The sequence below is a fragment of the Macadamia integrifolia genome, chromosome 11 (genome assembly GCF_013358625.1).
Source record: "Macadamia integrifolia cultivar HAES 741 chromosome 11, SCU_Mint_v3, whole genome shotgun sequence".
NCBI lineage: Eukaryota > Viridiplantae > Streptophyta > Magnoliopsida > Proteales > Proteaceae > Macadamia > Macadamia integrifolia.
In genome coordinates, this window is record NC_056567.1 from 19,884,137 (window position 1) to 19,956,225 (window position 72,089).

The 72,089-nt window shown below is 38.4% G+C and overlaps 1 protein-coding gene, 1 long non-coding RNA gene and 1 other non-coding gene across 3 annotated transcripts; all 3 read right to left on the reverse strand.

The window, feature by feature from the left end:
- Positions 1-12,169: 12,169 nt before the first annotated feature.
- Positions 12,170-14,649, reverse strand: LOC122093518. The gene is made up of 3 exons (XR_006144489.1): positions 14,546-14,649; positions 13,635-13,706; positions 12,170-12,488 (listed from the first exon to the last, which is right to left on the reverse strand). It is a non-coding gene; the product is annotated as an uncharacterized LOC122093518 (long non-coding RNA).
- Positions 14,650-30,713: 16,064 nt separating this feature from the next.
- On the reverse strand, positions 30,714-30,820 carry LOC122094556. The gene has a single exon (XR_006144871.1). It is a non-coding gene; the product is annotated as a small nucleolar RNA R71 (small nucleolar RNA).
- Positions 30,821-68,243: 37,423 nt separating this feature from the next.
- LOC122094431 lies at positions 68,244-69,581 on the reverse strand. Its single transcript, XM_042665234.1, has 2 exons — positions 69,403-69,581; positions 68,244-69,268 (listed from the first exon to the last, which is right to left on the reverse strand). Exons 1-2 carry the CDS (start codon positions 69,568-69,570, stop codon positions 68,699-68,701), a joined length of 738 nt encoding a protein of 245 aa, XP_042521168.1. The 5' UTR covers positions 69,571-69,581; the 3' UTR covers positions 68,244-68,698.
- Positions 69,582-72,089: the final 2,508 nt, after the last annotated feature.

The following is a 72,089-nucleotide window of genomic DNA, read 5'->3' on the forward strand; positions in this document are numbered from 1 at the left end:
AACACAAAATGAAATCTAGACCGAGTGTATCCAATGCATAATAGTCATGACGAAACAGAAACATAAAGCAAAAAAATAATACTTTCAACCCAAAGAATTTCCATTAGTCAGTAAAAGAATATGTGTATCAGTTTGCAATGAAGTGAAAATTCTAGTTATGGAACAACTCAATATCATGAACTCAATAAGCCCAACATAACCCACTGACCCAAAACTAATATCAAAGGGAAATGACCTGTGAAATGAAAGTGATTTTAAGTTAACAACAAAAGACATCACATAACAGTATAAAATCGATATATTGGTGGCATATCAGGTCATTCCAACATTGTTTCCTCTGAGTCATGCTTTTATCTAAAGGAAATACCATGTTATCAAAACGAGAATGGGATAATTTTGGAAAGAATTTAGGGAAGAGAGGCTTTTATGGAAATAACCAAGATTTGTCCTTGCAAGCAAATACCAGAAGTTGTTTATCTTCAACCTGTCCTTGCATCACAAGCAGATTTGATTTCGATTGAGAGAACTCTCTTAAGAGAGCACCAATCAAACTTAAACTTTAGGACCAGATTGCTAATCCACATCCCTTTGAAACCCAACAATCAATTACTTGAAGCAGCAGCTTGAAAATTAAAATGATTTTACTGAAATCAGAGGAGATGTTAACTTCAAAACCAGATTTGATTTCAGATCGAAATTTCACAACATAGAGGGGCTTTTCGGGAATGATATTCTAGGGTCTGATATCCATCACACTAGTCTTCACTGAATCTTTTCCTAAAAAATCCTTCACTGGACTATCTTGTATGGGGAGCTGAAAAACACGGGAGGTACACAGTGAAATCTGCCTACCATTTACTTTTGTAACAGAAGAGATGAAAAAGAAGCCACTCGGCCATCTTCTTCCTGCTCAAGTAGATAGGATTTTTTTCGCAAGTAGATAGGTTTTTGATTCTGATGCAGTTTGGAGGTCTAGCTTCAGGGGAGGGCTTTGCTTGATGACAACTTCCCTTTGACCAGCAATGTTTCAGATGTGGAGCTCTTGCTGAAACAACAGATCACATCATTTTGCATTGCCCCTTTTTAAAGGTGTGCTGGTTTGGGTGCTCCATGTCTTACAAAGTTCCTCAAGATACATGTTTTTCCATTCCAGATTGGATTGCTATCAAGAATGGTTTGTTAGAGGACATTTCTCTTTGCGTGGATCATCTCCATGTCAATGTTAAAAAAACGCCAAAACCAATAAGAGCAACCCAGCCAAGCTTCTTTTATTAGATAACAGAGACATCTACCTAATATTATTCGATAAATAAAGACAGCTAAATTTACAATTTATAGACTACTAAGTAAACTAATCTCCTAGATAAAAGCAACAACTAACCACTTTCTACAGACCAGATCTTCAGATGACCGTTATTGATCATCTGTTCCAATTGGCACTAACTTAATTTCCATCTTCAGAACTCTCTCTAATAAAATGACATTGCACCTCAACATGTTTTGTCCTAGCATGAAACACAGGATTCTCTGCAAGCTTAGTTGCACTTTCACTGTCACATCTAGTCAGAATAACATCAGACTATGATAGTTTCAATTTTCTAATGATAAATGTTTAGCAAATGAATCTACAATTCACAAGTGATGCTAAGTAGGAACTTAAAAATATCTTTCTCCCTAAAGGTGAAAGCTGGATCCCTCACTCTGTCAAAAAAAAAGCAATATGAAGAACAAGAGGAGGTCTGTCTTACCTTGCTACTTTTTCTTGCTATGGACTAATGTAAGTAGAAAGATCTCTTGAAAGTCCTTTTCTCTGTAATGAGTCTTTGAGATTCAAGATGAAAATTTGATCTGCTCATAAAGTCCACAAGCAATCATACAAACTTGTGCAGCTTGCACTCCTTCAGCTGTCCAATTGAGCAAGAATAGTTAATGTCTCTTCTATACCATGACATCTCAAGGTAATGAACTAACAGATCTTGAACCATATATTCTATTATCTTTCTGAATACTATTCTCTTGTTCTAGTTTTCTGATTTCAAAAATCAAAGTGAGACTCTTGACCTATTCTGGTTGATCAATCCAGTCAATGAGCTAAGAAATAGATGACTACTACTAAAATCAAGTGACTCAGCTTAGCTCCAGGCTTAGCAAGTCCCATCTTAGTTAATTGAAAATATGAGATGCAATGAAAAAAAAAAAAAAAAACCAACAGAGACATGTCCACAGAGACAGATACAGTAATAAAATCAATATCTTCATAGTTTGTATAAATCAACAGAGCCTCATCCACAGAGATGGAATCGAACCTTTACTGTTTTTGCGCCTGCTACCAAAATCTCGCAACTAAAATGTTTGCAGACAATTTGAGAGAAAAGAGAGCAGGAGATGAGTAAGGGAAACAGAAATGTGAAATTTGCAGTACGATTGATTTTTCGAAAATGAAAGTTCAGAGAGAAGAAGGGAGAAGAAGAGGAGTTAACCTCCAGCCGTTCACAAGATCCCTATCGGAGTTCAGAGAGAAGAAGAGAGAAGATGAGCAGTTACCTCCTGGCGGTCAGAATATCGATATCGGAGTTCACAGTGAAGAAGAGAGCAGAAAAGGAGTTACCTCCAACCGAGCTGCCATTGCTATCTGAGTTCAGAGAGAATGAAGGGAGAAGAAGAGGAGTTCCAGCCGCTCGAGCAGTCGGGAACGATGGTTTCGAAAATAAGGGTTTTGAAACGAAAATAAGGGTTTTGAAACGAAACTAAACTCACGGAACTCCTTTTTGGAGTTCCGACTTTTCCGTCATTTTTCGTTTTTTTCTCAACTTTCGTTTCAAAAAAACCGAAACATAGCATAATCCCACCAAACGGTTTTTTGCGTTTTTTGACTCCAATAGAACAAAAAAACGCTAGAAACGTTTTTTTAGAACCATACCAAACGGGCCCTTAGAAAAATTCATTATTACTGGCAAAGGGTTACTTAATTGGCAACACAGCTCTTGCATCCGCAAGTAAATCAATGGGAGCATTAAATAGAAGCATTTATAGGAGTGAGATATCTATCTTTCATGAGGGGTAATGAGGGGTAAAAAGATTATTACGCTCCCTCCCCACTATGTTTGGATTTGAATTCTCTATGGCGTAACGGGTGTATATTCAACGCCTAGAAACGCCTTGGGTTATATGCGATCGCCTTAGACTTCATGCCAAAGTGTTTCTGGCTGTTGGATGGGCGTCGGACACCATGTTACTCTACAAAAGAGTTGATTCCCTATGTTTGGGCGTAAGGGTCTTGTTGCATTTTAGGCCCCATTTGTTTAGAAGAGAGTTTGGGGGAGGGGGAAATGTATTGTAGCATCTCACCCCCACATTGTTTGGTTGGGTGGGACGGTTCGATCATCTTGGAGAGAGAGAGATGGTGTTGCTATGCGATTGACAGTTTGAAATCGTTCTTCAACTAGGTAGAGAGAGGACAAAGGGGTTAGAGATTGGCACCGATGTTGGAAGCAACTATCTTCAGGTTCAGGGTAAGAAACAGAGATGGGTTTGTGAGCATAATCATTGGTGGAGTTCCCAGAAGGCAAGAAATAGGGATGGGTTTTTCTAACAGAATCGTCGGCGGAGTTCCCATGTTTAGGATAAAAAATAGAGATGGTTTTTTTAGTAGAATCGTTTGTGGGTTTGGGAAGCAATTGTCTTCAGGTTCAGGGTAAGTCTCTTTTGGATGGGAGTATTTTGAGTTTGGAGATAATGAATTTAGGGAGAACCTGCTCTAAAAGCCACTGAATTGTTTTTTTTTGTTTTTTTTTTGTTTTTTTTGATTTAATAGTCGATTGAGGTGGTATGGCGACGTTCAACGAAGACCTTTGGAGGCCCAAGTAAGGAAAAATGACCAGATCCATTTGGAGGGAGTTAGAAAATGTAGGGGTAGGTCAAAGATGACTATTAACAAAGTGATCCAAAACGATATGCAAAGTGTAGGGCTCGACCCTAGTATGACTTCGGATAGAGCTTCGTGGAGGGCAATGACCCATGTTGCCGACCCCCTATAGGAGGTGTTTTCATAAAGTGTCTCTCTATACTACTGTACCTTCTTCTATTATTTCTCAAATTTATTATTTTTAATCTCTCTTTTGCTTATTTACTTTCTATTTTTCATATTGGATTCATGTAGCCGACCCTATTCAGTTGGGATAAGGTTATGATTGTTGTTGTTATTGTTATGAGTGAATTATTTCTCCAAGCATAGGTTGCATGAATTCTTGCATGAATTCTCTATTATTCTGCTTGACACAGGAACAAAAACTATAATCTGATGACATTATATGTCTATCTGCATCAAAACTAGTGGTGGTGGAAGGAGATGGTTTTGAATCTAGGTTCAAGGTTTTGAACTGTTCATGTTAGAGTTCTACTTATGGGTTCAAGTCTGAAACTCTGGTTGAGGTAACCACACAGAAAATCAAGAACACGAATCTAATAAAATAATGGATGATCGAATTGTACCTTTCACCTAGTATGCTGAAGATGATTCATGGTGGTCATTCCCACTTTTGTTCTCTTGGATTTGCTATGGATCTTATACAACCCGTTGGACCTCCTTGATTCTCTCACTTTAGTGGTAAAGTATGGAAGAATGAACAATGGCTGCAGGGACCCAAAACCCAGTATTTATAATACTGTCCTGCACCCAAAATCCTAAATCATAATGGGTTGGGCCAGTATATCCTAAAACTTGAGAGTGGATTGAACCGGTTCATGTAATTTGACTCTCACCCATTTAATCAACCTGAATAATTAATTTAACCCATAAATCTAACAGTTTAAGCTCTACTTCTCTTGTATATACAATCCCACCTCAATATAATACATTTGACAGAGATGAATGGATTTGAGGAGGAGATAAAAAGTAAGGAAGCAAATGAGTTGTCGGATCTTTCATACCAGTGCACGCCTTGTTTTCATCTCGTTTCACGAGAGAGAGAGAGAGAGAGAGAGAGAGAGAGAGAGAGAGAGAGAGAGAGCCAATCCATTTTGTTTCCCGCAAGAGTCCCACCAATTTGGTGGAACTTTGCAAGGCGATAGGGTGGGAGAAATAGTAGGCCACATGGGCTGCCAGGGAAAAGTAGGTTGTCTGCCCAAATTCCTACCCCACTTATCCAAGCACCCTAACAATCCTGCAATAATCCCACCCCAACAATCCACCCCATCAGAATACCATCAATCAAACGGGCCCTTAGGTTTCTCTTTTCTGATTATTATATTTGAGAGAAAATTTTGAAAGGCGGTATGGCCCTTTGCCCAGAAACAAGGTGGTGAAATGACCATCACAATCCCCATGAAAAGCAAAAATCCTATCGTTGTTGATGCTTTCACATATGCTTCCATTGACCCCTGTATTAGTAGAGTGGCCACATTGTCTTTTAGGGTTTCTCAAATTATTATTAAATGGATAGATTTCATGTCCATTTCGACGATGGGACAGAGAGGACATGGTTTAGATTAGCTACGTGTCATATTTCGAAGTTGAATTCGAACATATATCATATTTTGTATTCACATGCATCCCGTGTATGTCCTTGCACGTGTACCAATGCTATAGGAATTATTGTTTTTTCGCCCAATTCTGAGTGACAAGAGAGTTTATTGTGGCTAAAAGAAAATGGATGGCTAAGATTTATTGTGGTTTTTGGGAATATCACCACCATTTCTTACATAGATATCTACAAAAGAAAAAAAAGTATTTTTTGATTGAATAAATTTAGGAGTCAATCCATTGGTGTGGATCTAAAAGCACCCTCTTCACATTTTAAGTTTCAACCAAAACAATATTAGCCAATTGTTATAATGAGATTTTGAAAATCTAGTGAAGAAAATAAAATTGAAAAAGAAATTAATGGATGACAATGCAAAAAAATATGTCAATACATGGGAGAGTAAATGATTGAATATAAATTTGAAATTTAACATAAGCCATTCTTGATGATTTTATAGATATTGATGCAATCAAGATTAGGGATGTCAAATGGTCAGATTGATTTGATTTCGGTCGGGATAATTCAGTTTTTCTTTTGATCTACTATGATTTTGATTTTTTAGTATCAGGTTAATACTGATTTATATTTATTCGTTTTTGGCCTTGAACTACAATGAAATCTTACATTCATAACCTATAGTGAGGAAAGATTTGATAAAAACACTTTAAATCATCTTCTCCAGGTCAAACAAGTAAACAACCAAGAATGGGAATTGATTTAATGTTTCATGTTGAATAAAGAAGAATAAATTGTAAGGGAAAGATAATTAATTATGTAATCAATGGATAAATAGAGTTTGTAGTGAAATCATTGTTGAAAATCAAATCATTACTTTTCATTGTAAGGGGGGTGATAATTAATATTGAAATCAATTGAAAACTAAGCAGTGAGAAGAAACAAAAATTGAAATCACAAAATAAACTCTACCATCAAATGATTTATTTAATTGTTCAACTAATTTTGTATAGTGAACAAAGTGATCAATGAAAGTATTCTAATGAATTAATTTCCTCGTACAATTAGAAAGCTTCTCACTAACATTGATCCAGTGGATAATCAATTCACCTATTCATAACTTCATACTCATTGATTTTTTTTTTTTTTCCATCCAATTCAGTTTACGATATAGATATCGGTTGGTTCGGTGTAATCCGGTTTTCAGCCATGCCCATCATACCCCAGTCCTAAACCAGTCCAATAAGGAATAGTTCAGTTGGATCCGGGTTTCATTGGTTGGTTGGTGTTACCGGTTTCAGTTAGGTTTTGACACTCCTAGTCAAGATTGTTATATTATCCTTCCACATGGCATAAATAAGGTGTCAATCTAGAACAACGTTCTAAAAATAATTTGGAATTGGACGTGTTTCCATAGAGTCCAATTTAAATTAGATTGTAATCGATCGAAATCGGCCAAATCAATAGAAATGAAGTCAATAAGAAAAAGCAAAGAATAACCCAAGGGAGAAGCGGAGTGCAAGGACCTTTACCTCAGGAAGCATGTGGTTCTGAGTTTTGACCCCTCTTACCTCATTGGAGTCACTCATAATGGGTATTTAGTGCTATTCATTACTTTCAGTGAAAGTTGAATGGTTCTCATTCAATCTCAGTATAACCCGATCCATGCGGTTGGAGGTCAGTATGAACTTGCGGAACTAGTCTGGCCGAAGGCCTTGATATTCATCGTTAGCAAAAAAAAAAAAAAAAAAGCAAGAATGTCATATATTATTTATTTTGGAAAATTTTTATTCAAAATCTCACAGATCTAGATACAAGAGGTGAACTTCATTGATTTTACACTATTTAGTAATTAAAAGGAGAAAAAGTGACAAAAAATAAAAAAAAGGATATTCATCAACAATTTCAAAATAGGTTGCGAGAATCAGCTTTAATTTTAATAGGGTTAGCTTTTTTTTTTTTTTTTTATTATTATTATTTTAATCAGATGGGTTACCTTATATTAGAACGCTGTGCAGTCTTGTCAGGCTAAAATAAACTTGGGTCCGATAATGTTCACCAATGTCAGTGAATATTGATAGGTTCTACACTAAAATAAAAAAATAAAAAATTGGGTAATAGATAGATTCACAAGTTAGGGGACAGTGATGTATATACTAGCGGGGTATAATGGAATCTTATATATTAAATTTATATCGAACGTTAGATTGAATAAAATACATCTCAACTATCTGTTCTCGTTGTTATTGCATCGCCCATGATCCAACGCTGCTGAGCGGGTCACCCACTCACCCCCTCCCTCACGCTCTCCTTTTCCCTCTCCTATGTCTCTTCGGCTTTGGCTTCGGCTTCGGCTCCCGCTTCTGTTAGCCCTCCGTCACTTCACCACTTGTATCAGCTAATCTTGAGGAGATGGTAACCATGCCACAAATACGAAGTACTGGATTGATCATCTCTTTTAATCGGTTCCTCAAATACAAAGAAAAATCCACCAAGGTATAATTCTCAAATAATAAAATGATAAGAGAGAATAAACCATGGGTTTTGGCGGGTGGCAAGGAGGGGTGCGCGCATGCTCCCCAATGCGCCCAATGCCTCAATGTGCATTGAATGGCTGGGAGGACCCAGGCATGCACTGTCACACCCGGCTCCTCCTAGGATGCCTACAATGTGACTGGGATGCTTACCCATCCCATATCTCTACCAGGACCTCTGATAGTAGTACCTTAACCGTCACGACTATAACACAACTGAATCAACTAAATCAATGCAACGGAATTAGAAAATATACACAAAGTCAACTTCAAATCGTTGAAAAAAAAAGATAAATGTTAAATATATTATAATAATTGTATTTTATCCTTCATAAGAGAATCTTACAGGACATACTTATAACATCTAAAAATACAACAACGAATGATAATAGTCAGCATCACCCTCAGCTCATGTTGCAGTATAGGCACAAGTGTTGCATGCACAATAAAAGTCATGCTCCTCAGGCTCTGGTGTCCACCAGTCCCTATCATAATCAGTTGTGGAGGAGGAGGTGTTACTGCTATTGGGTACGACAATACCTACATCATCATCTAAAAAAAAACACGCACGTGGTGTGAGCTCTAACTAGCTCAGTAAGCATGCAAACAGTGACATATAGTCCATGAATGGAAAATGATGCAATTCATTTTATTATGTAAATCTAAGTCGGGTTTATGCTATTACGATGCATTAGGCAGTGTTCCTAGTCCCAAAAATCACACATCGGTCACCGAACGATACAAACCCTAGTCATCTATAGAAACCTGCCGATCCTGAAATGCGACATCGGTCTCCCAGCAAACCCCATAATAAACCCTTCCTGGCTGCATGATCTCGTAAATCACATCGATCTCTCGGGCTCTCTCTGCCTTCGGCAATAATCACATTGTATCACAGACGTGGTATTCTAGAATCAGCAGGCCTACTATAATGGGTTATCCAACACCTAACCCCTGTTGGAAAGGGCTCGTAACATAGGGTATTATACCTAACCATAATAACCTACATGCTTTTCATATTGATACATTTAGTACGGTCATACAGTATCGAAAATCACATATCGGCTATACTGTGTTCCATGTGTTGTAACTAGGCATCACTGAGGGGGTGAATCAGTGAGTCTAATTTCGATCCCTTAAAACTGTTTCACAAGCTGACTTGGCAAAACTTAGTAGTATCTATCCCTATTTACATATAGTCGTATGCACACTTAGCCTCTCATAGGCACTTCCAAGTGTGTACACCCATTTTACATTTTACGCACTTCAATGATAAACAATGCAAACAAGAGACATACCCATAACACTAGGGTTTTATAAAGTTCGAAAATATGTCTATATCCTCAGAGTAGTGCCTATAAATGATTCATACCTACTCAATGCACTACTTTTAACTGCATTTATAGTTGGGAGCACCCATACCCAGTTTTCTCAGCCCGCAGCTGAGATGATGCACATAATGCTTGCACAACTTGCAGTACCCACTGCAAGGGAACACTCACTCCCAATGCTTAGCACCCACGAAGCACTCAATACAAAATACATATAGTTTGGGGCTTGTACATAATGCCATACAATAAAGCTTTGTCTAGCAAGTACTCTCAATCATCCACAACTACATCTAACATGCATACATAATCACAATACATGTAATGTAAATCTATGGTTAGAAAATCTCACAACCGGATATTTGTGATGATTTGGGAACCTCCACTGACTACTGGAATCTCTAACTTGACCTCTCAGGATGAACTTGGGTCTTCAAATGTTCACTGACAAGCTCAGTGCTCACAAAGACCTCTCATTATCTATCTCTTCAATGCATCAGACAACCCTGATCCTCTCTTTTCTCTCTTTGGTATCCGTTTGGAGCTCAACTATCTCTTGCATCTCTCTTGGAGTAAACAACACTTACTTGAAGCATTAAAGTTCAAACAAAGGCCAACAATAGAGGGGGAGTTTGTCTCTCAAAATTTGTAGCTTTCCTCAACTCAAACCTTTGATTTTTTTTCTTTTTTTTTTGCTTCCATTAGACAGAGGATTAAAAAACTAAGAAAATGCAACTTGAATTGACCAAAATGGCCTTGTGTTTTGAAAGTTATGAGCAATCAAGTTGGACCAAGCGAAAAGCTCAAAATGGAATCTTCATACGGTGGACTGGCGTACGGAGTGACATGGGGAAAGTCGTCAAGATCTGAGCCATATATCTTGGACCAAGTGGTGCCTTAAATCCTTGCATTGGATTTATATAATGGTCTTGTAATCTGGGTCGTTTGATTAGAATATGCTGATGCAAGCATGATGTGGGGCTGACATATGCTAACGCAAGCCTGACGTAACGATCCTATGTCAACACCCTCTTACATTGTCGATTTTTGATTGGCAGCTCTAGCACAATTTAAGGGAACTTGTCTCGCTTTTTAAAAAACGCTGAATTAAATCCAAGTTGTTAGATCGGTGTGTCTCACCAAATTTGACACAATAGAATCTTCATCTCTAGATCTAGATCGACTAGATTAACTAAAATAGAATCTTCAATCTCAGATCACCATTTCTAAAAGCCATAATTTGATTTATATATATAAATAAGCCCTCAGGCAATAACTTGTAATGCAGAAACCCCCACAACCCAAAGTCTTCATATTTGCACAAAAGCCCTCTATTTTTCCAAATAAAATCCAAAAATTCCTCCCATCACCAAGAGCTTTTGGGCTATTTTTGATTTGGATTTTCAGACCAGCTTTACGAAAATGCACATAACTTCTTTATATGACTTCAGATTGAGACAAAATGAAAATCGCTGTTACCATGATTCGAAGCTCTACAGCTTTCTAGAAGATCCAATTGTCAAAATCAACTATTTAAAAAACCTATATTGACCTAAAAATTTTGGATGCTGCAACTTCCTCATACGAAATCGAAATGAGATGAAACCAAGTGTGTTGGAAAGATTAGATTTTTCTCGTAAGGTTATATGGAGTACTCTTCTAGAAAAATCATCTTCAATGTCGAAACTTCTCCCGACTAATTAATAAGCTAGTTATTTCTATGGATGTTGTAACTTCTTCATGTGGTATCAAAACTGGATGAAATTGGGTGCATTGAAAATGATAAATTACTTTTGAAAGTTTTCATTAAGGAACTTTCTCCCAGAAAAATCGTTTTCCCAGCCGAAAATACTCCCGAGCATAAATAGGCCAAAATTTTCAGCTTGGACCTGAAATCACGCACCACCTATCATGGATGACTCAATCCACTCCACACGCATCATGTAACACTATCACCTCATCAGAGAGACCGAATACTGCCATATTATCACTTTTGGTCACGTCACCTAAATTGTCTACATCATCACCGCCATGTGGCCAAGGTTATCAACAAGGATAACTAGAAAATAACACCATGTCTAAGCCTAATCTAGCATATATATAGTTAGTATGGCCATACAGTACCAGAAATCACACATTAGTCACACTGTATCTCATGTCCAAGCCTAACTCTAATGGTACTCAGATGTATGATGCAATCCACACTGTGGCGATCACGGTACTAGAATTCCCCTCGGCCACATAAGATCCCACGCACACACAATCAATCAATAATTCACAATTTATACAGTTCAATAGTGCATACATGTTTTAAAATCATAAAACACGTGCTTGCAACGGAATACATTAATTTTAAAATTAAAACACTTTAAAGTAAGATCATACCACGACTAACCTTGTCTGTTGATCAGGTGAGTTAATTCCCCAAGTGTGGATGCCTAAATTAAACCTGCTAGGCCTCGCCGAATATAATCGCCTTTGTGCTAGTTGTAAGGGTAAATGAGCATTAACAGGTGTCAAAAAGTGTCTAAGAGGGTCCTTCAGAATCCCCAAAATCTACCAAAAGGGTAGTATAATAAGACCTATTGGTAGATGTCCATCGTTAGGTGACTATTCCTACTGGTGGTTGCTACAGGTGAGGTGGCTTGTAAATGATTTGGATCAGAAAATCCACCAATAGCCATCCACTGATTGGTAATGATCTTGCCGATGGGTTCCTATCTGTCAGACCCCGCCTCCACTCACTTAAAGACTGGTGACATAGACACACACACACATGTCCACAATCCATCCAGGATCCACGATGCAGTACTTTAAGTGTATAAATTTATGAAATGATTCTACGATTACAAGATAATAATAATACTCAATTATACATAACTGGTGAAGTATAATGATATTGATTATATTTACTAAAAGAGTTTTCACAATGGAAGTCATAATTACGGTTATGCCCCTAGGGCTACATCTGATATGTAAAACAAAAGAGTCACAAGAAAGATGATACTCTTATCTTCAGCGTGCTCCAAATGCATAGTCATCACATATGCAACCGTCCTTGTGGGTAACTAACTCCTCATCCTAGAGGTCACTTTCGTAGAGAGCCGGCTCCTCAGCTACATACTCTAGGTGGTTACCTGAATCAACATCTGAAAAGGGGGCAACAACGGAAGTGAGTTTTCACAAAGCCCAATGAGGGGTACACACAAACAATCATAACATTACACAAAAAATAGAGACAAGGATAAATGCTAACCACAACAATATTAATGAAATTAGATGAATGCAATGACCTGATCCGGTTATTAACAAACCATCCTAAGCAACAGATTCTAAGTCCAAAATGGGTATTAGTACTACTGCAACATAAGGGATATCCCTAGTTCATCGGTCTGGAGAACCCCTTTGGCCTTCCAGCGTATACACTAGTTGTGAGTCAGGAGCCTGTAGGTTCCGGTCCGGAGAAACCCTTCGGCTACCCGCAAACCCCTAATGAATAATTCCACACTACAGCCATTGTCTCGACCCGGAGAACTCCCTTTGGGTCATCCGACTTGTAGGTCAGTCACGGTCTTGGTCCGGAGAACCCATTCAGGTCTCCGTGGTATGCTGTGGGATAGCCAATACATAAACCCCTATTGGCAAGGGTTGCAGCATCTGGGTTATTTTCCTAGCCCGATAAATCTAAGATAATATTGGGTATTAGTATTGCTGCAACATAGGGGATATCCATGGTTCATCGATCTAGAGAACCCCCTCGGTCTTCCAGCGATATACTCTAGTTGCGAGAGCTTGCAGGTTCCAGTCTAGAGAATCCCTTCGGCTACCCGTAAACCCCTATTGAATAATCTCACCCTACAGTCACGGTCCCGGTCCGGAGAACCCCTTTGGGTCATCCGAGTTATAGGACAGTCACGGTCCTGGTCTGGAGAACCCCTTCAGGTCTCCGTGCTGTGCTATGGGATGGCCAATATATAAACCCCTATTGGCAAGGGTTGTAGTACCAGGGTGGTTATCCTAGCCCAATGCATTCTAACATGTCACATTCCATATCATATTCATACTCATATACACACCATCATACCATTATGCAATATCACATTCACTAAATAGAACAAGTTTATAATATGCAATCCATCATGACTATGAACCTAAACATCGTGTTTAAATGACAATATCATCAATATCCATGATTCAATATTCAATCAGAAAACTAATTTAACATGCAATTACCATAAACACATGTATGGGTAACATGTTATAAACACTCCATAAATAACACAAAATCCCCTCACCTCGAGTCCTAGGTGATGATGGATAGCCGATGGCCTTGCGTCGCATTGTCTCTTCACCTCTTGGTTCTACTCCTAGGATACATAAGATTTTCAAGAAAATAAGTCTTTTGTAGGGAAATGAGACCCTAGGCACATGTTCTAGCTTCATTTCCTATATCTCTTTTCTTTGAAATCATTCTCAAATTTGGGGTTTTATGACTATAAGGCTGATTTATACGTGAGGAATGTTTACCCACCTCAATTAACTTAGATTAAGTATATTCAATGGGTTGGTTAAGATGGGTTTACACAATGCACTCAAATTTTTCAAAGTTCATGTCACGACTAAGCTAAATTTGAGAATTTCGATTGAGGGTTTATGTGGTGATCACCAATGGTCTATGTGGTTATCCCAATCCACTATACATATATTTATTTCATTTTTTCTAACCCAATTTTGGGTCTAAATGGTGGGATGTAGAGGATTTGGGAAAAATCCACCATTTCAAGGGTTTAGTTACCCAAATTGGGGATTTTAAGTGAGAAAATCATGAAAGAGAGTCCATAGACTCAAATTGATCCATCAATCTTGCTAGGACAAGTCTCCTACACTAAACCCCTCTCCCAATTTGTAGCCTTGACAAGAGGGAAGGTGGGTTTTAGGAAATTTTCCCATTTCTAGGTTTTGTGTTGCCTAAATTGTGATTTGAAATGGGGATTTCACTAGGGAGGGTTCATGGGTTCAAATTGAACCATTAATCTTGCTAAGATAAGTCCTTAACATCAAATCCCACTCTCAAATTAGTAGTTTGACAAATTGGGGGTGAGAATCGGTTGGTGGGTTTTTTCCATTGGCTCAAAAGAGAGTAGAAATGGAAGGGAGAGAGAGAGAGAGACGACACAATTAGAAGGTAGAGAGGGAGATGGCTTACCTTAGATGGGTAGGTGCTCCCCTTGCTCTTCTCTTCTTCCTCTTCCCTTGCTCTTCTTCTTCTTCTTCTTCTTCTTCTTCTCCTTTCTCCCTTCTGTTGCTTTTAGTTTGGTAGGAATGAAAGGAATGGGCAAAGACTTCTATTTATATAGTCACTTAGGTTAACTAAGGACTGTTTGGTAAAATAATGGGTTTCTACCCTTTACTAGTTTAACTTATAATTTGGGATAACACGCCCACCTTGGGGTGTCCCAATATATTAATCTATTTCTAATTATGTTGTTCCATCATTGGGATTGGGTTTGAGTTACCCAGGTGAGAGGGGTTGGGCCCCACCTCACAGTATATTTTATTATTTAAGCTTCAGAAATTTTCTCGTGAGGTGTGAGGGCTTGACTAATCTTTTCCTCTGTGTTTGGAAACCTTTACAATTTTTGAGGCATAAGTAGCAGGTGCAAGTGGGATCATCATTCTTTTCCTGATAAAATACGGTTGCTACCCGATATTCATTGGTATTGGTGTCCTCCGGTGCTTCATCTATACATTTAAAATAAGAATTTTAGGGCGCAGGTTTAACATTATCGGTGAAAAACCTAGAAGTTGTTGAACTTTAAGGGGCTTTGCCATCTCGGGTCCGATTGTGGGGATTTGTTTTGTGGGGTTCATGGAGGGTCTTCCAACCTTTTATTAAAGCTCGACTGATCATGTTTCCAATGAGCCATTTGGGAGTTATTTCGAATAAACAACCGAAACCCTAACCCTCTATTTGAGTCAAAATAATCCCAGAGCTGGGGTAGGTCACTTTAAGCTCGAGAATCATTTTGGATGTAATGCACACTATCCCGGCCACCAAAAGCTATTGTGGTCGAGACATACCCCTCCAACTAGACAAAACCTTGATTCTCTATGTATCTGAAACCCAAAAATGAAAAGGAAAGAGGTTAGGGAAGGCTCTTACCTTCGGGAACAACCAGCAACGAGGGGGGATGCCCGATGGTTCGCCTCCTCCTTCCCTCTTCTCCTTCTTTTTCTCATTATTTATTTCCCTCACATTTTCTTTGGGTGGGAAATGAACTGTATTTCCATATATATAGTTAAGACCCTTAGGGTCTATTTGCCTTTACACTGGGCCTTGGCCAAACCAAATCAACTCAGGGTTGGGCCACGAGAACCCACCACCTTGGATCCACAAGGGGTGTAAGTAGAGTGCGTAGGTCATATGCAGTGTGGGGGTGAGGGTGGAGAATGCCACTATGTGCGGAGCGGATCCCTTAGGCAAAGGAGGCAATTCAACACAGCAAGAACCACTGGTAGATGGCCACTTGTAGTGTCCAGTCGGTGGTTGCTATCGGTGGTCAGAACAATGGTTGTATTTTGTTAGCTTTTAGCCTCTTTTTGCCAACACCTAGGGGGATTTCTAGGGACTTTTGCAAGGCCTTTTATATTGTTCATACCATGCAAAGGGGGTTAATTAAGGAGGTGTTTGATCACTTACCACTAAAGCTTGGGAGGTTTGAATCCTTTCTAGTTTAATCGAAAACTTCCACATTGACATGTAGGGTCATTTTTTCCTTTCAGGCAGTATATCACTGCAAGCTAGTAGGTAGCAAAGCTGACATTATTGAGGGCACTACCTATTAAAAAACAATTCAAATTTGACAGGATTAGGGATGGGTGTAAGATGCACCCCTAGTTCCTCCTAGCCGTCCGATGTGTGTTAGGGGCATTGGAGAGGATCTTGATGCTTTGGGAGTAGTTAGCAAGGAGGAGGGGAGGGGTTGGGGAGGGAGATGAGGGGGAAAAGGTAGGGGTACTAGTGTAGGTGTTGGACTTGCAAAGCAAGGGTGAGTGGATCATAGGTTGGGAGATTTAGATCCTCTCCAGCTCAGGTCCTCCCTGTCAATCAAAGGTTGATGGGGGCGTTAGAGAGGATCCTGATGTATTGGAAGAGACTGGTAGGGAGTGGAGGGATTGGGGAGGGAGGTGAGGGGGCAGAGGTAGGGGTACCAGTGCAGCTGTTGGACTTGTAAAGCAGAGCTAACGTGGATCTGTTGAGTCCTGGCTAACACTAAGAGGAGGTGAATCAGTGTCTGGAATTCCTTTTTATTTCTTTTTCTGACTATGCATGTTGACAGGGCGATCGCTATTGGCATTATAATTGATATACACACAGTTATGTACACACCCATCTTACAGCACACGACATTCCAAATCTAATACAAGAATAATAAAGCAGTCACACCCGAACATAGAGGTTTTTACGAGGTTCAAAAAATTGCCTACGTCCCCAAAGTAATGCCTATAAAGGATTCTTATCTACTCAATACACTACGAGTACTGCACCTACAATTGGGAGCACCTCGCAACCATGCTTTTCCTAGCATAAAGCTGAGAGGGCACTTAGTGCTAATAAAAGTGACAAACACCCACTGTATGATTTACCCATCATAGAACTAAGAGGACACACACAGTGCCCTGTTCAATGAATACAAATAAAATAGACTTATAATTGATGCCCTATAGTTTTTCATAGGCTACTATAGATCTACTATGTAAATTTTCTATACTTAGCATACATACATACATACATGTATCTAAAAAATATATAAAAATAAATGCAAAGGTAAAAGATGCTTACAACCTTTGTTTGAGATATTTAGAGATGTCCCAGAGATGCCTCGAGTGTACTGGCACTATCAACTTCAACTTCTCTGGCAACCTTGAGTTCTTAAATGCACATTGGTACTTTGAGAACCACTCAACCGACCCTTTCCTTCGCTCTTCTTCTTCACAACACAAAGGGACAATAAACTCTATTCTTTTCTTCAATCTTTCTTTCTCCTTTACTTGGTTTCAATACACAACTTTTCCTCCATGGATGTCTTCTCTTCAATGAATAAGCATTAATGATATTCTCTTACTCTCTTTTCTTTCCTTTTTTTCTCACTTGAAGAAGTCCTCATTAAATTCGACAATGGCACAAAAGTACTTTTGCGTTCTCAACACACTTCTTTGACCTTCAATGGAGCTTTATGGAGGGCAAGAATGGTGGTGGAGATGGCTCAAATGCAATCCCTTTGCTCTCCTATTTCCTCTCTTGGTTCGGTCTTTAGTGTGTGTGTGTATATATATATATATATTCACTTGGAACTACCAAGCTTAAACACCTTTAATGGAGCATTCAAGATCTTTTAAAGAAGATGAAACCATTAAATGCTCTCAAGCATGTGGAGGAACCATATATAACTTTCTTCCTCGTTCCCTTTCGCTAACATATCATCACAACCCAACCATCACCATTAACCACACTTAATCGAGTTCTCCAACCTTATTTATAATGATAGAACAATATTCAATGCACACACAATAGGGGAGAAGACTCTGTTCACAAAATTTGGGTTTTTTTATGCTTTTGGCATTCTAGGGCTTCCAATGGATAGAGCTCGAAAAATAAGAAGAATGAAACTTAGAATGACCAAAATGGTCTTCTGGATCAGAAGTTATGGCCATTTTAAGTTCAACAATGAGAAAGGAGCATTTGAAATCTTTCTGGGTGGTGTAGGATGCACTGCCAGAGTGCGGAGCAGCAACACAATTTACAGCCTTTAGATCAAGCCTAAAAAAGGCGCCTTAGATATTATCCATTAGATGGATCTCTAATCACAGCTGTTGGATTAGGATCAATTTGACGTTATACCTGATGATTGTGCAGTGCTAACGTCATCCACCAAGGTGTTGTTGAGCTCCCATTGGTGGGTAGGTTTGTCTTCAAAGATACTTTCTAAAAATCCTCGTAAAAATGCATACAAGCCCCTTTGATCCACAGAACTAGTTTAGAAAACCCATTGACTTAGTCTACTAGATATATGCAAATTTTTTTGAAAAACCCTTCATTCTATAAGAAGAATGCTAAAAACCCTTGAACTATTTGAGAGCAACGTTCAAATAGGATTTGAGATTTTTCAGACCAGCCCGTGGAGAATTCCATGACTTTCTCATACAGATTCGGATTGAGCGAAAACAAAAAGGGTATGGATAAAGATTTGAAGCTCTACAAACTCCCAAAACATCCCATCAACAGTCTCAATCATGTAAAATAATTAAAATGCCCCTGAACATTGTGGAAACCGTAATTTCTTCATCCGAAATTGAATTGGGATAAATCCGAGTGCATTGGAAAGATTTTTTTTATGCTTTTTAGGATACATGCAGTAGTTGACACTCAAATAAGTCATATACAATGCAAAAAATTCCCTAAGTGTAAATAGGCTAAAGTTTTTAATATTATACCCGAAATCTGCACCACTTACCAGGGTTGAAACAAAATAATCAAACACCAACATGTTGTTTACTGTTTGTCCTTATTGGCAACCTCGACCACATGGCAATGATGAAGTGAGAAATTTGGGTGACGCGACCAAAACTGGTGATGTGATAGCATTCAATCTCTCCAATAAGATGCCAGTGTTACATGATGTATATGGAGTGGATTGAGTCATCCATGATAGGTAGTGTGGGATCCTGCGTCAAAGCTGGTAAATTTGGCCTATTTATGCTTGGGAGAATTTTTGGCAATGAAAATGATTTTTCTGGAAGATGGTTCCTTCATAAAAAAATATGTGTAATTTGTACTTTCCAATGCACCTGATTTCTTCAAGTTTCGATATTGTATAAAGAAGTTACAACGTCCACAAGTAAAAACCAGATTATTTGGTAGTCGGGGACAGTTTTGGCATTGAAAATAATTTTTCTCAAAGACGAGTCTCCATGTAACCTTCCTCGAGAAAAATCTAATATTTCTAATGCACTTAGTTTGGTCATTTTGATTCTGTATGAGGAAGTTACGGAATCCAAAAGGTACAAAGGTAGTATGGTCTTTTTTTATGGCTATGGCTGAAGCTCAAGTCTTCTGAAAATTTATAGTGTCGAGTCATGGTCAAAACACTTTTTGTTTTGTCTCGATCCGAACTCGTATGAAGGAGTTATACACATTTTCGTAAAGCTGGTCCAAAAATCCAAATCGGATTTTGGCCAAAAGCTCTTGGTGTAGGAGGGGGTGCTTCAGCATCTTGTTAAAAATAGAAGGGTTTATGTGTAATTTTCTAGTGTTATGGTTGTGGAAATGTTTAGTATAGAAAATTAAGATTAAAGGGGCTTTGTGTAATTAAAGAAGGTTATGGGATCCTAGATCAATGGCTAAGATTAAGCCACGTAAGTTCGATCCAGATTGTGTGGCACATGCCTTTTGCGCTGAGACCCAACATTAACGATGCCATCGAGGGCCTCCGTAGTGGCTGGGTGCATCTTGGGTGATGGTGCAATGTATCATACGTGTGCATCGCGTATTTAATGAACTAGTGCTGGAGATGCCTTCTTAAAGGATTTAGTTAGATCTAATAATCAGAAACCGATGGAACATTATCAATTGTTCACCTTTCTGCAAGAGATTCGACAAGCTTTCAAAATTTTTGCTAACTTATCCAATGGATGCTCGACATCGGTCTAATCGTAGGCGTTGAAAGTCATCCGTCAACAGATTCCTGATCTGTGACTATATTTCATTGCCCGTTATTATGATCTGATGGATCCTAATTAAGTCACCAGATGAAGCCTGTTGCACCCCACGCCGCTTGCGCACTCCACGTCCCTTGCGAAGATTCTAAATAGTGCTTTCTGGTTGGTCTATCTTTGAATGGCCATAACTCCCTAACCACAGGGCCATTTTGGTCCATTTAACTTGCATTCATCTTGTTTTTCCTGCTCTATCTAATGGAAGCAAAAAGGGGAAAAAAATAAGTGGGGAGGAAGGCTATGGAATTTGAAGGTGAAGTTCCTCTTGGAGTGTATGCTCCATTGAAGGTAGTTGGGGGTATAGGGGATGTGTTTGACACTCCATTGAAGGTGGTTTGAGAGGTAGTTAAGGTGTGTTAATGGTGCACTAACTCCAAACCAAGGGAAGAGAGAACAAAAGAGAGAAGAGAAGCGAGAAAAGGAAAAGGGTTTTCCATTTGTGCTTTAAAGTACAAGAGGACAAGGGAGAAAACTTGTGAGATACCAAGGCTATAATGAGCTCACTTGAAGATTCAAGTCTCCTACTCTAGAGGGGAGTTGAAGATTCTAGTGTGACAGACTATGCCCTGAGACCAACTCCGAGAACACAAGACAAGGGTTGTGAGACTTTTTAACTCTAGATTTATATTACAAACATTGTCTACAGTTATGTATGTATGCTAGTTGTAGTCGTGTACGATTGAGAATGCATGCTAGCCTAAACTTGAGTAAAGGGTATTTTAGCCCCAAATTTATTTGTATTATGTACTGCGTGCTTAGTGGGTGCTAAGCATTGGGAGTGGGTACTCCCTTGTAGTGGGTACAACAAGTTGTACTAGAACTGCGTGTTCTATCTTAGCTACAAGTTGAGAAAATTGGGTGTGGGTGCTCCCAACTATAGGTGTAGTTAAATTAGTCTTTTGAGTAGGTACAAAGCTTTTACAAGTACTACTCTAGGGACGTAGGAATCTTTCCAAATCTTATAAAAATCCCTGTGTAGTGGATGTGGCCACTTGTTTACATTGTATACTGTTGAAGTGTGTGTAATATGGAATGGATGTGTATACTGGGAAGTGCCTATGAGAGGCTGAATGTATATACGACTGTATACAAATAGGGATAAGTATCACTGGGTTTGCCAATTTTGCTTTCAAGACAGTTCCATAAGGATCAGAATTAGATTCGTTGATTCACCTCCCTCAGTGACTGCCGGGTTACAACACAACACATAATTGCCATCTCATCAGAGAGATCGTATGTTACCATGTGATGAGCATATTTATGTGTGAAATCTAAGTAGTAAAGCATGCATCTTTACATATTTAGAATGAAGCTACCTTGGGTTTTACTCTCTTTTTGTAGGTTTTGTATATTAAAGGCCTTAAGCATTATTGGGCATAATATCTCTCCAGCAATAACTACCTAGTGTAGTTGGTGAGCTATGGTGTGCAAAAATCCCTTGCTCACCTGGAGGTCTCATGGTTGTCTTTTTTTTGGAGAATTTTGTTGAAGATTTTCTACTTTTCACTCAGTTAAAGCACTAAGGGCATGGGGGGAATTTCCACATCAAATTAGAAGATTGTCCAAATCTTCAAAGTAAGGAAAATCGTGAGAGGGGTTTCTTATGCAAGAAGAGAAAAAAAAGATCCAAATCTTCTCTCTCCTCCACATCATCACCAGAAGATTGTCCAAATCACACAAAGCAAGAAGAAAAATCATCCAAAGGAAAAAAAAAAAAATCGAACAATAAGGGTTGTGCACAAGATTTGAAAGAGAGGGAGAAAAAGAAGAGAAAAAATTTCTCCAAGTTTATTTCTCTTCTCTCTCCTCCACCTTAGCACTTATGATCTCAAAAGATCTCACCTACCAATTGTGGGTTTTTCCCTTTTAGGAAAGAGAAATTTGTTACCCTACATCTCCATTCCGTATAAATACAACTCATGTAAGAGGATGGGAGACACTTCATTCTTCTTCTAGTTTTTTTTTTAATTGCCCTCTCTATCCCTCTCTCACTCTCTTTAGTTTTATTTCTTCTTTGTTTTTGCTTTAATCACTTTTGTAATAGCTTTTTATTTTAATTAATGCAAGCATTCTTTTATTTTTATTCAGCTTTTTATGTTTATGATTTATGCAATTGAGTTATAATTCTAGGCTTAGATCTAGGTGACAAGATCACGAGCCGTGGAGCATCTCTTTTTCAAGTTCAAATTTTTTTTTCAAGATTTGTTTTTTCCAAGCCTAGAAATTTTAGATTTGGTTCATTCCAGATCTGGTTTTTAGGGTTGACAGTATCTCAAATCACCCAAGCTTTCAAGTTAAAGCATTGATTCATGTAAGTAGGCTTCTTCAATAGTCTTCTCTCCCCCTTCTCATTCCCTCTTCTGACTACCCTTTCTTTCTTAATTTAAGATTTTAATTTCATTCGTTACATTATTGCTTTCCCTTTCCCTTAAGGTTCATGGCTGGTGTATGCATTGGCTTTGCCCCTCCTAACCATAGAACCATCATTTTATTATTTTTATTTTAATTGCCTCCCTTTCCCTAAAGCCAAGTAGAGTAGCCCTTGTAAGAGTGACTCTCTGGTCAAGTAGGGAAGCTCATATCATGATGCATCCCTCGGGCTAAGTAGAGAAACCTACTTGTGAGCCTTGCTCTAGCTTTATCCCATTTCTTTTACTTTATTTTTATTTCAGCATTTTTTTCCTTCATTGCTTTTTAATTACGTGACTTGCATATTTAAATTCTTAGATGATGAATGGTTAGAACGTTATTTTAGATATATATGTTTAGGATGGTAGTTAGAATTAGATCACAACCATTAATCGGTTCACTTTCGTATTATTAAAAGGAGCCAAAAATAAAGTAGCTGCTCTCCCTGTGTTCAACCCATATCTACACTGATCCGTACACTTGCGGTTACATTTTAAATCCTAACAAGTTTTTGATGCCATTTTCAGGGAGACAGTTCCATGTTATTTTTCGATTTCTTTTGGTTAATCGGAGTGCTTTGTTTGCTTTGTTTTGTTTTTGTTTTTCTTTTATTGAATTCCTGAGAAGAACAACTTGCAATAATAGTTGTATCGGTGGAGGTCACCAAGCCTCACAGTATGATAAATACAAGTTTCACCTTGTAGCAGTACCTCATGAATTGACCTGAGCAACCCCGAATCCCTGTCAGTAGGCTCACAAAAAAAAAATCCATACAATAATTCCTTTTTCTTTTCATTTCATTCCAATAATTCAAGCTCTTACCAAGAGTGGAAACATAAATATATAGTAGTCCCCACTTTACTACAGAATCCCCAGGATTCGATTGTAGGTGGATCTGAAGACTATATGGATCCCTAGCTGTCAACCTACGAGTAACCTTATAGCTTTGGACTCATTGTTTAAATTATTGAGGGGTCATATCAATTAACTAATTTTTCACCTTCAATTTTAGTTGTAATTAATTAATTTTTTAGGGACCACAATTTTACCTCAGGTGGTTAGTGCATGAGTGTGTGGACCTATGATTCTACCAATCGTTTAGCAAGAGTTCCTATTTTAAGAATGATAGAATAGCCTAAGCCTACTTTAAATGATAGATTTTACCTAGCCAGGGTAGCCCAACATTCTTGCATTAGATTACGAGCTACCACGAGAAATAACTATGAGCTTAAAACTCAATTCAACACTATGTCGCCCCACTTCCATAGGATATCCTCCGAAGATGCATATTTGTTCCTGAGAGAATTTGAGGAGGTTTGTGTCTTCATTAAGATACAATAACTCAGTGATGATGCTGTTAAACTTAGATGCATTACCTTTTCGCTAAGGATGGAACAAAAAGATGGCTATATGGGCTGCCAACTAATTCTATTACCATATGGGATCAGTTTACGGTAGCGTTCTTGAGGAAAAATTTTCCCTTGCATAAAATAAACAAACTCAAGAGCGAGATCATGTAGTTCCGATAAAAACCTCAAAAGTCATTTTTCAAACTCATAGAAAGGTTCCAAGACCTTCTCCAAGAGTGTCTCCACCATGGTATTGACAAATGGTATCTTTGCCAAATAATTTATGAAGGGATAGACTACCGTACCAAGCAGATGTTAGAGTCTATGTGTCTTATAGGCTTCACAGCTTATGCAGTTGAAAATAAAGCTTGGAACTTTTTGATTGACCTAGTTGAAAAGATAAGAGAATGGGAGTCTACTCAGGAAAGTGAGAGAACTATAGGAGGTAAAGGGTATTATGTCAATGAGATAGGAGCCAAGGAGGCTCATTTAGATAGCATCATTAAGAGAATAGAAGCCCTTGTCCCTAAAGCATATGCCCCAGTCCACCAAGTCCAAAATTAGGTCTCTATGTGCAATTGGTGTCACTCCCCTGGACATGTAATGGAAGAATGCCTCAACAATTCTAGGGGCAATGAAAGTATTAATGCTTTTTATCCAAACTGCCTATTTAGCAACACTTACAATCTAAGGTGGAGAAATCACCTTAATTTTTTATGGAGCCAAGGGAATCAAGGAGGCCCATCCAATTTTCACAACCAAGTGCAGCCTAGTCCCCATAGGTCCAATTTTACACCACTACCTAATTCTTTCCCTCGGCCTAATCTAGGCCCTTAGTCAAATTTTGATAGGCCTCCTCTCTAAGCACCTTGTCAACAACCCTCGGGGTTACATCCACTGGAGAGATGACAAGAATTAGTGAGCTAGAGAAAAGCATAGCTCTTCTTATGAAGAGCCACAATAATGTAGAGAGGTAACTCACCAAACTTGCCACAATCATACATGAGAAGGAGAAAGAAAAATTGCCTAGTCAGCAAAAGCCAAATCCTAGACATCAAGTGCTGACTCCACAAGGGCTACCTACTCCTCATTTCAATGTTGTATAGAGTTAATAACACCAAGGGCCCTCCAACTAGTGTAATGCGGTATATGCCCTAAGGAATGGCTGAGAGTATCTACATAATGGTACCACTCCATCTCCACCATCTGACCTTTCTGTTGACCCTCCAACTATCGAGGCTACTACTGTGCCTCCCATTCCAGATTCGTCAGATAGACTTGAAGAAATTAAGGATGATTTGGTGGAAGCCACCAAAAATGATTCTATTAATGAGAGAACTTTTAACAGTATTTATGTTCCTCCTGTCCCCTATCCTAATCGTTTGATGAATAAGAAGACGACAACTTCAATAGAAAATTTTAGAAGTCTTCAAGAAGATAGAGGTAAACATCCCTATTTTGGATGCCATAACTCAAATCCCAGCCTATGCTAAAGTCCTCAAAGACTTATGCACTCATAAGCGCACCACAAACGTTCCCAAAGAGGAGTTCTCGACAGCTAATATCAGTTCAATGATCACACAACCTATAATAGTCAAGTATAAGGATCTCGGGTGTCCCACCATCACTTGTGTCAATGGTAACACTCGTATTGATCATGCCCTACTTGACCTTGGTGCAAATGTGAGCCTTCTACCTTATCATGTTTATCAACAACTTAGATTAGGAGATTTGAAAGCCATAGGGACCACTCTCCAATTGGTCGATCGTTCTGTCAAGATTTCAAAAGGGATGGTTGAAAATATCTTGCTTAAGGAAGGATAATTTATTTTCTCAGTTAATTTTATTATTTTGGACACCAAACCCTTCACCACTATGGATAAGATCCCTATCATTCTTGGAAGACAATTCCTGGCTACCAACAATGTATTAATCAGTTGTCGGAATGGTCTACTAAGGATATCTTTTGGCAACCACACTATGGAGTTCAACATGTATAGGTTGGGTAAGCAACCAACAATTGATGAAGAGATCAATATGCTTAAGGATTTTTCTGATGATATTGTTAAAACTTTTGGCATTGACTTTGATTCAAAAGTCCAAGAGTGTATGAGAGAATTAGAGGATGATATAGAAAATTTCTTCTTCAAGGTTTGGAGCCTTCATACACCTATAGAGCCTATTGGTCCTCTATCAAATTCTTTTCCTAAACTCTCAATTGTTGAGCCCCCTAAGCTTGATTTGAAAGAGTTGCCTTTTAACTTAAGGTATGTCTTCTTAGGAGAATATCAAACTCTACCAGTTATTATCACTTCAGATTTAACTTCAAGTCAAGAGGAAGAGTTGATCAAAGTTTTAAAAGAAAACAAGGAAACCTTAAGTTGGACCATGTAAGATATTAAAGAAATTAGTCCCTCAATCATTCAACATCATATTCATCTCATAGAGGATTCAAAACCTTCTAGGGAACCACAAAGAAGGGTTAATCCTATGATGTAAGAAGTTATCAAGAAAGAGATCCTAAAGTGCTCGGATCATAGTATCATCTACCTTATTTCTGATAGCGAGTGGGTGTCTAGTGCATGTGGTTCCAAAGAAGTCAAGGGTCACAGTAGTCCAAAATATTGAAAATGTGTTGACCCCTGCCCGTGTCTAAACAGGATGGCTTGTATGCATTGACTACAGAAAGTTAAATGCGGCAACTTAGAAAGATCATTTTCCTTTACCTTTTACTAATCAAATGCTAGAGCGGTTAGTCGGACATGAGTATTATTATTTTCTTGATGGTTATTTTGGCTATAACCAGATACCCATTGCCTTAGATGACCAACATAAGACCACCTTTACATGTACTTAAGGAACCTTTGCTTATCGACGTATGCCTTTTGGGCTTTGTAATGCCCCTGCCACGTTCTAAAGATGCATGTTGAGCATTTTCTCTGATATGGTGGAACATTTTTTGGAAGTGTTTATGGATGATTTTTCTATTCATGGCTCCTCATTTTTTAATTATTTGCATCATCTTTCTTTAATACTCAAATGATGCAAAGCTACTAATTTAGTCCTCAATTGGGAGAAATGCTATTTCATGGTTACACAAGGCATAGTGTTGGGTCATATCATTTCTAAAGAAGGGATAAAGGTTGATAGAGCTAAGGTGGACTTAATTTCCAATTTATCACCTCCCAAGTCAGTTAAGGATGTTCGTTCCTTCTTGGGTCATGCAGGGTTCTATCGTCGGTTCATCAAGAACTTCAGTCATATAGCTAGACCTCTCACCAATCTTTTGCCTAAAGAGTAACCCTTTGAATTTTTTAGTGAATGTCTCGTGTACTTTGAGCAATTAAAGAAGGTGTTGACTACAATGCCCATTATTCAAGCTCCCTTATGGATTGAGCCATTTGAATTAATATGTGATGCATTTGATTTTTCTATAGGGGCAGTCTCAAGGCAGAGAATTGTTAAGCTTTCTCGTGTTATCTATTATGCCAATAGAACCCTCAATGATGCACAGCTGAATTACACCACAACTGAAAAAGTATTTTTAGCTGTTGTATTTGCATTAGAAAAAATTTATGCATATCTGATAGGTTCTCATGTAATTATTTACATTGACCATGCATCTATAAGGTACCTTATTCAGAAAAAGGATGCTAAAGTTTGTCTCATTAGATGAGTTTTGCTTTTGTAGGAATTTGACTTAGAAATTAGGGATAAGAAAGGCAGTGAAAATTTGGTTGCAGACCATTTGTCCCGGTTACCCAATTTTTTGACTGTGAATTCTCCAGTTAACGAGCATTTTTCTGATGAGTAACTCTTTGCAACATTTAGTGAAACTTGGTATGCAGATATTGTAAATTTTTTTGTTACAAACAAGACTCCAAATCATTGGTCTTCCCAAGAGAAGTATCATTTTCACTCACAGGTTAAGTATTTCTTTTGGGATGATCCTTACCTTTTTAAGTCATGCCCTGAGCAAATTATCCGGAGATGTATCCCTGATCATGAGCACCTGATGAGCACATTTATGTGTGAAATCTAAGGTAGTAAAACATGCATTTTTGCAGGTTTTATATTTTCAAGGCCTTGAGGATTATCGGGCGCTATATCTTCAATTTTACACGTAAAGATGTCATATTTCTTTGCATGGTTGTGAAGAGGACGAGATTCTAAGCAAGATGGACGTGTTCAACTAAAAGTACACATTCGTTTGGTCACCTATACAAATGATTATTCTTTTCGGACCAAAAAAAGAATAATGGATTAGAACTGAACTGAGATGCAGAACCAACCCATTTGCAGTTGGCCCAGAGGTACAAGGAATATTCTAAATACCAAAAAGGATCGATGGATCACATCCTTAAGTGATTGAAGATTCGTTTTTGGTAACAACAACTACCTAGCGTAGTTGGTGAGCTATGGTGTACAAAATTCCCTTGCTCACCAAGAGGTCTCAAGTTCGAATCTCATGGTTGTTTTTTTTAGAGAATTTTGTTGAAGATTTCCTGCTTTTCACTCACTTAAAGCACTAAGGGTATGGAGGGGATTTTCACATCAAATTAGAAGCAAGAAAAATTGTGGAAGGGTTCCTGCACAAGAAGAGAAGAAAAAAAAAGGGGGGAGAAATAAATATTGTCCAAATCTTCTCTCTCCTCCACATCATCACCAAAATATTGTCCAAATCACACAAAGCAAGAAGAAAATCATCCCTTGGAGGGAGAAAAAGAAGAAAAATAAATTAGGAAAAAAAAAGGAAAGAAAATAAGCAAAAAAATTATAGGAAATTTCTCAAAGTTTATTTCTCTCTTTTCTCTCCTCCACCTTAGCACTTTTGGTCTCAAAAGATCTCACAATCAATTGTGGGTTTCTCCCTTTTAGGAAAGAGAAATTTGTTTTCCTACCTCCCCATTCCCTATAAATACAACTCATGTTAGAGGAGGGGAGACAATTCATTCTTCTTCTAGTTTTTTTTAGTTGCTCTCTCTTTCTCTTGCTCTCTCTTTAGTTTTAGTTCTTCTTTATATTTTCTTTAATCACTTTTGTAATAGATATTTTTTTTATTATTTCAATTAATACAAGCACTCTTTTATTTTTATTCAGCCCTTTTATGTTTATGATTTATACAATTGAGTTATAATTTTTTAAGTTATAGTTCTAGGCTTAGATCTAGGTGACAAGATCACGAGCTGTGGAGCAATTTATTTTTTCAAGATTTATTTTCTCTAGTACTAGAAATTTCAGATTTGATTTATTTCAGATCTGGTTTTTAGTAATGGTAGTATCTCAAATCGATCAAGTTTTCAGTTTAAGGGTTGAAGTTCAAGTAAGTAGGCCCCTTTAGTAGTCTTCTCTGCCCCTCTCATTCCCTCTTCTGACTACCTTTTCTTTCTTAATTTAGGATTTTAATTTTAGTCGTTATATTATTGCTATCCCTTTCCCCCAAGGTTTATGGCTAGTGTATGTGTTGGCTTTGCCCCTCCTAGCCATAGAACCATCAATTTATTGCTTTTATTTTAATTGTCTCCCTTTCCCTAAGGCCAAGTAGAGTAACCCTTGGAAGAGTGACTCTTTGGTCAAGTAGGGAAGCACATATTATGATGCATCCCTCGGGCTAAGTAGAGAAACATGCTTGTGAGTCTCTCTCTAGCTTTTTCCCCTTTCTTTTACTTTATTTTTATTTCAGTATTTTTTTCCTTTATTTATTTATTATTATTATTATTATTTTTTAAATTGTGTGGGTTGTTTATTTTCAATTATTTATTTATTTAATTTTAATTGCGTGGCTTGCATCTTTAAATTCTTAGATGACGAATGGTTAGGACGTTATTTTAGATACATATGTTTAGGACGGTAATTAGAATTATATCACAACCATTAATCGGTTCACTTTCGTATTATTAAAAGAAATAAAAAAATAAAGTGGCTGATCTCCCTGTGTTCGTCTCGTAGCTACACTGATCCGTACGCTTGCGGTTACATTTTAAATCTCAAACAAGTTTTTGGCGCCGTTGCCGTGGAGACAGTTCCATGTTATTTTTTTTGCTTTCTTTTGGTAAATCGGAGTGTTTTGTTTGCTTTGTTTTGTTTTTCCTTTTCTTTTGTTGAATTCCTGAGAAGAACAACTTGCAATAATAGTTGTATCGGTGGAGGTCGCCATACCTCACAGTATGATAAAGACAAGTTTCGCCCTGCAGTAGTACCTCAGGAATTGACCTGAGCAACCCCGGATCCTTGCCGGTAAGCTCCCAAAAAGACCAAAAAAATAAAAAAAATCATAAAAATAAAAAAAAAAAAGGTTTTGCTATCCATTCTTTTGTGCTTGTCTTACTTTAGTTACGGGTAGTTTTCTGTTGCATGAGTGTTAGGTGGGTACGTAATACTAAGAATCAGTTAGAAAGAAGATATCCAACAAATAGTGACCATGTACGTTTGCTCTCTTTAAAACCCTTCAATATGTGAGACCAACAGCAAAACCTTTCACCTAAATCTCTGAAAGATAGGTTCTACCTTGCTAGAACAGCCCAACCGTTCTGCATAGTTCTACCACAAGCCTAGGGTAATAATTTTGAACTCAAATCTCAATACATCACTATGTTGCCCCACTTCCATGGGTTGACCTCTGAGGATGCATACCTATTTCTAAGGGAATTTGAAGAGGTATGTGTTCTAATTAAGATCCAACAACTTTCTGATGATGCTGTTAAGCTTAGGTTTATCACTTTTGCATTGAAAGACCAAGCTAAGAAGTGGTTGTATGGGTTACCCACAAATTCTATAACCTCATGGGAACAGTTCACAGTTGTCTTCCTTAAGAAGTTTTTCCCAACTCACAAGACCAATAAGCTTAGAAGTGATATCCTTCCATTTAGGCAAAAGCCTAGTGAGTCATTTTCCAAACTTATGGAGAGATTCAAGGATCTACTCCAAGAATGCCCTCACTATGGCCTAGACCTATGGCATTTATGTCAAATAATTTATGAGGGTATTGATTACCCAACTAAACAAATGATAGAGTCTATGTGCCCTGAGGGATTCATATCCTTTACAGATGAAGGAAAGGCATGGGAATTCTTACTTAACTTAGATGACAAAACCCGTGAGTGGGAATCAACCCAAGAGAGTAAAAGAACCATAGGAGGAAAATGATATTTTGTGGATGGGATATTAGCAAAGGAAGCCCATTTGGATAGCCTAATCAAGAGAATTGAGGCTATTGTTCCTAGAGAGCCATCATTAGTCAATTTGGTTAAGATTTGTGCTTGGTGCCAGTCCCCTGGACATCTCCTAGAAGAATGTCCCAACACCTCTGGGGGCACTTCTAATGATCGTGTTAATGCCTTATACCAGAATAATCCATATAGTAATACCTACAATCTAGGATAGAGAAATCACCCAAATTTTTCTTGGAATCAGGGCAACCAAGCAGGGCCTTTCAATTTCCATAATCAAGGTCAACCTGGACTCCAAAGGCCTCCCTTTGCACAACAATATTTTTCTTAAAATACTTTTCCTAGGTTAAATGTAGGACCTCAGGCTAGTTTTCGTAGGGCCCCTCTCCTATCATCTTATCAACAACCCCCTGGGTTTACCAACGCTGGAGAGGCAAGTAGAATAAGTGACTTGGAAAAAAATATGGCCCTCCTCATGACAAGCCATCAAAATCTTACGAGAGAACTTACCCAAGTTGTCTCAATTATGCGTGAGAGGGAGAAGGGAACTTTACCCAGTCAACCAGAGCCTAACCCTAGGCATCATCAGCCTGTTAGTTCACAAAGACCAACTAATGCACCACTGAATATAGTACAAGGTCAGACCCAACAAAGGCCCTCTAACCAATGTAATGTTGTTTATGCCCTTAGGAGTGGTAGAGAGTACCAACAGAGTGTTTCTAAATCTTTTCTATCTATTACTCCTGTTAACTCTTCTTCAGTTGAGGACAGAAGTGTGCCTCTTGTTCCAGGTTCGTCTGATGAACCTAAAGATTTTTTTGAAACTAAAGAAGATTTGGTTGAGGAAACCAAAAATGATTCTTCTGAACAGGGGCAAATCCCTAACAGTCCTTATATTTATCCTATCCCATTTCCTAATTGCTTGGTACACAAAAAGAAGACTGCTTCCATGGATAAAATTTTAGAAGTCTTCAAAAAGGTAGAAGTGAACATCCCTCTTTTGGATGCCATATCCCAGATCCCCGCCTATGCAAAGGTACTAAAAGATTTGTGTACTCACAAACGTATCACTAGTGTGCCCAAAAAGGCGTTCTTGGCAGGTAACATTAGTTCCATAATTACTCAGCCTATAGCAGCCAAGTATAAGGATCCAGGGAGCCCTACCATATCTTGTGTCATAGGCAACACCTATATTGAGCATGCCTTACTTGACCTTGGCGCAAGTGTGAATCTTTTACCTTACCATGTGTACAAGCAACTAGGATTAGGAGAATTGAAAGCCACTAGAACTACTCTTCAGTTAGCAGATAGGTCTATTAAGATTCCTAAAGGGATGGTTGAGGATGTTTTACTAAAGGTGGGAGAATTTATTTTTCCTATTGATTTCATTGTGTTTGATACTAAGCCCTTCTCAACCAAGGATGAGATCCCAATAATTTTAGGAAGACCATTCTTGGCTACCAGTAATGCATTAATCAATTGCCGGAATGGTTTCCTAAGACTATCTTTTGGTAACCAAACTGTTGAGTTTAACATGTTTAGGATTGGCAAGCAACCACATATGGAAGAAGAGATCAATATGCTTGAGGATTTTCTGGATTTTTCTGATGATTTAGTTACCAACTTTGATATTGATTTTGATTTAGAATTCCAAGAGTGTATGGATGAGTTGGATGATGATAGTGAAAATTTCTTTTCTGAAGTCTTGAGTCTTCACACACCTGTGGAGCCGTTAGGACCCCTTTCCAATTCCATTCCCAAACCTTCCATAGTTGAGTCCCCTAAGTTAGATCTTAAGGGGTTGCCATCTAATTTGAGGTATGCTTTTCTAGGGCCTGACTAGACTCTTCCTGTAATAATTTCTTCAAATTTGACTTCTAGCCAGGAAGAGGAGTTACTTAAAGTGTTAAAAGACAATAAGGAAACCCTAGGTTGGACCATGGCTGATATCAAGGGTATAAGCCCTTCTATTGTGCAACATTATATACATCTTATGGAGGATTCCAAACCATCCATGGAACCCCAAAGAATAGCTAACCCAGTGATGATGGAAGCCATTAAGAAAGAGATCCTAAAGTGTTTGGATCATGGAATAATTTATCCTATTTCTGACAGCCAATGGGTAAGCCCAGTTCACGTAGTGCCTAAGAAGTCTGGTGTGACTGTAGTTCCTAATGCCAATAATGAGTTGATCCCTACCCATGTCCAAACAGGATGGCGTGTGTGCATTGGACATGAATACTATTGCTTTCTCAATGGATATTCTGACTATAACCAAATCTCAATTGCTTCAGAGGACCAACATAAGACCACTTTTATATGCCCATATAGAACATTTGCTTACAGGCGTATGCCCTTTGGGCTTTGCAATGCCCCTGCTACGTTCCAACGATGCATGATGAGCATCTTTTCTGATATGGTTGAAAAATTCTTAGAAGTATTTATGGATGACTTTTCAATTCATGGGAATTCCTATTCTGAATGTCTTCATCATCTTTCCCTAGTTTTGAAAAGGTGCATATCTAAGAATTTGGTTTTGAATTGGGAGAAATGCCATTTTATGGTTAAATCTAGTATTGTTTTAGGCCATGTAATATCCAAGGAGGGAATTAAGGTAGATAGATCTAAAGTGGATTTAATTGATAATTTACCACTCCTCAATCTGTTAAGGATGTTCGGTCTTTTCTAGGGCATGCAGGCTTCTACAGAAAGTTTATTAAGAACTTTAGTCAGTTAGCCCGACCTCTCTCCTCATTACTTGCCAAAGATCAAACTTTTGAGTTTTCTAAAGAGTGCCTAGAATCCTTCAAACAACTTAAGAAGGAGTTGACCAATGCACCCATTGTTCAATCACCTGTTTGGACTGAATCTTTTGAACTGATGTGTGATGCTTCAGATTTTGCCATAGGAGCAGTTTTGGGTCAAAGGATTAATAAGTTGCCCATTGTCATTTACTATGCTAGTACGACCTTAAATGATACACAACTCAATTATTATACAACCACTGAAAAAGAATTTTTAGCTGTTGTGTTTGCATTAGAAAAGTTTCGGTCTTACTTAGTTGGTTCACATGTGGTGGTGTATACTGATCATTCTGCCCTCAGATACCTAGTTCAGAAGAAGGATGCCAAAGCCCGTCTCATTAGGTGGGTTTTACTTTTGCAAGAGTTTGATTTAGAAATTAGGGATACGAAATGAGTTGAAAACCTAGTTGCAGACCATTTATCCCAGCTTCCCAATTCCTTGACTGTTGATTCTCCAGTCAACGAGAACTTTCCAGATGAACAATTATTTACAATGTCCAGTGAACCATGGTTTGTTGACATTGTCAACTTCTTAGTTTCAGGCGTGACTCCGGATCACTGGTCCACTCAAGATAAGTATAGGTTTCATTCCCAAGTTAAGCACTTTTTCTGGGATGATCCTTATTTGTTTAAGATATGTTCGGATCAGATTATCCGACGATGTGTTCCTGATCATAAGCAATATTCTATTATCTCTTTTTGTCATAATCATGCATGTGGTGGACACTTTGGACCTAAGAAGACTGCCGCAAAGGTTCTCCAATGCAGATTTTATTGGCCCACTCTTTTTAGAGATGCTTTTGATTTTTTGCAAGGCTTGCCCCGCCTACCAGTCTTTTGGCCATATCAATAAGAGAAACATGATGCCCTTCAACCCTATTTTGGTAGTTGAGATCTTTGATGTTTGGGGCATCGATTTTATGGGACCATTCCCTAATTCCTTTGGGAATTTGTACATACTTTTGGCCATTGATTATATTTCTAAATGGATAGAGGCCATACCTTGTAAATCTAATGACCACAAAGTGGTGGTCCAGTTTTTCAAAGAGAACATTTTTTCCGCTTTGGTGCACCACGTGCAATAATTAGTGATAGGGGTACTCATTTTTGTAATCGGCCTTTTGAGGCCTTAATGAAGAAGTATGGGATCACCCATAAGTTATCTACCCCTTATCACCCCCAAACTAGTGGCCAAGTGGAGGTTTCTAATAGGCAGATCAAACAAATTTTGGAGAAAACTGTTAATCCCAATAGTAAGGATTGGTCCCTTAGGCTCATTGATGCCTTGTGGGCCCATTGGACTGCATTCAAGACGGACCTTGGTCAGTTTCTCTACCGTTTGGTGTATCAGAAGGCTTGTCACTTACCAGTTGAGTTAGAGCATAAGACCTTTTGGGCCATCAAGAAGCTCAACTTTGATTTGTCTGATGTGGAAATTCATCGTAGGCTCCAACTATCTGAGTTGGAGGAACTTAGGAATGATGCCTATGAAAGTTCTAGGATTTACAAGGAAAAGACCAAAGCTTTCCATGATAAGCACATTCTGCGTAAATGTTTTACAATTGGTAATAAGGTCTTATTGTATAACTCTCGATTGCAACTTTTTCCTAGTAAGCTTAGATCCCGATGGGATGGCCCTTTTATTGTCTATAATGTATATCCCCATGGGGCTGTGGAGATTTTAAATCCAGGAACAGGGGTAATTTCGAAGGTTAATGGTCAGTGTTTGAAACCGTTCCTCGAGTTTCCTACTACTAGTAGTGAAGAGGTCATGAATCTCCATGAATCTCTTTACACTGATGAGTAATTTTTAATCAGGTATGACCCCCTTGCATTGTCTTTGCTTTTAATTTTTTCCATGCATTGAGGACATTGTATGACTTAAGTGTGGGGGAGGGAAACCAGTTTTTGCTTTTTTTCACTTTGTTTTGTTTGTTTTTCTTTTTTATTTTTGAGCTTGCTAAGGATGAAGTCCTACTTTGGCTTTTGGCTAATGATCATACCATTTGGTTGCTTGATGTATGAAAATAAAAGTTTTGACTAAGGTACCCATTTTGAACGTATAAAAACCCTGTTGAGAAGAAAGAAACAAGCATGTGTCTTGAGATGAGACTTTCTTTTGAAAAATAAGAGACCCCTGTTTTATGGTGATGGACCATATGTAAGTCTGTGGGTTCCTTGTACTTTTGATTTGGAGTTGAGACCTTCTTTTTAATTTGGCATGGGTTGACAAATGCGCAATTTTAAATGAAATGTGAAATGTGGTATAAAGAAGAATAAGAGTTGATTCCCTTGGAACTAGACAGGGCATTGCGCCTCAGGAAGCGTGGTGTCTTGATCGAAATTCCTTGGGAGGAAACTTCTGAAGTAACTTTAGCATCACTGCCTTTGTGGGCATATGCAAAAAGCGAAGCTACATAGTAACTTGGGTGTCTGGTGTTTGCTCCACCATGTCATTCAGGCCAAAAGTAGTGGAGTAGAATAGAGTTTATTAGCAAAAAAAAAAAAGAGAAAAAAAATGTGCAAATGTCATTAATGCTTGGTAACATGTTTGGTCAAAAACACTCCAACGCCTTAGTCATTGGTTCCCTATTTCTTCACAAGTGGTTTTGCCCTAAGATAAGGATGTTTTGGAAGAGACGAGGTGAGTTCCAAATTAAGAAATATACTAGTGTCTGGAATTGATAAAGGGTAATAAAAGTTCAAGTGTGGGGGTCCCTTGTAAGAGAAATTATCTTTGCTCCGGATCGATATGAGCCTTACCTTTAGCCAAGGTTAAGATTTGTTTATTCTGAATTTTGGGTGTATATTCACTGCAAACATCCACGAGACACAACTCGTCCACTAGGGTAACTTAGGGGTTTAAAGGCTTATTGCACATGCTAAGTGCAACCGTGATGCCTACGTAAGTGAGTTAGGTTTTTTGTTTTTATTCTTTTTCTTTTTGTTTTGCTCGAGGACTAGCAAAGTCTAAGTGTGGGGGAATTCTGATGAGCACATTTATGTGTGAAATCTAGGGTAGTAAAACATGCATTTTTCATATTTAGAATAGAACTACCTTGGGTTTTACTCTCTTTTTGCAGGTTTTATATTTTCAAGGTCTTGAGGATTATCGGGCGCTATATCTTCAATTTTACACGTAAAGAGGTAATATTTCTTTTCATGGTTGCGAAGAGGACGGAATTCTGAGCAAGATGGACGTGTTCAACTAAAAGTACACATTCGTTTGGTCACCTGTACAAATGATTATTCTTTTCAGGCCAGAAAAAGAATAATGGATTAAAACTGAAGTGAGATGCAGAACCAGCCCATTTGCAGTTGTCCCAGAGGTACAAGGAATATTCTAAATGCCAACAAGGATCGATGGATCACATCCTTAAGTGATTGAAGATTCATTTTTGGTAACAACAACTACCTAGCATAGTTGGTGAGCTATGGTGTACAAAATTCCCTTGCTCCCGAAGAGGTCTCAAGTTCGAATCTCATGGTTGTTTTTTTCAGAGAATTTTGTTGAAGATTTCCTGCTTTTCACTCACTTAAAGCATTAAGAGAATTTTGTTAAAGATTTCCTGCTTTTCACTCACTTAAAGCACTAAGGGCATGGAGGGGATTTCCACATCAAATTAGAAGCAAGGAAAATCGTGGAAGGGTTCCTAAGAAGAGAAGAAAAAAAAAGGAAAGAAAAAAAAAAGGGAGAAATAGAGATTGTCCAAATCTTCTCTCTCCTCCACATCATCACCAAAATATTGTCCAAATCACACAAAGCAAGAAGAAAATCGTCCCTTAGAGGGAGATAAAGAAGAGAAAAAAATTAGAAAAAAAAGGAAAGAAAATAAGCAAAAAAAATTATAGGAAATTTCTCAAAGTTTATTTCTCTCTTTTTTTTCCTCCACCTTAGCACTTTTGGTCTCAAAAGATCTCACAATCAATTGTGGGTTTCTCCCTTTTAGGAAAGAGAAATTTGTTACCCTACCTCCCCATTCTCTATAAATACAACTCATGTTAGAGAAGGGGAGACAATTCATTCTTCTTCTAGTTTTTTTTAGTTGCTCTCTCTTTCTCTTGCTCTCTCTTTAGTTTTAGTTCTTCTTTATCTTTTCTTTAATCACTTTTGTAATAGATTTTTTTTTATTATTTCAATTAATGCAAGCACTCTTTTATTTTTATTCAGCCCTTTTATGTTTATGATTTATGCAATTGAGTTGTAATTTTTTAAGTTATAGTTCTAGGCTTAGATCTAGGTGACAAGATCACGAGCTGTGGAGCAATTTTTTTTTGCAAGATTTGTTTTCTCTAGTACTAGAAATTTCAGATTTGATTTATTCAAGATCTGGTTTTTAGTACTGGTAGTATCTTAAATTTATCAAGTTTTCAGTTCAAGGGTTGAAGTTCAAGTAAGTAGGCTCCTTCAGTAGTCTTCTCTCCCCCTTCTCATTCCCTCTTCTGACTACCCTTTATTTCTTAATTTAGGATTTTAATTTCAGTCGTTATATTATTGCTATCTCTTTCCCCCAAGGTTCATGGCTAGTATATGTGTTGGCTTTGCCCCTCCTAGCCATAGAACCATCAATTTATTGCTTTTATTTTAATTGTCTCCCTTTCCTTAAAGCCAAGTAGAGTAACCCTTGTAAGAGTGACTCTCTGGTCAAGTAGGGAAGCTCATATTATGATGCATCCCTCGGGCTAAGTAGAGAAACCTGCTTGTGAGTCTTTCTCTAGCTTTTTCCCCTTTCTTTTACTTTATTTTTATTTCAGTATTTTTTTTCCTTTATTTATTTATTATAATTATTTTTTTTAAATTACGTGGGTTGTTTATTTTCAGTTATTTATTTATTTAATTTTAATTGCATGGCTTGCATCTTTAAATTCTTAGATGACGAATGGTTAGGACGTTATTTTAGATACATATGTTTAGGACGGTAATTAGAATTAGATCACAACCATTAATCGGTTCACTTTCGCATTATTAAAGGAAATAAAAAAATAAAGTGGCTACTCTCCCTGTGTTCGACCCGTAGCTACACTGATCCGTACACTTGCGGTTACATTTTAAATCTCAAACAACACCATTCTATTCTTTCTTTTTACCATGATCAGGCTTGTGGTGGTCATTTTGGGCCTCCTAAGACTATAGCCAAAGTATTGTAATGTGGATTTTATTGGCCCGGTCTCTTTAAGGATGCCTTTACTTATTTTAAGGCTTGTCCTTCTTATCAGTCTTAAAAAAAAAATCAATAGAAGAAACATGATGCCTCTCAACCCAATCCTTGTGGTTGACGTTTTTTATGTTTGGGGAATAGATTTTATGGGCCCTTTCTTAAGTCATATGGATATGAATATATTTTGTTAGCTGTGGACTATGTGTCCAAATGGATTAAGGTTCGTGCTTGTAAGACCAACGACGACAAGGTGGTTATTCAATTCTTAAGGGAAAACTTTTTTTTTCCGATTTAGTACCCCTAGAGCTATCATTAGTGATAGGGGCAAACACTTCTGTACTAAGCCTTTTGAGGCCTTAGTGAAGAAGTATGGGATTACCCACAAGTTGGCTATCCCATACCACCCCCAAACCAATGGGCAGGTAGAAGTGTCCAATAGACAGATCAAGCAGATTCTAGAAAAGACAGTTAACCCAAATCAAAAGGATTGGTCTAACCGTCCATCGGATGCTTTGTGTGCATATAAGACTACTTACAAGACCATACTTGGTCAATCCCCATACCGTTTGGTATACGAAAAAGCCTGTCACCTTCCTGTTGAGTTAGAACATCGTGCTTTTTGGGCAATTAAGAAATTCAATTTTGATTTGTCTACGGCAGAAGCTCATAGAGGTAATTGTGAAATGCTGCCTATGATAGTGCAAAAATTTTCAAGGAAAAGACTAAAGCTTTTTATGATAGGAACCTTATTAGAAAATATTTTATGCCTAGTGATAATGTTTTGCTGTACAATTCTAGATTGCATATATTTTTAGGAAAACTTCTTTCTCAGTGGGAAGGTCTTTACCTTGTGCAAACTGTATTCCCCCATGGTGCCGTAGAGGTCATGAATCCATCCACCCAAAAATTTTTTAAAGCCAATGGTCACCATCTGAAGCCATTCCTTGAGATACCTTCAATGTATGATGCAGAGGTCACGATTCTCCATAAGCCTCTTTATGATGATATTTGATCCCATTTGGTAATTTCCTCTCCTTTGTCCTTCTTGTTCTTTTGTCTTATCATTTTTTTCTCTTTCTACATTGAGGACATTGCACAATTTAAGTATAGAAAAAAGTTTGACTGTTTAGAGCTTGATGTTATGTTTTAGAGTTTTCCTGTGCTTTATACACAACCTACAAAAAAGAAAAAAAAATTGAGATCTAGGACCTATCTTGGTATTATAAACCCTATGAGAGGATGGAAAGTGAGTATATGTCTTGAAGTGGGACATCCCTTCAATGATTTAGAGATACTTGTCTTAAGGTGTAGGAGTTGAGACCATATTCTTGGCATGGTGTCTTTGTTCTTAGGTTAGGAGTTGAGACCATATTCTTGGCACTGTATAAAGATATATAATATGGATATGCAAAGAAAGTGAAAATTGCATGTCTTAGTTTTAGAAATCGACTAGGCCAATTATTTACCTCGAAGATGATGGAGGTGAGTGCTATGGAACTTAGTGATGGACATGGTCACGGTGGAAGGCCTCCAGATCGTGGAAGACAATCCCTTCTCATGAAATTCTGAAAGCTGATGGAGAGAACTCCCACGGGATTAGGTGCCCCTGACCCTCTTCCTGATTCTACTCCGGTCGCCCCCAAGGAGAAAGTCTCTTACTTAACGATAGTGGGAGGAGCGCTTCCTGAACTTGACAATTTTCCTGATCCTATACAGGTTGGATCCTTAACGACTGTAATCATCTCGCAAGAGGCATATGAGGAATGTCTTGAAAAATTTAAGTTTGCTCTCATCGGGAGAACGAACTTTAAATTTATGTCCATGGATGATATCAGGCGAGAGGCCAAAGATGCCTAGTCTTTGAAGGGAAGATCTGCTTTTGCACCAATGGGGAAAGGTTTTTTCCTTCTTCAGCTCGAATTGGAGACAGACATAGTGGCCATATGGAAAAGGAATTCAGTTCAGGTTGGATCCCAACTAATTAGATTTCAGTGATGGAGGACGGATTTTAATGTTAATGACAAGCAGGTTGTTACAAAGATGGTATGGATTCGTTTTCCAGACCTCCCCCTTGAATACTGGCATGAGAAGGTGCTGCTTACGATGGCAAAGGCAGCTGGTAGGCCGATGGCAATTGATCGACGAACTCATTTTTCTTCCATGGGAGGTTACGCTAGAGTCATGTTTGAATTGGAGATGGGTGCCAAGAGGGTTGAAGAAATTCAGGTTGAGCGAAAGCAACCTGGAACCGACGTACGATTCTGGTTTTCTCAAACAATCATCTATGAAGACAGTCTTAATCATTGTGGTTATTGCAAGAAGGTTGGGCATGATATTCAACACAGCCATGATAGAAAACGTGCTGAGTTCCAGAGTCACACGGAGATGGGAGTCCCTGGAGTGGCTTTTACTGATGAAGGTGATGCCAATCGTAATAGTGCTTGTCCAGAACCGCTGGTGGAGCTGGAGCACAGCGGTGGTGGCGACAATGGGTTGCCAACTCAGCAATCAGATTGGGAAGGATCTTCTTCCCATTCTTGCCCTCAATCCCCTTCTAATTTTAGAGTCCATAACAGCTCTTAATCTAGGGAGGAAAATTCTGATTGGTCTCTTACTCGTAACAGCTCTTTGGAGATAATTCTCCCTATCCCTCAAGATCTTGCTGACTCAGCAACTAGAGATGCAATTCTGGCTAACCAAATTATCTCTCATTCTTCGACTGATTCTGGCCCCCTTGGTAACCAATGTGGGTCTAGCAGATTGGGTTTAGAGGATGGCCATACCCACTTGGATGCCAACGAACTGGATCCTTCTTCGTCTCAAGTTCAAGTCGAGCGCCAAGTAACTTCAATATTGCCAAGTACCATCCAGGGAGGGGCAATCATCCTTCATCATGAGGAGATTGCTCGTGCGGATGACCTATCTGTTCGAGTTTCACAGAGAGAAATTACTGGGGCAGGAACCCGCAGGAAAGATAAAGCAATTTCAAATTTTAAGCAGACCAGAAGGTCTGATCAGTTGGCAAACTAGTTGAAGTGATTATGAAGGTTTTCTTCTGGAATGTGAGGGGGTTTAAGAAGGCTGTATCTCATATGGCCTTGAGAAAAATTGTAATAGATCATAATCTTGACATTATATGTTTAACATAGCCAATGGTTGACTCTTCTGTGTTCCCTGCATTATTTTTTAATAAAATCGGATATGAGTCTGATCTAATTCACAATAATAGGGAGAACAAGGTTCCTAACCTTTGGTTGATGTGGAAGAGAGGGGTTCCTAGGCCTTCTATTGTTTCTGAATCAGAGCAACAAATATCTGTCAAGGTCGTTTGGCATACCAACGATGTTTTCTTATCTGTCATTCATGCCAGCAATTTTAGAGTGAAAAGAAGGGAATTATGGCTCGAATTGGCCTCCATCCCAGTAGCGGCTGCTCCTTGGCTCATGGTTGGGGACTTCAATGCCACGCTTGCTTCTTATGAAAAGCGTGGTCGAGGTTCCTTCAGTCTGGGTTCGGCGGCTGAATTTGAAGCTATGATAGACTCTTGCTCCCTGATTAATATTCCCTCCCATGATCCAAAATTCCCTTGGTCAAACAATAGGAGAAGAGGGAATGTGGCTGCAGTTCTGGATAGGGGTTTCTACAATGAAGCATGGCTCAACCACTTCCAAGACTGTGCTCAATTAGTGCTCCAATGGGATTTCTCTGACCACTGCCCTATCTTAGTGGTCTTTGAGGCTTGCCGGAAGCCAGGTAACTGTCCCTTTCGAATGCATAAATTCTGGACTAAAAATTCATCCTTTATTCATCTCATTCGTGATTTGTGGTCTCAATATGTTTTTGGTCCTCCTACTTTTATCTTAGCTCATAAACTCAAGAGGCTTAAGCCTATCATTAGAGCTTGGGCTAGGCAATCCTTCCCAAATTTTGATGTAGAGTTGGATAAATCAAAAGAGGCTCTAGCGGGGATTCAGAGTCAAATTGAAATATCAGGGATGACTGATGATTTACTTGGGAAGGAAGTGGACGCTAAAACAGCCTATTTAAATGCTTTAAAGAATCATGAAAAGCTCTGGGCGGAGAAATCTCGCATCATTTGGCTGAAGCATGGTGATAGGAATTCTAAATTCTTTCACCTTTATGCTAAGATTAGAAGGGCAAGAAACACTATCAGACTGCTTCAAAAATCTGATGGGTGAAAGATTTTTGACAGAGATGGGATTGCGAGCTATATGGTAGATTATTTCCAATCTTTTCATAAAAGTTCACCTGTCTCTGATCATTCGGATCTGCTTAACTCCATTCCTGCTTTAGTTGATGAGGTCGACTTGCTTTCTTTGGATGCTATTCCGAGTGCAGTTGAAATCAAGAGGGTTGTTTGGGACCTTGATCCGGATAGCTCTCCGAGCCCTGACGGCTACCCTGGGTATTTTTTCCGGCATTGTTGGGAGGTGGTGGAAGGTGATTTTACTAAAGCGGTCAGAGAATTCTTTCTCTTAGGCGTTATGCCCCCTGGTCTAAATAATAATTTTTCAGTTTTGATCCCAAAAGTTGTTGGAGCCATTCACTGGGCAAGTTCGGCCCTTGTGTATGGGGAACTTTGTCTGCAAAGTTATATAAAAAATTTTAGCTACAAGAATGTCTTTCTTGCTGCCGAGGTTGATTTCAGAAGAATAGGGGGCATTCCAAAAAGGCAAATTGATTCACTCGAATGTTGGTTTGGCTTCTGAGCTAGCAAATATTATGTTTTCTGCCACTAGAGGAGGAGGATTAGGAATCAAACTTGACGTCCAGAAGGCCTTTGATTCTATCTCCTGGGATTTTTTACTGCAAGTGTTGAAATGTTTTGGCTTCTCTGATAAATGGGTGAACTGGATTCAGCAGATCCTTTGTTCAAAAATCTCTATTCTTTTGAATGGCAGTCCTATGGGATATTTCAATGTGGAGCGAGGCTTAAGGCAAGGGGACCCCATGTCTCCAATTCTCTTCATTCTAGCGGAGGAGGTTCTATGCAGAGGTATGCAAGCTCTCATTCGTGATGGGAAAATCAAATCCCTTTAGGGGCCTAGAGGTGAGGTAATGCTAGTCCACCTTTTATTTGCAGATGACACATTTATTTTCATGAATAAGTATGTTCGTAACCTAAATAATTTTCTGAGGAAGTATCAATATTTCTCTGGCCAGCAAATAAATCTAGATAAAAGCAAGCTTTTCATGGGAAAAATCAGGCATGCTCGTATTAGGGACATTGCTGAGGTCTTGGGCATCTCTGTTTGCAACTTCCCTACTAAATATCTTGGGGTTCAGATCTTCAAAGGAAGAGTGAAGAAAAGCTTTTTGCTACCTGTCCTAGACAAAGTAAAGGAGCGCATGGCGAGATGGAAAGGAAAACTCCTTTCAATGGCTGGAAGGGTTCAGTTGGTGCACTTGGTGATTATGGGCATACCAGTCCATAACATGGTTGTCTATTGGTGGCCAAATTCCTTAATTAGCCTGATGGAAAGGTGGATGCGTAATTTTATATGGACTGGTGATGTGGACATCTCCAAAGCAGTGATAGTTAAATGGGAGCAGGTTTGTAAACCAAGGGACGAAGGAGGCCTAGGAATCCGTCGGCTTCGAGACATGAACAAATCTTTATTGTGCAAGCAAGTTTGGAACATCAAGCATGGGAACTCAGGCATGAGTAGGCTATTCAAGGCTAGATTTTTTAAGAACGAAAATATTAACCCATCTTTTAAGTCATCATCAATTTGGCCTGGATTGTGCAAAGTTTGGAATTTTGTTTCTTCCAGAGAGCGATGGATTATTGGAAACGGGCAGGATATTAGGCTTTGGTCTGACATTTGGATAGGTGATAAATCGATTGCAGAGTCTTGTGGATTAGACTATGAGTTTCTGAAGAATTCGACTTTGAAGGTTTCAGATGTCAGCCAGAACTCTAAATGGATTTTACCACCTGTTCGCTCCCCTCTCCTCCATCAATGTTTTGAAGCTGCTTGGGCTATTAGGCTACCCCTATCAAACTTGAAGGATCAATTTGTTTGGACCTGTACCTCCTCGGGTTCTTTCTCCTCTTCTTCTGCGTGGGAGGAGATAAGAAAACGCAACCCCAAGGTTCCTTGGAGCTCCTTGGTTTGGGGGAAACTCATGCAGCCAAGACTATCCACTTTTGGATGGAGACTAATGCACAAAAAACTCCCCACAGAAGATGTGGTTTCGACGAAAGGAATCCCTCTGGCCTCCAAATGCTGCTTATGTGATGAGCAAGCTGAGTCCTTTAATCACCTGTTCATGGGTTGCAAATTTGCCGTGGCAGTTTGGAAAATGTTCTTGGATTGTTTTGGGATGTCTTGGCCTGACATTGAAGACTTGCCTCTGCTTGTTCGGTGGTGGATCAGAAAGTGCAGGATCCTGGTGCTTAAAGAACCTTGGTCTATGGGGTGAGTCACTGTGGCTGACAACATTTGGATAGAAAGGAATTCTAGGAGATATGGGAGTAGATTCCTTTCTCCCTTCTTTGTATTTGATAAGATTAAAAGAGTCTATCAAGACTCCAAAATCTCAATCTCTGATAGACTGCCTCACATCTCTGATATCATGTGCTGTCGGCGTCTGGGTTTGATCATTAATCCTAAGCGCCCTCCTGAGCCTTTGGAAATTTTTTGGTGCAAGCCTCCTTCTGGTTGGACAAAATTAAATGTGGATGGTAGCTCCATGGGAAACCCTGGTAGGGCTGGCACAGGTGGAGTAATTCGTAATGACCTTGGGACTGTGATTGGTTCCTTTAAAAATTTCATTGGGATTCAATCAAACTATGTAGCAGAATTTCAAGCTTTGATCATAGGTCTCCTTATGGCTAAGGAGCTGAGAGTTTCGTTTCTTTGGATCGAGTCAGACTCTGCGGCGGTGGTGGTGGCAGTTCAAGCCAGGTCCATTCCATGGTTTGTCGCTCAATAATGGATCTCCCTAGAGCCTTTCTTACTTTTATTTCCTGGAAGATTTCCCACTGTTTTAGAGAGACAAATAGCATAACTGATTTTTTGGCTCAGGATGCAGCAAAATCAGGATCATCAGAATATAATGCTTAGCTCCCGAAGCACATTTGGGATGAGATAGCTCATGATGCCGACTCTAGGCCTAGATTTCGGTTCTAATTTTTTTTACATTTTCTCCTTGCTGATGGCAATGCTGAAGGTGGGGAAAAATGTGGTCTCTGAGATGTAATTGTTTGTCATTTTTTCTTTTCTCTTTAATATATTTGAATCTTTAGCAAAAAAAAAAGAAAGTGAAAATTGGTCAAAAAGTAGAAAGTAAGTATAAAATTTCTAGGAGCTAGACAGAACACTGCGCCTCATAAAGCGGGGTGTTTTGATTGAACCTCTTAGGAAGAAACACTTCCGAAAAAAACTTAGCATCATTATCTTTGTTGGCATATGCATAAAGCGAAGCTACTTAGTAACTTGAGTTTTTTATGTTTGCTCCACCATGTTATTTAGGCCAAATGTAGTAGAGTAGAATGAGTTCTCTACTAAAAAAAAAAAAAAAAAAAAGGGTACCATTATGCCTTGTTGTTTATGATTGGTCAATGCTCTAAAACCCTAGTTCATGATCCTTAACTTACAATGTGGTTTACCTTAGGATAGGTCATGCTTTAGAAAATATAAGGGTCGTCCCTATTTGAGATGTGTGTTTGTTCCTAAATCTAGATGGAACATTAAAGTTCAAGTGTAGGGGTTCCTCGGTTGATATGTTCTAATTGAAAGAGGGTGTGCATTTTGTTGTTATTAGAAGCTTTAAATTGTAATTTTTCAAGTTAATTTGAATTTTGGGTGTATATTCACTGCAAACACCCATGAGACACAACTCATCCACTAGGATGACTTAGGGTTTTAAAGGCTTGTTGCACATGCTAAGTGCAACCATAATTCCTACGAAAGTGAGTTAGGTTTTTATTTTTATTCTTTTTCTTCTTGTTTTGCTCGAGGACTAGCAAAGTTTAAGTGTGGGGGAATTCTGATGAGCATATTTATGTGTAAAATCTAAGTAGTAAAGCATGCATTATTACATATTTAGAATGGAGCTACCTTGAGTTTTACTCTCTTTTTGCAGGTTTTGTATTTTAAAAGTCTTAAGTATTATCAGGCCTAATATCTATCCAACAACAACTACCTAATGTAGTTGGTGAGCTATGGTGTGAAAAATTCCCTTGCCCACAAGGTCTCAAGTTTGAATCTCATGGTTGTCTTTTTTTAAAAAATTTTGTTGAAGATTTCCTGCTTTTCACTCACTTAAAGCACTAAGGGCATGGAGAAAATTTTCACATCAAATTAGAAGATTGTCCAAATCTTTAAAGCAAGAAAAATCGTGGGAGGGGTTTCTTATGCAAGAAGATAAAAAAAAAATGAAAAGAAAAAAAATGAAAAGAAAAAAAAAAGGGAGAAATAAATTTTGTCCAAATCTTCTCTCTCCTCCGCATCATCACCAGAAGATTGTCCAAATCACACAAAGTAAGATGGAAGATCGTCCAAAGGAAAAAAAAGATCGGCCAAAAAGGGTTGTGCACAAGATTTGAAAGAGAGGGAGAAAAAGAAGGGAAAAATAAATAAAAAATAGGGAAAGAAAATAAGCAAAAAAATTATAGGAAATTTCTCCGAGTTTATTTCTCTCTTCTCTCTCCTCCCCCTTAGCACTTTTGGTCTCAAAAGATCTCACCTACCAATTGTGGGTTTTTCTATTTTAGGAAAGAGAAATTTATTACCCTACCTCCCCATTCTCTATAAATACAACTCATGTAAGAGGAGAGGGACACTTCATTCTTCTTCTAATTTTTTTTAGTTACTCTCTCTCTCTCTCTCCCTCTCTCACTCTCTTTAGTTTTAGTTCTTTGTTTTTGCTTTAATCACTTTTGTAATATATTTTTATTTCAATTAATGCAAGCATTCTTTTATTTATATTTAGCCTTTTATGTTTATGATTTATGCAATTGAATTGTAAATTTTAAGTTATAGTTCTAGGTGACAAGATCACGAGCCGTGGAGCATCTCTTTTTCTTTAGTTTTTTTTTTTTTTCAATATTTGTTTTCTCCAGGTCTAGAAATTTCAGATTTGGTTAATTCCAGATTTAGTTTTTAGGATTGACAGTATCTCAATTCACCCAAGCTTTCAAGTTCAAGCATTGATTTAGGTAGGTAGGCTTCTTCAATAGTCTTCTCTCCCCCCTCTCATTCCCTCTTCTGACAACCATTTCTTTCTTAATTTAGGATTTTAATTTCAATCGTTACATTATTGTTTTCTCTTTGCCCCAAGGTTCATGGCTAGTGTATGTGTTGACTTTGCCCCTCCTAGCCATAGAACCATCATTTTATTATTTTTATTTTAATTGTCTCCCTTTCCCTAAAACCAAGTAGAGTAACCCTTGTAAGAGTGACTTTCTGGTCAAGTAAGGAAGCTCATATTATGATGCATCCCTCGGGCTAAGTAGAGAAACCTATTTGTGAGCCTCTCTCTAGTTTTATCCCCTTTCTCTTACTTTATTTTTATTTCAGTATTTTTTTCTCTTCATTGCTTTTTAATTGCGTTGTTTATTTTCAGTTATTTATTTATTTAATTTTAATTACGTGGCTTACATATTTTAGATGAAACATTTTAGATATATATGTTTAGGACGGTAATTAGGATTAGATCACAACCATTAATCGGTTCACTCTCGCATTATTAAAAAAAGTCAAAAATAAAGTGGTTGATCTCCCTGTGTTCGACCCGTAGCTACACTAATCCGTACTCTTGCATTTACATTTTATATCCTAACACAATGTTATTGTTGCCACCTCATCATAGCTGACCACATCAACACTATCACGTGGTTGAGGTTGTTAACAAGGACTACCGAAAAACAACAGGATCATTGGTTGGGAGGATTTGGACCCTCTCTATCCTGGGGGTATTAGAGGGATTGAAAATCTTCTCCAATGACTCTTCAACCTCTCATATGCAGACATGGGGCTACGTGCTGATCACCTGGGTTACATGCCCCCAAATGTTGGGCTCCATGCAAGTGAGAGGTTGGAGGGAAAACTCATTGGTGAGTATCCAAATCCATGTTGGAAGGGACTAGAGAGAGAGAGAGATTATGAAATGACTAAAATACCCTAAGGCTTAGTTTGTAAAGAAATAATGAATAGAAAAGAGAAGAAAAAAAAAAAAAAATGAATTGTTCTGTATCTCTCCACAAAATTTTAATTTTTTTTTCCTTCTCTTCTATTCATGTCTTGACAACCAAACTAAGCCTAACCTCACACTGGTTCCAATTATGATTATTGCCCCTTGTAGGACCAGTGTATTTACAAAGTTCATCGAATGTCCTCGTAAAGTTAGTGTTTTGCAACTTTTTTAAAATGAGGCAAAAATGTGGCTTGTTTTATGCTTGTAAAAATCCCAAATGATTTTCATCACAAAGTTGCTGATGTAACAATTTCCAATCATATGGATATGGCTAGGTAAGGACCTTCATAGATTAACCACATGTTGAATTACTTGAAAAAAAGAAATCATATGGGTAATTTGTACTCAATTACATATATGTATTTAATGACAACTCCCTAGTTTTACCAAAAGCAAATGACAATTCCCCAGTGCATTCAAGAAGCTGTTGTGCATTAAGTGCATATCCTAGCTGTTACCCTCCCCTTCTAAAGAGTACATACCCATAAGAAAAAAATTTCTTATATTGGATAACTCATAGTTTTGGGGGTTTTTTTTTTAACTACATTTTCTATTTGCTTTTCTTCGACCTATAGAATTTAGATTAGACTCAATTTTTATGGGTAAATATGGAATGATGGAATCACCTGTCCATCAAATTTGACTTTCTTAAGGCTGTGTTTGGTAATCAAGAAAATAAAAGAAAAAAAAAGTACAAAAGACATTATAAGACAAAAATGATGATAACACAATGATTTTTTTATGTGTCTATTTCTTTATTCAAATTCAATTTTTTCCCCCCTTTTCTTAGCTTCTGTTAAAAAGGGAAAAAAGAGAAATAAAAACTCACTATTAATATTAGTGTCGTTTTTTTAATTTTTATTATTTTTTGTTTTTCATTTTTATTACTAAATGGTTATTTGTATTAAAGAAAGGAAAAAAATAAAATACAAACTAGGATGAACTAGAAAACAAATTACACATTCCCACTGAAACCCAACCCCACCTTGGCATTGCCATCAACAGAGAGAGGAACTAGGAAGCAGAAAACGAAACCAAAATGCAGCTTTCTGTCAAACAAAAAATGAATAAAACACCTAAGACATTTTGAAATGAGATCTACTTTTAGTATCATCTCTCAGACTGTCAAGGGTCATAGTAGGCCACTGAATCGGCAAGGTGCTCAATTCTTCCTTTGCTGCTAAATTTGCTAGACAATCTATTACTTGGTTTGCTTCTCGATAGCAATGCGAGATTTTCCACGTGATGAAATCGAGGTAGATCTGAATAGCCATCCATCATTGTCTCACAAACCAAGGGACCATACCCTTCTGAGTCAAGAAAACTACTACAACAGAATCACTGTCTATCCATAAGTTCAAGGCCTGCATACTTTTGCATACACCAACCCCATGACCAGTGCTCAAACCTTGGCTTCAAAGTTTGTGGAGACTCCAAGGAAGGATTGGAAACTGTAGATAATACGAGCATTATGATCTAAATCGCCTAGGCTTAACCATTGGGACTGACAAATCCAGCTTACGAGCACACAGTAAATCCTGCACTGATTTCATTTGACCTTTAAGACCAGTCTCAAGAACCTTCAGCTCCCCTTTAATGGCTGAAAACGTCTGCGTTTGTGACCTCATGACCCCATTCAATCTTCACGAATTCCTCTTCCACCAGATAAAGTAGAGAATTAAAACAAGACCCGTCCTCTAAGCTTCCTCAAGATAAGACAAAAAAAAAAAGAAAACGGAAATTTTGAGACCACCATTCGCAAGATCTTTTTTTTTAAGTTTTTCAAATATACTCTGAAAGAAAATATAAATTAGTTAGAGACAGCATAGGGGCGCAGTTATCGAGTCCTCTTCGATAACAGAGATGTGGTTTGCAGAGACTGATCACTCTGTAAGCTGTCTGTCTTGTTGGAATTGGATCCAACGGCTGTTAGTTTGAAGAGAGCACGAGGACTCGAGGAGGATGGCTTGGTGGGGGACCCAGATTATATGTCTGGCCAAACACGAGCTTGACGGGTCTTTGTCGGCCCCAGAAAAGTTGTCGGGCCAATCCAAGTGATACATCACATTCATTTGAGCTTTCCTTTCCGTAATGGCAACACCGACAAGTTTTCATCAAATAAATAAATAAAAAAAAGCCAACACCTACAAGCCACTGAGACAGAGGCCTAAGACACTTCACAGTTTAGAGTTCACTACAAGTCTTCTACAACGACCGATACTGACCTACTAACTGACTACCCTTATTCCTATAGGCCCATAGCTCAATTACTTTCTTGCTTCTAACGCTCCGTTTGGTTCACACTTCCTTCAAGGCTCAAACGGGACTCATCATTATCCATTTTTGGCTAATTATTAATCCATTCTGGCTTTGTAATCCTTCCTGTTCGGTCAATAATGAAATCTTTATTGAAGCTCTGAAAAGAAAGAAGAAAAAAAGAAGGCTGGAAGTTGGATTAGGAGGAATCCAAAGCCAGACTCCAACTATATATCTAACCACTTTTTATTTATTTTTTCCCCATTTTTTGGTAAAATGAGAAGAAAATTCATTAAAACTAAGAAGAATCATAGGCAAGAGCTCCCAGAAGCCATTGAATATTGTGTGAGCTACCAATATTGTCATTAAATAAGAGATAAGTGCTTCATTCAGGGGATGCTAGGAGGTAATTATATGGTTGTTCATGCCAAGATTAATGGCTAATAGTAAAGCAAAGCCATTGGCCTCTTACTGCTTTAGCTTCTTAGTGCTAGCTGAGAAGATGGACTTTAGTTATTCTCCAGAGAAACATAAGCCAGCACTTCAGATTATGGTTGTTCATGCCAAGATTAATGGCTAATAGTAAAGCAAAGCCATTGGCCTCTTACTGCTTTAGCTTCTTAGTGCTAGCTGAGAAGATGGACTTTAGTTATTCTCCAGAGAAACATAAGCCAGCACTTCAGATTGGGCTTTGGGCATTTATCTTCTCCTTGCTGGTACAGTATATAGCTGCCTCCAAGTACTCATTGTCTCCACTAATTTCTCTGGAGTTGGGTTTTCATTTAGAAAACTCAACTTCAATGCTCTATAGAAAGTTCAATAATATATTATTATATTATTTGAAAAATGCCCTTTGTTTAGTTACATTATGGCTCGGTTTGTTTGCAGTGAAAATTTAAAGGGAAGGGAAGTGAGATTTTTATACTTAAAAAAATATATTTATAATCATTATCCCATATAATTGTATAAACTACTTAATTTTTTTAACCATATTTAATAATGCTATATTTATATGTAATTTTTATATTACATATTATAGCAAAGGGTTTTGGATGCAAAGTAAAGTGAAATTTTATAACCAAATATGGAATGATTTGAAGTTAATGTTAAAGTCACATAGGTAATGATTAAATATATTTCTTTTTTAAGTATAAAATTTCACTTCCCTTCTCTTCACTTCCCTTTACAACCAAACATAGCCTATGAGATATTGTTGGCAATGACATTTAGCAATAGGACCCTACATTGCTTATCTTATTTTTAAAATAATTGTTCCAAGCCACCAAACTTATCTTTCATGAAGGGATAGGCACAGTTTATTTGCATGATTACATTGCTTTCCTAGAAAATCATTCTTCTTTCAACAACAAATCACAGATGATCTAGTGATATCATTAGGAGATTAGATGTGTTTTTGAAGGTGTCATTGCATTCCACAACCTTCAACAAATCATGGATACATTGAAGTCATTAGAGTGTATTAAATTCATGAATCATAAACATTGTCTCATGACTTAACCCTTTTATTTCAGTTCTTGACCTTTAATCAAATACTTTGTTTCATATTTTTGACATATATGAGGTCTTTTGGCTTTGGTGATACGTGGTCTGGCGATTTCAAAGATTTGATGCTCATCGTCAACCTTTTGCTCTTCGAGGGAACTTTCTTAGGGTGGCTTATTGAGGAACCCTCCAGGCAGACAGCTGGCCTCCATTATCTCGTTCTTTACTGCATATTTCGTAAATGTTATATTTGGTAACAAAGAAAAGAAAATAATACAAAAGACATAATAAGACAAAAAAGAATGATAGACAATGATTTTTATACATGTGTCTATCTCTCTCCTAAAATTCAAAATTAAATTTTTTTTTTCTTTTCTTTGCTTCCAAACATAGCCTAAGGGTTTCTCCCTTCCCTAGTCCATTTTACAAGTTTATAGGTTTTTTCTTTCTTTTGTGAGGTCCACACTCATGCGAGAGGGTTTGGTGGACTTTTCGTTTCGCAGAAGCTCCCCTTGGCTATCACTCTTGGCAATCATCTCCGCAGGCTTGTAGATCATCTTGCATTGGTTCGGTAAGGCTTTTGTAAGTTTTTTCTATTTCTTTTCGTTGTCTGATCTCTAAATCTAGGCCTATATTTAGTCCCCGATAGTGGATCTTTTTTTTTTTTTTCCTTTTCTGATTAGGTTGTTCTTTTTATATAGTCTTTTGGTTGGGTTTGTTGTTTTTTCTTTCATTCTCTCGGGTATCGTCTTTTTTTTTGGTAGACCTAGGATTGTCTTGTGTTAGGTGTTCTTTTAATCGTTTCCTCATATTGTTTCTTTGGTTGATGTTTTGCTTTTCCTCATCATTTCTGGTAAGTGTTTTCTTTTTTCCCCCAATCTTCTAATCTAGGGATTTTCCTTTCTTCTTGCTCGTTTTCTTTCTTCTTTAAGTTTATCGTATCTCTGCTTTGCTACATCTAGGGTTGTGTTAGCCAGCTAGCTGTCCTTATTATTGTTTCTTTCTTATTTTTTTGGTCTTTTGGTTTTAACTTTGCCTTGATCTAGCTTTGTAACCAGGCTTAAACCTAGTTTTCTTTCTTTGGTTTCCTTATGTTCGTCTTCTTTTCTTTTTTCTTGTTGTGGAATCATTAGGTTCTTGTTTTCAAGTTTATTTTGTTTTTCTATTTGTGTTCAATTTCTTATCTGGTTTATTTTTCTCATTAGCTAAATATTTTTCTTCCCTTCCCCATAGGCCTATCACATCATGAAGCATACTTCAACATCTCATACCCATGAGTAAGTTCAAAGAGTTGCTATCGAAGTTGCAAGTTCTCAATTTTTTGCATTGATATCTTTTATAGGGCTATGAGATCTCTTCTCCTGGGTAGCATTACAAGCTCTTCTCTCCTCTAAAGCTTTAATACCATATGATGCAACCTCTCAAAGGAGATTATCAAATCTGGCTCTTAAAAAAAAAAAGACAGGGAGAGTGAATTACACGATAGCAAGAGGCCTAGAAGAATTTTAGTCCTTTGAAGAGTAGGAGAAAAGCATTCTTTAACATCTCATACTTATGTGTGGGTTTAACGAGTTGTCTTCAAAGTCAACAATTATCCAACAAATCTAGCTTTCTAAAAAATTTGGCAAGTTATTGTCGAATGTGCAAGTTCTCAACTTTTGCATTGGTATCTTTCATAGAAGCTGTGAGACCTCCTCTTCGCTTGGGTGGCATTACAAGCTCTCCTCTTGTCCCATGCTCTGGTACCAATTAACACAACCCCCTCAAAGGAGATTGCCGAACCTACCAAATACCAAATGATTGGAAGAGTAAATTACACAACAGTAAGATTTGATCTTTAATTTTGAGTTCAAAAAGAGGAATTTAGTGGAGAGAGATGAACACTCAGATCTTTGAGTTTGGTCATGACCCTGGTGGAGGCCGGCCACGGAGAGGGGTAAGCAGCTTCGGCTCACTGACTTCTGGAGGGCTTCCTGTCACCCACCTTAGACGCTGAATGCATCCAAAGAGGATGCTCCTTCGGACAACATATGGAAACAGGTGCTGTGGAAGAAGGCAATCAAGGGAAGGAACCACTCGCTGCTGCCCCCTCCCTTACGGCAGATGGTGGTAATGAACAACCTGCTGCCTAGATCCCTAAGAAAACTTATGCAAAGGTTGTAGGGAGTGTCCTGCCTGAAGTTGATGATCTCCCTGACCCTGTCCACGCAGGAACTTCAACAAAGGTAATTATACCTCAGGATGCATATGAGGATCATCTAGGGAGGTATCGATATGCCCTTATCGGTAGACTCAATTTTCGATTCCTCTCTATGGACGATGTTCGTAAAGAAGCTCACGAATCCTGGAATCTCAAGGGTCACATCAAGATGGTGCCCATGGGTAAAGGGTTTACCATTTTTCAGTTTGAGAAAGAAGCAGACATGGCATCCATCTGGAAGAGAAGCCCTGTGAAGGTGGGAGGGTAGCTTGTGCATTTTCAACGCTAGTGCATGGATTTCAGTATACACGAAAAACCAATTAAAAAAAATCTTGTTTGGGGGAGGTTTCCAAACTTGCCTCTAGAATACTGGCACGAGAAGGTGTTACTGACAATGGCTAAGGCTGTGGGCCGCTCGGTGGCTCTTGATCATCGCACAAAGACTGTAATGTATGGGAACTATGCTCGCGTCCTAGTGGAGATGGACACGGGATCTGCAAGACCTGAGGAAATTCAGGTAGAGCGATGATAGCCAGGAACTGCAAACTTGTTCTGGTTTGAACAGAAATTGCTCTACGAGGACTCAATGGGGCAGTGTGGATTTTGTAAAAAAGTGGGACATGCCTGATCTGATTGCAAAGAGAAGAAGATAGCAGACTCGAGAGCTCATCGGATGGAGCCTAATCAAGGAGTCCCAAGAGCAGTATATATCAATGACTCTCCTAGGGGAACAGTGGTGCCTTCCACCTTTTCTTCTTCACGTCAATCTCAACAGGGGGATGCTCGTGATGCCGGTGAAGATGGGGCCACCTTACACGGTGGTAGGGAGGAGGCATTGGGGCTACTGCACCGGTCATGGAGGAAAGAGGAAATGACAGGGAGGACTCTCCTATTTTGGAAAGCTCCTTAAACATGGCAAGTGGGGGCATTGAGACTCCTAGGGAGGATATGACGCCTCCAAGAAGGAGACCTTCTCCTTTGGGCTCCAATGTGGATTCTCTTTCCACAAATAATAGGAATTCCAGTCAACATGAGATTCCAAATTTTGAAATTGCTAACAATCAGCATGGAGATCCTCAGTTGGAGGTTGTGCTTGGTTTTGAGTATAGAAGCGGGTCAGGCAGCAGTGGGTATGGATCTTGGACATATCCAAGGCCCTATCAATCAGACCTCTGGATCCTGGATCAACATTAGCCCTGATGCCGACAATCAGCACCTTGAGATTGTGCGCTGGAGCACGCATGTTGCCACCCGTGATGGTGCTAATCGACGATGCTCATGAGGCGACTGCAATGGTAGATTTAGCGGCTGTGGCAAGGGATGAGGGGCAGCAAGGCTGGGTTAGAATGCAAAGAAAGAAGGGAAAACAGGTGCAGAAAGTGGTTCGACCAGCTAGAGTTGACCAAATCCCAACATCTAGGTGTCCATGAAAGTCCTCTTCTGGAATGTCTGTGGAATTAAGAAGGCATCAGCTAGGATTGCCTTGTTGAAGATAGCCCGTGAGAATTCTCCTGATATCATTTGTATGGCCAAGCCAATGGTGTCTACGAATAAATTTCCAAAAAGCCTTTTTAGTAAAATCGGTTTCGCGACTGATTTTATTCATAATGAAAGGGCTGACGCGCATCCAAACCTTTGGATCATGTGGAAGCAAGGGCTAAGGAACCCATTAATATCCTCCATGTCAGAGTAGCAGTTGTCAGTCCAGGTGGACTGGAATGGTACAATGCTTAATGTCTCTATGGTGCACGTAAAATGCCTCAGAGCAGAAAGGAGGTCTCTGTGGATGGATTTAGTTTTTGGTGGTTCGGGAGCGCTGAGAATGATTATTGGGGATTTTAACACAACCCTCTATGATCACGAGAGAAGAGGACTAGGAAGATTCTCTATTGGTGCAGCCTTTGAGTTCGCCGCCATGGTAGATGCTTTAGCTTTGATCCAAATCCCTTCCTCAGGAAGAAAATTTACTTGGACTAATAACCGAAGAAGGGGTAATATTGCTGCGGTTCTCGATAGAACTTTTGTGAATGAAGAGTGCATGAAGGTCTTTGACGATTGCATTCAAAAGGTGCTGATTTGTGTTGCATCAGACCATGCTCCACTGATGGCCCAAACAGATTCTTCTATTAAGCCCAAAAACTGCCCTTTTAGGCTAAATACTTTTTGGATGGATCACCATCAATTTTTAGATGTGATAAAAAAAGCTTGGCGTAATAGCTTCTCAGGATCCCCCCCTTTCATCCTTGTGTAGAAGCTGAAGGCTATGAAGCCTATTATTAGATCTTGGTCTAGGGAAGCCTTCCCTAATCTGGATCAGGAGGTGATTACATCCAAGGCTGAGCTGGAGAATATTTAGAGAAGCATTGAGGAAGAGGGCCTCACTGAGCAGCTTTTTGATCAGGAAGCCGATGCCAAGACCAAATACTGGAAAGCAATGGAAAGCCAGGAGAAATTGTGGCTTAAAAAATCCAGGGTTAGATGGCTTAAGGAAGGGGATAGATGTTCAAGATTTTTTTATGTCATCACCAGGATTAAGAGATCCAAAAACACTATTAGATGCATCACTACTGAGGATGGAGTTGATATCAGTGATCGAGATTAGATGGGATCCTATTTGGCAGAATTTTATGAGACATTTCACAAGACAGTAGACATGGAGGATCACCCCCAGATTTTTATCTGCATTCCCAGAATTCTTCAGGATTTGGACTAAGAGATGCTGGATGCCATTCCCTCTGAAGAGGAGGTCAAGAGAGCAGTGTGGGATCTCGATCCGGACAGTTCTCCAGGCCCTCATGGTTTCACGGGAGCGTTCTTTAGAAAATGCTAAGACATAATCCATGACGATGTCTATAGAGCAGTCAAGGGATTTTTTTATCAGGTACTCTTCCCTATGGTATTAATAATAATTTCTTGTTATTAATACCTAAGGTGGAGGGGGCCAAATCTCTTGACAAATTCCGTCCATTATGTATGGGGAATTTTTTTTGTAAAATCCTATCTAAAATAATGGCCTCTCATATCACTAGTGTTTTGCCAAAAATTATTTCGCAAGAGCAGGGAGCCTTTCAGAAAGGGAAGCTTATTCAAACAAATATCTGTCTAGCCTCAGAATTGGAAAACTTAATAGGGTAGACCTCTAGAGGAGGCGGTCTTGGACTCAAGGTAGACATCAAAAAGGCGTTTGACACTATTTGCTGGGATTTTCTATTCCAAGTGCTCAGACAGTTTGGTTTCTTTGGAAAAATGATTGGCTGGATTCATACTTTGCTTCAGTCGGCTAGGATTTCAGTGCTCCTGAATGGCGGTCCTGTGGGTTTTTTCGAAGTCAGCAGAGGGCTTCGTCAAGGAGATCCCATCTCCCCCATCCTATTCATTATTGCCGAAGAGGTTCTCTGTCGTGGCATGAGTGACTTAGCTGCTAAATCTCAGATAAAGCCTTTATTGGGTCCTCATGGTGCTGAGGTTCCTACGCATCTCTTATTTGTCGATGACGTCTTCATTTTCATGAACGCTGTTAAGAGGTACGTTAGGAATTTGAAGTCTTTCCTTACTATCTGTCAAAAATGCTCTGGGCAGTTTTTTAATGTAGAGAAAAGCAAGTTGTTCTTGGGGAAAATTCCATCAGTAAGGAAGCAGTGGATTGCAGAAGAGTTGAAAATTCTTTGCTGCAACTTCCCAACAAAATACCTGGGCGTTGAGATCTTCTAAGGCCGAGTGAAAAGAGATCCCGTTCTCCCTGTTATGGACAAAATTAAAGCCAAGCTGGCTGGCTGGAAGGGCAAACTTTTGTCCATGGCAGGGAGAGTTGAACTTGTAAAGTCTGTATCTCTAGAATGTCATTACATAACTTTTCAGTTTACTGGTGGCCTACTCCCTTAATCAGGAATCTTGAAAAGTGGATGAGGAATTTTATATGGACTGGTGAGATAGACTCTTCTAAGGCTTCCACTATCAAATGTGATACAATTTGTAAACCCAAGGATGAGGGGGGTCTTGGCATCAGAAGGCTGTGTGAGGTTAATATGGCTTTAATTGCCAAACTAGCATGGTCAATCAAGGCAGAAGATTCCCAGCTGAGCAGAGTGCTTTGAGCAAGGTTTTTATCTCACTCAGGCCTTCTCAGACACTCTTATAGGTGCTCTTCCATTTAGCCGGGTATAAGAAGAATGTGGAGATTTATTTCGGACAATGAGAGATGGATCATTGGCAGCGGAAGGAAAATAAATTTCTGGAACGATAACTAGCTTGGGCCTAAACCCATAGGGGTTCTCTCCAAGTTGAACGAAGGGCTTTTCTCAAACCTTAATCAAACTGTGGCTGACTTTATTGTTGATGGGTCTTGGGCGCTGCCTCTAGTGCAATCTGATTTTCTTATAGAGATCTTCCAAAGGATAGAGACCGTCAAGCTACCCTCTCTCCCTATGGAGGATAGATGCTTGTAGAGCATACTCTATGGGGACCTTCTCAGTCAATTTGGCATGGAACAACTTGAGGTCCTCTAAACCCAACGTTCCTTGGTCCTCTTTTGTATGGAGCAAGCATATTCCACCAAGACTATCCATTCTGGGCTGGCGCCTGATCTATGAGAAAATGCCAACTGATGACCAAATTCAAGCAAAGGGTATCCATCTCCCATCTCGCTGTGACCTATGTGGCCCCAACTCTGAATCCATATGCCATTTGTTTCTTGCTTGCAGATTTTCCTCTGACTTATGGAGAATGATTATTGGTCTTTTTAACTTGACATGGTCTTCTAAAGCTTCAATAATTGATTTGGTGTCTTGGTGGAAAAACAAAGCTAAAAATTGGCCCCTCAAAGAGGCTTGGGTGATTGCCTTGTTCTCTTCTCTGGCTACAATCTGGCAAGAAAGAAACCAAAGGCGTTTTGAAGGGACGAAAAGAAGTTTAGATATGATTTTTAGCAATATTAAAGGGGACATCCACTTTATATCTAGCAGCCAAAAATTTTATCCTAGATCTGTTGAGGACATTACCCTGTGCAGAAGACTGCATTTCTCTACATCCTCTCAATGCTGAAATCCTATCCTGGAAGTTCACTGCTGCAGGCCCATGCGTGGTTGGGTGAAACTTAACACAGATGGCTACTCTTTGGGCAACCCAGGGCGTGCAGGAGGGGGAGGCGTATTCAGAGATCATGATGGTAGAATACTGTTCCGCTATCACATTTTTCTAGATGTCACTGACAGTTTCTCGACTGAGATTTGGAGTATAATTAAAGGGATTTCTCTTGCTCGCGAAAGCAATTTTATTCACCTTTGGATAGAGTCAGATTCCACTGCAGCGGTTGGCCTATTCCACCGTAGGCTTATTCCTTAGTTTGTTTGTCAGGAATGGAGCCACCTTCTCAGTTATTTAAATAACATTACTTGGAAGATCTCGCATTGTTACAGGGAAGTTAATCCGATTGCAGATTATTTGGCCAAAGAAGCAGCCAAGACTGGGACCTCTTATGACGATGTAATCCTCCCTCATCGCATCATGAGCGAGCTGTTTTTAGATGAGGCAGGAAGAACGAGATTTAGATTTATGAGATAATGGAAGTGAGTCTCCGCTGATGGCAATGCCGAAGGTGGAGGCTCGCTTCTGGCTCTTAGGTTGTGTTACGTTTTTTCCATTTTTTCTCTTTTCTTAATACATTTTCTGACCTTCTAGTGAAAAAAAAATTACACAAGAGCAAGTGACCTGAAATAGTTTCAATTATTCCTTGACAAGTAGGATCGAAGTATTCTTTAACATCTCATGCTTAGAAGTGAGTTCAGTGTGTCATGCCGAAGCTGTCAATTCTTTAATAAATCTAGCTTTCGAATCAAGTTGGCAAGTTTTTGTTAAAGGTCCCAGTTCTTGGCTTTTGCAGTAATATCTTCCATAGGGGATGTGAGACCTCCTCTTCGCTTGGGTGGCATTACGAGTTATTCTATCCTCCAAAGTTTTAATACCAAATGATGCAATCTCCTAAAGAAAATTACTGAACCTGACTCTGATACCAAATGATCGGGAGAGTGAATTACACAAGAGAGTAAGAACTTTCAATATACTATTTGTCCTAAATTAGTTATAAGACACTTGGAGTAGGAAGGATTCCTGAATATTTAGGTACTATAACCAATATATGTAGATCAATAGTTGTAGTTTTAAAAAACTACAGCTAATTTTGCACCCTTGTATCACATTTTGATACGATTTGACAAAACTGCATTTATAGAACCTTTATCGAAGTAGTCCTCGGTCACTGCCTCCATACACCTCCTTCCAAGTGCTATTTTTGTAGTGGGGTCTCTAAAGTTTATTTTTATTTTTTAAAAGGTAAATTTGTTTGTCACTTTGGTGCTTACAATAATGTGTTGAAATAGGACTTGTTTGCCCACCCTAGATTACTTACTTTGTCACACCCCGCTCCCACTACAATACCAATGGTGTAGACGCTTACCCGTCTTATATCTCTACTAGAATCTCTGATAGTAATACCTTAACCATCACAATCACAAATTACCGAACTAACTAAATAATCGCAACGGAATTAGAGTACAATAAACAGAATCGTGTAATCAAGTGGGGAAAACAACTAATTTTAAGATATTACGTAACATAAATTTATTCTTTTCGCATTTGTCAAAACATACATATAATAACCCAAAAGGTACACCATCCAGAAATACTGTATTATACAAAGATGACAACAGACCAACACTCGACTCGCGGCACGACATACACACAAGTATCACAAGCACAGTCGGGATTGTGCTACTCAGCTTTTGGCCGTACTTGGGAACAAAGGAAGAAGTGTCGTTGCCTAGTGGCACTACAACAGATGCATCATCATCTAAAAAAGCAACATACAAGTGGTGTTAGCTCCAACTAGCTCAGTGAGGGATGATGTTCATGCAAGCAAATACATATAGTCCATGATGCAAGAATGATGTAATTCATTTTACTTTAAAACTACCTAACATATAATTAAGTCGGGTTTATACTACTACGACGGATTAAGTTTTATCTTTAGTCTCAGAATTCGTACATCGGTCACCCAGCGATACAAATCCTAGTCGTGATTAGGACCCGGTTGGTCCTGAAATGTGACCATCAATGACCCAGCAAATTCCTGATAACCCCCTTTTAGTAGTCACGACACCAGAATTACCATTGGCCACATCAGACTAGTTTCTACCTTCGACAATAATCATATCATATTGTAGAAGTGGCATTCTGGAAGGATTCATCGAACATACATAGTTGGGTTACCTAACACCTTACCCCCTGCTAGTAAGGGATCATAGCATAGGGAGTGTGACTTAACCACAATATGCTACATGCCTTGCATAAAGATACAAGTAGTATAGAATATGATACCAGAATCAACCATTGGCCACATTACATCAATGTCCAAGCCTATCCACCATACAAGCAATTAAGTATAGGATATATAGTACCAGAATTACCATTAGCCACATTGTACATCTATATCTAAGTATAGCCATAGAGTACACGATACCAGAATTACCATCGACCACAAAGTGCATCCACAACTATAACTAACTCTACGCACACCCAATGCATAATATAATCATCCACAAGGCTATCATAGTATTGGAACCACCTCGGCCACACAGGATCCTGTCGTATAGTTCAAATGCATATATAGATCAAATACAATATACATATGTAGTTCAAATATTATTCAACATGTCATATAATTCATATAAATCATACAAGCAGTTGAAAATTATCTACACATGATTGCTATGGTATGCATGCAGTTCTATAATGTTAAAATACTCACTTTATTTTTTAGGACCTACAAATGAAGGAGATGGTTGGATAAGGTAAGGCACATGGCATACTTTACATATTGGACGTATCCCGTCCATCTGTTGTAGCATCTAGAGTCCATTCCTCCTTTGATCTTTGGCATACCCGTGTCACCCCTCTAATAATATTTTTCTTTTATAAAATGGATCCTGCTATCAATATCTCTAAAGAGCATATTTGCCCCATTTGTCCATTAGCTAAAAAACCCCTCTACCTTTCCCCTCAAGTTTGATTTCAACGACTGCATGTTTTGATTTAATATACTGTGGCATTTGAGGACCATATTTCATACCCGCCCTATATGGTGCTTTCTATTATCTTACACTAGTGGATGACTTCTCCCAATGCACTTGTATTTATCTCTTGAATCATAAATCTGATGCTTGGATACATCTACGAAATTTCATTATCATGGTTAAAACTCAGTTTAATTGTTCCATTAAGCAACTACAAACCGACAGTGGTAGAGAATTTTTTAACTATGCTTCAAAGGACTTTTTTTTGCCACCTAAGGGATAGCACCAACATAGTTGCATTTGTGGAAACGTAACCCTAAAATGATGCAGAAGATAATGGAAAAACAGGAACAAACAATGCACACAGATTTACGAGGTTTAACAAGATTTCTTACGTCCCGGGTGAGATGAGATCTTGTTTCACTATCAATGAAGAATAGGGTTACAGCGCTCGTCCTCACATCTCTCAGTATTGCTTGCATTACAGAGAAAGAAACTTTCGCTACAAATATATAGCGAAAAACCCTAATCCGAAAAGTATACAATTGCCCTCAAATAAAAAATTTGAGTAGGGGGTTGTGCCCCCCTACATTCCCTACTATGCAAGGGGCCTTCTGCCCCACTTGCAACCCCCACGGCCCGCTAACCGGCTAACTGGACCGCAGTCCTGCCTGTCGAGGTGCTACACCAGTACTCCCTGGATTAAACTCTGACGGAATACAAGACATCGTACACCAACAGTGTTGACACCCCCTAACAAAATGGGGTTGTCTTTTTTTTCTAAAAGTCAGCAAGTGAATATCATTAATAGAACGAAAGAATAAGAGTGTACAAAATAGATCTATTGGAATGCATTTCCACCTTTGGCATGACCATCAGCAGAAAAAGAAAACCAAACAAAAGAAAACTACATAAACAAAATTACATAAACCGATATCTCGGTCTCTATTGAAAATCCCAATTTAGATCATGATTAACAAAATGAGGAGTTGTATCCCAAATAGTAGTACTTCTAGATGTTGAAGCATGTTTGGCTAGTTAATCCGCTACTGAGTTAATCTCCCTGTAACAATGAGAGATTTTCCAATTTATATTGTCTAGGTATTGTTTCATATGCCACCAATTTTGTTCAAAATGGGGTTGTCGAATGCGAACACCACCACCTCCTTAATATAGCACGAGCCCTCTCCTTTCAAGCCCAACACCTACTTGAGTTTTGGGGTGATTGCATTCATATTGTAGCTCACATCAATAATTACCTTCCCTCCCATTTGTTACAAGGCAAGTCCCCTTTCCATATTTTAACTAACAAAACACCTTCTTATAAGAATTTACGTACTTTTTGGTGTCTTTGTTATCGGAACAATCACAACAGCATTAAACATAAGTTTCACCCTCGAGCCTCACCTATGGTTTTTATTGGTTATCCCTATGCCCAAAATGTTTACAAAGTGTTTGATCTAGAGTCAAAAAACGTTTACATTAGTTGTGAAGTCACATTTGTAGAGGACTCATTTCCTCTATCCAAAAGCCCCAACCACACCATTCATAATTTAGTTCTATCCTTCCCCATTCAAGATACAATAGACCCCTTCTCAATCACCAACCCTCCAGCACTAGCCGCACCAATACTAACCCCCTCTATTATACCACCGCCATCCCCACATGTTGCATCTCCGCCACCCCACCTACTATACCGGGACCATCATCCCAACTGCCTCTTATGCTGCCCACCTATCTTCGTCATGAGAGGAATCCCCCAAAACGTTTCCAAGACTACCAAATCTATGCCACCCACTCCACATCATCTCTGCCTAATGCAAGTACTCTATCACCTATTATTTCTTCTAATACTTATCAAAGACTTTCACCCTCTCATTTTAAGTTTATCAAGTGTTTATCTGCCATTAAAGAACCGACCAATTTTGCCAAAGCATCTCTATCTATTGATTGGTAGGAATACATGATGAAATACATGCTCTTGAACTTAATAACACTTAGAATCTTATGCCATTATCACCATCCAAAAAACCTATTGGCTGCAAATGGGTATACAAAATCAAGTGAAAAGCGGATGGTAGCATCGACCTTTACAAAGCCCATTTAGTCGCCAAGGGTTACACACAAAATGAAGGCATAGATTTCCATGAAACCTTTGTTCATGTTGCCAAACTCGTCATTGCTTGCACTTTACCAAGTGTTGTAGCTATCAAATCTTGGTCTCTATCAGTTGGACGTTCAAAACGCCTTTCTACATGGTAATCTGGACGAAGAAGTATACATGACCTTACACCTAGATATCAAGGAAAGGGGGAGAATGTGATATGTCGTCTCAATAAATCCCTATATGGCCTCAAACAAGCATCGAAAAATTGGTTTAAAAATTCTCTAATATTCTTTTTCAACTCAATTTCACTCAATCTAAAGCCGATTATTTCCTTTTTTTCAAAGGGTGTCAAGCTTCCGCCAACTTTGTATTGGTATATGTTGATGACATATTGATTGCAGGCCTTAACACCACAGAAATTTCATTGTTGAAGGCAACTTTATATCAACAATTTTGACTCAAGGACCTTGGTCCACTAAAGTATATTCTAGGCCTTGAAGTGGCTCACTCCAAACAAGGGACTTTTTGAACCGACGACAATATACAATGGACATACTTTCTGATATTGGTTTCACTACAGCTCGCATGACTGAATTCCTAATAGAACATCATAAATTGATCACAACTGATGGTGAATTACTTCCCGATGTAGCACCATATAGTTGATTGATTGGATGGCTTATTTACCTTACCATCACAAGACCCGACATTGTGCACTCTGTAACTTTACTAAGCCAAGTCATGCACCAAATAAGGAAACTTCACTTAGATGCTAACCACCTTCTCCGTTATTTGCACGGCTTCCCTCGCTAAGGGATCTTACTATCCGCCTCCAGCTTATTATTATTATAGGCTTATTATGATTCAGATTGGGCTAGTTGCCCAATGACTTGCCGATCTACTATAGGTTACTACATTTTTGTTGGTTCTATCATAGTCTCATGGAAATCCAAAAAACAACAGATGGTTTTCCGATCTTCAACTGAGTCCAAGTATCATTTAATGGCTGTGACCACCTGCAAACTCCTATGGTTGACTACATTGTTATGTGATTTGGGTGTTTCAATGACTCAGCCAATCCCTCTCTACTGTGACAATCAAACGGGTCTTCATATTGCAACTAATCCTGTCTTACATGAGCGTACCAAACACATAGAGATTGACTGTCATGTCATTCGGGACAATGCTCAAAGTGGGCTTCTTACACCCCAATATGTCCCTAGTAATTCCCTGATAGCGGATCTCTTCACCAAATCTCTTGGGAAAGATCGATTTCTCAAACACAAGACCAAGTTGGGTGTTCTTGACATTCACAACCCAACTTGAGGGAGAGTATTGGAGATAAAATCTCAACCAAGATTTTATAATTTTTGAATTATTCTTTATTGATTTGCTTGGTTGTATAGATAAGGTTAGATTAGCTGTAGATAAATTTCCTAATTAGAATTCTTTAATTCTTTCCTATAGATAAGATTGCCTTGTTGGCTTTCCTTATTTTCATTCCTTTGATTTGTATAAGTAAATCTCAATCTAATAAGATGATTATCCTTCTACAAATAATTTGAATATCTTCTTAACATACACTCACAAGGGAGAAGTGATGCATTCAAGTTTCATTGTTAACTGAATATGGAGAGGTGATGCAAGGCTGGGTGGGACAACGAGTAGTTCTTCCCCTTTTCTTTTCTCTCGTTTCATCATATATGGATCTCGGAGGGAAGTGCTTTCTTTTTGCCAATCATTTGATTTCTTGTGGTTCGGGGCTCCGCCTCTGGATTGCCTTTGTGGCATGATTTTTTTTTTGTTCTTTTAAAGAAAAAAATAAAATAGTGGTTAGTGAATGCAATTTCAATTTCAAAATTGAAACAACATTTCCTTTGTTTCAGAAAATTTGATTTATATTCACTGAAATAATATATAAAATTCAAATCAAGCAGTTTTCGAAATCGAAATCATCCCATGAAATTAAATAGAAATCGTACCATAACATCCCTAAGATAGCTTAGTCATATTTATTATTGAGAGCCTTTTTTGGTAACAATATGAATTGGAGATGAGACAGAAAATATTTTATTCGATTAGTTCTCCAACTGGCTTTTGCTCTTCTCCTTCCAGAGGTTTCATATAGATCCACACCCAGAAATCGATCGGCTTGAGTAGCCTATAAATTTATGCAACTCTTTTTAATCTTCTCGGGTTCATTTGGAGAGCCTAGTGAAGTAAAAGAACTAATTTCATAACCAAATGCACATATCAAATGGTTTAATTAATTAGGTGAAATTGTGGGTGACCATCTTTTGATCACAAGAGGGGTTTAAGGCTTAGACCCTACACTAACTCCTGCCTATGAAAGAAAACAAATTTCCTACTCCAAGGGTATGCTTGGTAGCCAAGAGAAGAAAAGAAAAAAAAAAAAATCTAGAAAAGAGAAGAAAAGAAATAAAATGAAATGATAAGAAAATAGAAAAAGTATGTGTGTTTGACTATCATTAGAAAAAAAGAAAAGAAAAGAAAAGTTTTTGTATTTTCTCACGTTTTCTTGTGTTTTTGGCAAGATTTTTCTTGGTGGAAAAAAGAAAACTTCACTATTCCTAAGGTGAGTTTTAAAATTCAAAAAAGAATCTTCTGTTAAGTTATGTACATTTTTCTTTTCTTTTCTTTTTTTCTCTTGGCAACCAAACACAGCCTAAGTGTTACCTAACCAAAAAAAAAAAGTTTCCAACTACTCCAAGAAATGCCATGGTTCCTAGAAAAAGAATTGAATTTTATGGAAGAGAAACTAACCATTGCCATTACATGACTCTAGAAGACGAGGAAAGAATATAATTAGATGAAATGAAACTGATTGAGGATAACTTGCTGTAGACGAATGTGTAAACATGAGGAATAAACCAAACAAACAACAACATAATAGACGAATTTTACGTGATTTGATACAGATACCTACATCGACCTAACCAAACATAGATTTTTCCATTCAACCTAAAAAACTCTTTACACCACATTCCACCTCATAACAATTATCTCCCATTTGCTTATGTTAAGATTTTCACCACGTAGAGGAAATCCAAAAACTGTAATCTCCGCATAATTACAATTCTACTCAGTTCATGAAATGGGCCTAAAACCCTATCCAATTACGATTACAAGCTAAATAAATATTACAGGGATCCATATAATACAGGACACATCCAACCCTAACACCATTTTTTTTTCATGAGAATCTCACCATTATTTCAAGTGTAGTAGTGAAGTATCCCATGTTTGGAAGTAATTAACAGTTTCTGCAAGAGAAGTATCCCATGCTTGGAAGTAACAGTTGCTGCAACACAACATCCTACCCAGTAGGATGCTCTGGTGCTCTATCTGCAACAATCCCCTCAGTTATCCTTTTTACAAGGTTCTGGTCCATTGGAGGCCGATATGGATGCAGTGGTATCAAATTAGTGTCAAGAAAGTTCAGAATAATCACCATAGCTACTGATGCAACAACCATTGGTATTGGACCAAAAATCCATAGCAACAATGTTGTGGCAAAGTACAATGCACGAAGCCCAAGGGAACAGAAATTGCTTCCCCTTATCACTGCCAACTGCACATATTTCACGGGCATATCGGTATGTGGTGTGCTAATCAGGAAGTTAGCATGAACAAAGTACCTTGCTGACTGCACGAATGATGCAAAGGCAATAAGGAAAAAGGAGAGAAGTGTGATGTACTTAAGGGAGGTGGTGGAGGGGCTTGTGTCTCCATAGATTAGTTTGTTGATGAGGAGGTTGTTGGAAGAGCTTCCAAACCATGTTCCAATAAGAGAGCCGAGTGTAATGGATATGGATGCTAAGAAGGTTGCAGCTGATTCGTTGCTGGAGATCACTTGTAGAGCCAGTCCCATATCCTTGAGATCTGCCTGGATGCCCACAAAGGGTATGAGATAATTTAGCTTCTTTTGTTGATCAATTCAGAAATCATCCAATGAAACTTGGGATGGGGATGGGGATGGGGATGGGGATGGGGGTGGAGTGGGGTATGGGCAATTCTTACCATCATCATTCTCTCAACCCAAGCCATCTTGTTGTGGTTCTCATAGCCAATGACAGTGGTTTGTGGAGCTGTGAGTATTCTATAGAGGAGGAAGAGATGGTAGCTGAACATTATGATCAACCCAGCAGGGACCAAAAATATATCAAGATTATCTTCCCGAATCCACATTCTCTTCCAGTTCTTATGTTACGTTTCCAGAAATAATGTGTTTAAATATAAATTGACATTTTTTTTTTATATGGGTTTGCTTAGGAATAAGCCTTTAGATAAGCAGCAAGAGAGCTAAGAGAGGCTTGCAAGCAATAGAATGGGTTCCTTGTTTTCCAATTTATGGGAATAATTGAGAAGATACAGACGAGAAATATTGATTGGCTCATGCTTAACGGTTAATCCATAAAGTCACTTGACCGATGAAAAGCAAGTGGGCACAGCCGCACAAATGAGAGGCTTAATTTACATGTCTCCATCAGTCTTGGCAGACTGGTTCAACTGCTCCAAATGGGAAATCACTGTTTCTTGTTTGTAATGTAAAAGGCTGTGTGATTAAGACAATGATATATAATAAGCATAACCCATATGAAGGTGACACGTCAAATTGAAGATCTTGGATCAGTTTCTCGTATGAGAATCATTATCCTACTGTGCTTGATTACCACATGGAATTCACTCATTGGGAAAATTTGTTGTTTGAAGAGAGTGAAAGAGAATAAGTGAATTTTATGTGTAGGTCAGGCACAACACCTACGAAGACATGATCAGAACTCCGCATTAAGTGAGATCACCTATAGGAAAAAAAGTGAGCCCTGATTGTTTGATGGCAAAAAAATGAAATAGAACATTTTAAAGGTTTTTCATAAAATTAAATGATTTGACTGTTTATGTGATAAATGAATTATTCCTTCCGATCTTTCTCAATGTTATAGTATTAAGTAAGATTTCATGAGAAAGATGATGATATAAATGATATTATTAATTTATTATTCCAATCATCCATTACTGCCTTTATTTTTCTTGTTTTTGTTGCTCCTTGATTCCATTATATGTTGGGTCAATTTTCCTTCCCCATTTCTCTTTCGCCCACCAAACAAATGGGGCTTATAATATTTATAATTAATATTAGTGGAAAGTTAACGTGGATGACGATCAGCTTTACAAGTGAACACCAAGTCAGTTTTCTCAAAAATGTTTCATTACCTTCCGGGATCAACGTTTCTTACTTGAGTTTTGGAAAATTAACAAAGGGATTGATGGAACCTTGACTTGCGGAGCGCGCTAGAACAAGACAAGCCAAAGGCCCCATTTCACCTCTATTTGAGTAAGTTGATTGTAGAACACCTTGCCTTAATGCGTAGCAATCAAATTATTGTGCAGGTTATTGCACAATGGTTTTCATGCATTGCGATCATTCCGTTGCTTGCTTGGTCTACGATCAGCTCGAGTTTTGTAAAATTAAGAAAATGATTCATGGAACCTCAGCCAATTTCGATAGTTAAAATGTTGTTGATATTATAGGACGACAACTCTAATGACATGTTTGTAAATGGTTTACAAAATATTATGAATGATAGTAAGTATTAATACTATTTTATTTCATGATTTTGCAAATGTCTTATGGTCTAACCATTAACTCAAAATTTATAGATTATGAATATAAGATAGAAATGGTGAGACAATAATTTATATATATGTCCTAAAGTCTATTATGTGATACGAATGAGTGGAGGGATCAATTTGATTGTAACTATCTACTTGTTTGGAAGATATTAGTATCACATTATTTAGAATGTATATTTTGAATAAATTAAAGATACTATAAAATATCATTTATAGGTAGCAAGTCCAATGAGATACTACCTCTTCCATCTATTTTATCCAGCAAGTAATGCAAGTAACTCCTTTCATAGGAGATCTACTAACAGTATGGAAAGATGGGGATTGGAAAATTCTATTTTTTTGGGAAACCAATAAGATTGGCCTTCCCAAAAATATGCAAGTAATACCTCTTGTTGCTTTACCTCAAACTTTGTTTGGAATTTGGTTTGTTCTATTGCCTCAGCTATCCCATGGTACAAAATTGTTTGGTTCTCCTCTATTATTCCGAGGCATTCATTCTCAATCTGGAGAGCTATGACCAATTGTCTTCCCACTCAAGTATTTCTTATGCATAAAAATATTTCTTTCCCTAATTGTTACCTATGTTGGAATTCCTTTGGAAGCCTTGAGCACTTGTTTTTTGATTGTCCTTTCTCTAAGCCTGTTTGGGGAAGCATTTTTCGCAAGCTTTGGTTAAGTCCTAAAATTATTCTTCCATTTGAAAGAGAATGGAAATGGATTTTAAATGCTTTTAGTGGTAAAACCCTTTGTGATCATCTTGGCAAGTTGGAATTCAGTGTAACATTATCTCATATTTGGTGGGAAAGGAACAAAAGAAGATGAACTTCCAATTCTCGTTCACTGGAGCAAATTAGGGATGCTATTACTTTGTGAGGAATAAAATTCTTCAAAATTTTGTTGTTTGTTCAGATACAAATAGAAATCGGTTCCTGGCGTCTTCGTGGGACCTTCCTCTCTTCTATCCCTCCTCCCCCATTTTCTTGTATCATTCTCCTTTATATTGTTTCTCCTCCTTGCCTCCTTTTTCTTTATTGTATCCCTCCCTCCCTTTGTTGCTTTTTTTTTTTCTCCCC

What these genes read in the sequence shown, in the direction of transcription:
- LOC122094431 (XM_042665234.1), bottom strand. Translation starts at nt 69,570, where the DNA reads ATGTGGATTCGGGAAGATAATCTTGATATATTTTTGGTCCCTGCTGGG. An exon ending in GGGTTGAGAGAATGATGATG is followed by an intron (nt 69,269 to 69,402) that starts GTAAGAATTGCC and finishes GTGGGCATCCAG; the next exon opens with GCAGATCTCAAGGATATGGG.